We start from the raw sequence: 72089 nt of genomic DNA on the forward strand, positions 1-72089 counted from the left end.
CCGGAGGACAGCTGAGGTCACCAGCTAAACAACTCACCCCAAATCCGAAGAAAGGCAGGCACCTCTCAGGAGCCTGTGGACATCACCGGATGCCACCCTAGTGAGCACGAACAAGCCCTCCACTTTGTAATGATTTGCTGAAGACGGAGCCCCCGAGGGCCGGGACACGGGCACCTGGCGGCAGCGGCAGCCTCGCCCGAGCCGGGCCCCTTCTCCCCTGTGGGGCAGCCTGAGGCGGGTGCGCTCCCTCGAAGAAGAGGCACAAGTGCGTCCCGCACCCAGACCACGAAAGGCCTCCTACGGCTGGGCGAGGTCCAGCGTGCCGAGAAGGCCTCCCTCGTCACTTGGGCAGGGACAACCTGCCGGCCCAAGACGGCCTTTGAATCCGAACAAGGCCATGACCGGGTCAACAGGCGGCAGCGTCTATGGCCGGGAGGGGCGCAGCGCACGGAGAGACACCTCCGAGGGCCGCTGCCGGGGGCCCTGAAGCTGAGGGTGGAGCAGACACAGACAAACCCCTCTGGAAACAATTCAAACGTCCAAGTGGGGTCAGGATAAACGTACCGTAGTACGTTACACTGTAGGATGCTGAACGGCACGGCAGCGGCTGGCGGTCTGGATCACTGATGCCCTCCGAACCGCGGAGGGATCTCATAGGTGCTCTGCTCACTCCTCCATACCCACCTGGGAGGATTCCATTTATAGGAGGTTCCTGCAAAGGCAAACATCCAAGGACGGAAAACAGATGGGTGGCTCCCAGAAGCTGGTGGCAGGCTGCAGATTAAACAACAGGGAGGGGGTAAGCAACAGAGCTTACCCCCTCTGGGAAATGCTGGTGGAGGGGGTAAGCAACAGAGCTGGTCCTTATTTTGACCATGCTGTTGGTTCCATGACCCTACTCTTCTCAAGACTTGCAGGATTATGCACTAAAACGGGAGACTTTTACCCTGTGTAAAATATGCCTTAATAAAATCAATGGAAAAAAAAAATGAAGATCCCAAAATAATCAGATCAAGCATCTATTTCTTTTGGTCATCTTTTTTTTTTTTCATTTAAGTTTTTATTTAAATTCCAGTTAGTAGACATACAGGATAGCATGACTTTCAGGCGTATACTATAGTGATTCATCATTTCCATATATCACCCGGTGATTGTCACCATCACCCACCCACCACCCCTCTGGTGATCATCAGTTTGTTCTCTATAGTTAAGACTCTCTTTCTTGGGTTGCTTCTACTTTCTCCCCCCAACCCCCCATGCTCATTTGTTTTGTTTCTTAAATTCCACATATGAGTGAAATCATATGGTATTTATCTTTCTCTGATTTACTTTACTTAGTATTGTACTCTCTAGCACCATCTTTTACTTTAAGTTGGCCATGCTGTCCTAAGAAAAGTAAAACTGTAGCAAAGGATAAGCCAATAAGTTGGTCAGGCTGCTTTTCTACTCAATCTAGCTTAGATCTGAGAGGTAATTTGATTAGAAGACTACATCTCTCTTAGACTGGCAACCTGGATCCTGGGGGTGACAGGAACCAGGGGCTCACTTCTGTTCCTCATCTCCCTCTCTCCCTGAATACATTCTCTCTCACTGCACACTGACACCTGAGCATGGCTGTCAGTAGCTCCCAGTCTCACATTTCAGTTTTACCAACAGAGAAGCTACATCTCTTATTCTAATTCCAGTTCAAAAAATCCCAGGAAGCACTCTGATTGGCCCACCTGAGGACAGTCAACAGTGGCCAAGGGAAAGACATCCTGTGATTGTTACCTTCCATTCCACATGGTTGGAGAGGAGAACAGATGATCTCCCCAGAAGGTAGAATGCAAGCAGACAAAATATTGTCTTTTTGCAGCACCTCATCATCTTGCACATTACATTTTCTTTTTTGTTCTCCAAAAGAGGATGGAGTTCCCCGTCTGGCTTTAGTTCATTTCAGTTTTGTGAGCCTGATCTAGGCCAAGAGGTAGAGGAATAAAGATGAGTAAGGAAGGTCCTTCCCCTCAAAAACCGGCGCCCCACTCTAGTGGGGGAGACAGACACATAAACAGCTCATTACAAAATCCATCAAGCACAATGGGAAGGGGCCACCTAACCAAGCACAGGGGCTCAGACAGGCTTCCATAAGAAGTGATTCCAGGACAATTTGAAGGTCGTGTAAGAAGGGGAAGGGTATTTCAAACAGAAGTAGAAGACCCCAATGAGTTCAAAGGAATTACTCTTACAACTGATGAGTTGTGAATGCCTCAGTGGGGGATGTCGGGTCTTTTATGATAAAGATACAATTCTTAGGTTTTTTAAAAAAAGCACCTTATAGTTTTTAGAACACTTACAAATCTGTTTGTTGTTGCTTTGGCCTTTCAGTACCCTTATTTAACAGAAACAGAACCAAAAATAGGGAAATAAGAACAAAACAATTTTCTGAGAAAGGATAGGATAGGTTTGCTTCAACAGTGCTCAGCCCACACAGCCCTTCTCACCCCAGTCCCAGGTATGGGATTGGCCTGCAGATAGGTTGATTGCTCCAAGGTTGGGGTTTGCAAGATGGGTGTGGCAGAAACAGACAATGGCCAGGACCTTCCAAGTTGCTAAGTGATGCCTTGAGCTAGAAGGGTAGAGAGTGAAGTCTGCAATTAAAAGATTTCTGAGTTGTGTAATTCTAGGAGGGGGTGTGCTCCACAGTATGCCACCATGTAAGTGATTTGCCAAAGAGGGGAAGTAGGGAAATTGTCATTGGAGTTATTGGAATAGGTCAAGGATGAACAGGAAAGCAGAAGCTGTGGGGTATATGGAGCAGCTTGGAGTGGAGAAGAAAAACAAGCAAGGTTTGCCAAAGTTTTTAGGGATAGAGAGGGAGTGATCTGAAGGTCGGTGGAAGGTGGCTGCTGGGAGGGGAGAGGGAGATAGGGATCAAGGACAGAAACTTCAAGAAGGAGATGTCTGCATGGGAAGTGCAGTGTGCAACAGCAGCTGCAGAGTCAGTGGGAGACAGGCATTGCTCCACTGGCAGCAAAGCAAGACAGAAGAGTGGAGACAAAATGAGTAGCACGCACTCAGGGAGTACACTGCACTGCCTAGGCCAGGACTGAAGGAGCCAACACAGAGAACATTTACTGAAAGCCAGCTACTGCCTGAATATTCAGATTAGCTCAGTGTCCATCAAAGTGTCCCACTGGGTCACTTTCCCTAGGTGAGGTGGTGTCAAGCAGTCCATGATGATCATTTTCTCAATTTAAGATTAACAATTTGAAGCTAACATTCTCATTCTAATATGTGTTATAAATATGTACATAACCAGCATGTTATCCTGGAGAATCCACAGATATTCTTGCTTAGAGTAAGGCTAAAGTTTAAAATGGAGTCAACTTAAAGAAAGAGATCAACTAAATAATAAAACAGATGGTACACAAGTCAGGGGCAAAGTGTGACCGTAGTACAAATGCCCCAAACGTGGGAAAGCCTGGACTATCTCATGTACTCCACACACCTCCATGAGTTTGACATAGCAGTCATTGCCAGCTGTGTGTGATGACAGCCCAGGTGTCTCACCGCTGAGGCACACGGCAGCCCCAGCTCACACAGCCCCAAGCAGCCGCCAGGTCTGTGCTGCAGAGGGAACCACAGTTCTCAGCCACAGGTGTCTTTACAGCCTGGAATGGAGCACAGGGAACCCTGGGCCTGCTAAAGGGAAGCTTCTTTCCCAAGTTACCCATCCTGTACCTTTTATACTGAGACATTTGGGATGTCATTCCAGCCTGATTTCAGCCCAATTTCTTCTAGAAAATGTAAAGAAGAAAAATCACCCTTACCGTGTCAGACACCTCTGATGCCTTGTTCTCTTAAGTGGCTGGCACCCTGCCCGGCCTCTGCCGTGATGGCCTCCAGGAAGCAGCTACGTTCTGCCCCCCTGAGGCCCCTGTGTGAGTCTCTGGCTGCTCCCGTGACTTTAATACTCAGATGACCTGCCGTGCTGCTGGCTGTTCCCTGGGATCTAGCTTCCCCAGTGGCTCCTGAAGGACTCAAGCCATACAACCCAGAAGCACAGGGAACTTAATTCTCCATGGGGGGAACTGGACCGATGAGGGACAAGAGATGAGAGAGAGCCAGAAGACAAATCTCCTCTCCATTCCACCATAATGGACACTTTAAAAGCATGATGTTTCTGAAAAATCCACTCAGAGACATCCCACATGGCAAAATTATGTCTCTTCTTGAAGCTGCTTGGTGAAGCACCACGGTGTGTGTTCTTCTCATTTTTGCCTGTGGCACTTCCCCCCACCACCCTTGCCGCCCTGGCATGGCAACTTCTGATAAAGCACTAGCACGTATGCCTGCCTGGTGCCATCTGTTCAAGGGAGCCCAGGCTATCTGAAACCAAATAGGGATTATTTCTTCCCCCCAGTTCTCAGCCATAACAATTTAAAAAGTCAATTCCAGGGATCCCTGGGTGGCGCAGCAGTTTGGCGCCTGCCTTTGGCCCAGGGCGCGATCCTGGAGACTCGGGATCGAATCCCACGTCGGGCTCCCGGTGCATGGAGCCTGCTTCTCCCTCTGCCTGTGTCTCTGCCTCTCTCTCTCTCTCTCTGTGACTATCATAAATAAATAAAAATAAAAAAAATTAAAAAAAAAATAAAAAAAAATAAAAAGTCAATTCCAAAAGTATAGTGGGCTATGCTCCTCACCTCAAAAGACTGCCCAGAGGAACAGAGTGATTTGCTGGCAGAGGCTGGGAGGAAGACCGCCTGCTTGGGTCTAGGGAGTGGTAGCAGCAGCCGCCATGCTTCTGTACATGCTCAGCATTGGGTGGGAGGCGCCCACCCACTAGACAGCCCAGAGCCATCAAGTGCACAGACATGGCAGCTGAACGAGATGGACCTGAGGCGAGAACAGCAGTCATGAGTGCCAAGGCTGTGCCAAGGCTGTGCCACGGCTGGGTTCTGGCTTCTGGCTTGGCCTGTCCCTTGGACTGACTGAAAGTCCCTGAGACAGTCCCATCCGGTGGGGGAGGGGCAGCACCTTTTGGAATGAGAACTTTGAACTGGATTATGATTGAATTCTTGGATTAGACTAACATTTTTATTGGATTAGACTGGCCTTTACTGGAGTGGACTGAATTTAGTGTTCCTGCTGCCAAGTGGGAATGAGAGCTCATTAAAGAAAGTACATGCAATTATTATTATTTTTTAAGTGCATTTGTACTCTCCCAGACCCTACTTTAATTTGGCCAGGAGCCCTGTCCTTGAGTGTGAGCCCTGAGGAGAGCCAACCAGACTCCGGCACTTGGACAAACAGGGCTTATGTTTCTGAGGCTGGAATAACAAGGCCTGGGGTAAATTACCAAGATGGGGGTCAATGGTTGAGTGGCAGGGCCTGTCTACATGAGAGGCCAGCTGTATGCTCCTGGCCACAGAAGTCCTGGGAAGGAACAAAACATCAGCACTTCGACTGCGTTTTTAGTATGCTTTCCTGGGTATCATCAGTGTGAACACAGCCCCAATATCAGTTTGCTGGTTGTTGTAGAAGTGGGTGTGTGTGTGTGCTTGTGTACACGTGTGTACAAACGATGGCTCAGAGCTCAGGCTCTGACCTGACAGATGTGGATTAAGACTTGGTGTTATCCTCCACGGAGGTGAAGACCCACCCACCAGCAGTGTAAGGTAGGACTTCTTAATGTCTCCAAGGCATGGCTGTCTTGTCTGGAAAGTGGGGATGATCCCCCCCAACCTCACCGGACTGCCGTGAGAACCCAAACTACATCCATGACATGCGTGCCACCTTCACAATTCCCGCCCTCCGCAAGTCATTCTCGGCTCCAGCTCTGCCCCATCCTACACCTGGTCTCCACGCAGACCCACACCCCTGGGAGGCTGACCCACGGAAGGCCTTGGCAGGAGAAGATTGCTCCAGGGGGTAAAGGCCTGGCCACCGCTTCCCGTTCCTCCTCACTCCAGGGTCCTGACTCCATTCACAGCTGGGCCCCTCGGTGTCTCAGCTCTCAGTGGGGCCTGGTCTCCTTCTTCCCTTTGGGCCTCTGTGGTAACAGCTGGCCTTGGGGCTACTTTGGGGGACTTCAGCATTTATTCAGGCTCCATTTACCCCGTCCTGGGATCTGCGAGGGGTCCCCTCATCAAGTCTTGTCATGGGGACCATCAGGGAGGACTCTGGTTCCTTCCTAACCCTGGGAGACACACTCCCGGAGTATTGTTTAATCAGTGTATCCTTAAACACATCTTACAAATCTAAATGATTTGTTTTATGGGAATTTTATGTCTCCAAGTCATTGTGGACTTAATATGCTGGTGTCAACCTTCCTCATACACATTAAAAGAATTTACTTTTAAAATAAAAGTACTCACCACGTTCCACCCCAAATCACCTCCGGTACCTCTGTGGCCTGTGCAGCCTCCTGTAGGAAGCGCAGAGTCGCTCCGTGGTAAAGCTCTCAGCTCAGGACACACACTTTCTGTCTGAATGCCGTCCGTAAAATTAGGGCCCACGCTGTCACACGGCAGCCCCTCCAGACATGTGGCAACTGCACACCAGGCTGGAACATGTTCCTTCTTAAGCCATCTATACTTTTCTCATAAAATACAACATATCATCCTGTTGCTAATAGAGAATGAATGCCCCCCGTTGTGGCAGCTCTCTTCATGAGAAGCATCTTCTCTCCCCTGCAGAAAGGGCAAGGAGTTCATTTTGAAAAAGAAATTATCTGCAATCACCCCCACTGCAAACATAAAGTCTTTCTGAAGCCCATCTTCAAATTACAAGTATTTTAAAAATAAATTTGGTGGAATCTTGCTGGGATTTTCGTACAAGAGGCTGAATGGGTAAGACAGAATGTATCAGTCTTTGTTAAAAAAAAAAAAAAAAAAAAAAAAAAAAAGAACAGGCCTGGCAAGCTGGGCTCCACTCCTAAGCACCATCCCTGCTGTCCCATCTCTCCCCACCACACCTCCCGGCCACACGCTCACACACTTGTGCACACTGCACCCCCACCCCCAGCCCACCTGCCGCCCAGCCCCAGGCTGGATGGCGCCTGGCTCCCTGCCCTCAAGCATCGGGAGCTGGCTGCTTTCTGTACAAATTGCCTCCAGAACAAAGCAAGTTGGCCTGTGAGAGGACTTCCCCACATCTGCCGCAACAGTGCTGCTCAGGATTGAGCCAGACTGACGAGAAAACTTATTTTTAAAAATTCTTTTTGCTTTTTCAGTCACTGCCGACGAGAATCTGAACTGAGATGTGTAGAGGGGTGCCCTGCTGGGTGCCCTATAACTTCCACTTGTTTATGGGAATAAGAGGGAGAGAAAATGACTTCAAGAAGCATACTTTGGTCATTGAGAGGGGCTTTTTTGGAGGCAAGCCTGTCCTGTGTCCCAGTGCCAGTACCTCCTATTCTCTGCAGAGGTGAAAACAGCCCTCTGGCTTGCTAAAGAGACAGAGAGCCACGGGAAATCCCTATAAGCCCCATGTCAGTAGGGCTTCCCCTCCCTGCCAGATGGAAGTTTGAGGACCAGACCCACAAGGCCACTGTGAGGAGCCAGGTCCCACGTCCTCCACAGATCCCTGCAAATTCTCAGCACTTACTGCCAGACCCTCCCCATGGCTCCAGACCCTTCCCTGTCTGGAATCCAAGGTGGTGCTCCATTCACACCTAGGTGGCCCAGATGAAAAATACCAGCCCTCTCACTGATTTCCATAAAACAATCCACTCTTACAGGTACAACTCTCCACCACCTGACATCATCAATTTATAGCCCTCTCCCCTCCAACAGGCGGGCATAAGGTAGAAGTATTTTGCAAAAAAGCCCCAACTATTTATTTCAATGGAAGAACCTTTAATCCATCCACGCGGATACTCCAAAAGGTGTACCGATTTTTCACACACATAAAATTCTTCTATGAAAGAGGGATCCCTAGTTTATATAAGGTGAAAACTATAGGTTTCTTTTTTAAAACGCCAGTCATTTATTTCAATAACTAAGGCAGCACCGAAAACATTCTTGAAGTCTCCTAGGTGCTGTGAGTGTCTCTGGCTAAGCACAGTGCTAAAGGACCTTCTCTGTGAAGGCAAAAGGCAGCACAAGAACACAAAGAAACCAGCACAGCAATGATGTGAGGACTGAATGCTTATGTCCACCCAGATTCATATGGCGAAACCCAAATGTGAAGGTATCTGGAGGTCCTAGGAGGTGATGCGGTCGTAAGGGTGGGCCCCAGGATGGGGAGGAATTTTATGTCTTGCCCTTTCCCTCTCCATCCACCAACTGGGAAGTGGGCCCTCACCAAGAACCAGATCAGCCCACATCTGGACCCAGGGACTCAGTCTCCAGAACTGTGAGCAATAAATGTTTGTTTTCAACCCCTCTGTCTATGGGAATGTATTAGACATATTAACATACATGTGTTTAAAAAAGCCAAATAGGGGCAGCCCAGGTGGCTCAGAGGTTTAGTGCTGCCTTCAGCCCAGGGCCTGATCCTGGAGTCCCCGGATCGAGTCCTGCATCAGGCTCCCTGCATGGAGCCTGCTTCTCCCTCTGCCTGTCTCTGCCTCTCTCTCTGTCTCTGTGACTCTCATGAATAAATAAATATACTCTTTAGAAAATAAAATAAAAATAAAAAGCCAAATAGTACTAGAAGGGAAGTGAGAAAAAAAGTTTTTCCCTTCCCATGCTTCCTACCCCAAGATCCAACTCCTTGGCAAATAGATGTTTCATTTACCTCCATTTGTCTGAGCAAAAGGCTTATACTATTGTGTTGATTTTCCCATTTTATACATAATCTCCTGCCTTCCTGCTGTGGGTGAGGAAGGTTTTGCATATATACCTTTGCTTTATCTGCTTTCCCTCCTGCATCCTGCTCATGTATTCATATCACAGTTTTTGTTAAATAAATATTCCATGACTGTATTATTTTTACTAAGTAAACATTGGTCAAGCTGCTCCAGGAAAGTATTACATTTCCTTTCTTTTTTTTTTTTTTTTTTTAAAGATTTTATTTATTTATTCATGAGAGACACAGAGAGAGAGAGAGAGAGATAGAGACACAGGCAGAGGGAGAAGCAGGCTCCATGCAGGGAGCCTAATGTGGGGCTCAATCCCAGGACTCCAGGATTAGGCCCTGGGCTGAAGGCGGCGCTAAACTACTGAGCCACCCGGGCTGCCCTACATTTCCTTTCATATATGACTTTTGTTTTCTCTGGACTTAATAATTGGCTTTTTTCCCCCCAAGAGCATAATTACAGGTATCCATCACTTATTCTCCCCATAAACTCTCCAGAGGAGATGTAAAATTCTCCTCAATATATTCAAACACAGGGCAGCCCCGGTGGCGCAGCGGTTTAGCGCCGCCTGCAGCCCAGGGCGTGATCCTGGAGACCCTGGATCGAGTCCCACATGGGGCTCCCTGCATGGAGCCTGCTTCTCCCTCTGCCTGTGTCTCTGCTTCTCTCTCTCTCTGCGTCTCTATGAATAAATAAATAATAAAAGAAAAAAATATATATTCAAACACATTGGTTCCATCTGTATTTTGAAGCTGTCCTTCCTCCTGTTCCAGTCTGGGCTGAGGCTTCTTCCTATCCTTGCTTCCCAGTGGTTGTCCTAGGGCTTCACTCACCAAACCCTGGATTCCCTCTGCCTTCCTTCTGTGTTGAATTCATTTTCTGGGTCCTATGCATTCCTCTTTCTCTGTTAATTCCCTATTTTAGCAAATCTCTTCTGGGATCCAGAGGCGACCCATGGCTGCTTGACTGGGTACAGTAGTCCCCCTTTATCCATAGTTTTGCCTTTTGTGGTTACAGTTATCCATGGTCAACTGCAATCCAGAAGCAGATGATCCTCCTTCTGATGTACTGTCAGGTCAAGAGCAGCCTGATGCTATGTCACAGTGCCTACATCATTCACCTCCCCTCGTCTCACCAGGTAGGCATTTATTTTATCATCTCACATCATTACAATAAAATACAATAAGATATTTTGAGAGTGACCACATTCACATAACTTTTATTCCAATAGATTGTTATAATTGTTCTGTTTTATTATTGTTATTATTCTCTTACTGTGCCCACTTTACAATTTGTTTCATCACAGGGACGTATGTATAGGAAAGACATAGCACATACAGGGTTTGGCATTATCCACAATGTCAGGCAGCCCCTGGGGGTCTAGGGAATGTATCTCCTGCAGATGAGGGGGGACAACTATATAGAATTCTAGACCAGAAATAGATTTTCTTCAACATTTTGAAAGTCTCATTTCCTTTTTTTCTAGATTACAATGTTGCGGAGATGATTGATGTCACTCTGACCCCAACACTTTGCATGGGATCTGTTTTTCTCACCCTGACTGTGCCTGACTGTCCCAGAGGGGTTTTTAGGATCTGCTCTTAACCTCTGAAATATTTAAATTTCATGAAAATGTGCTTCAGCTGGACCCCTTTCCCCTTTTAAAAAAATTCAATGTGCTGGGCACTTTCAGTGTGAAAAAGCATATTCTTTAGTTCTGAGATATTTAAAAATATTGCTTCTGATAATCTTCTCTACTCCCTTTTTTTTGGTGTTTCTGTTGTTGTTGATCTCCATGGAATACATTTTATTTTCTATTGGACCTCTTATTTTACCAAGTATTCTTTATCACATTTTCTGTGAGATGACCTTGTCCTTAGCCTCATCCTCTTTATTTCATTTTATTTGTCGTGTGTTTTTTTCAATACCCTTATTGTCTTCTGAACACTCAGCTTATCGATGCCGATGCCGTGACTTCTCTGGCCTCCAGGGTGGGGCATTATCTCTGTTTATTCTGTTCCTTCTCTTGTTTATTTTGATACCCCTTCCCACGTTGTTGGTATTTCTTGTGGTCTTTGTCTCTTTATATTAGACCGGTGACATCCAAGGTTGGCTGGAAACTCTAAGTGGGAATGGGCTTGCCACCTAGGGCTTCACTCCCTTAGAGGGTTCTCCCAAATTCAGCATTTTTGTTTTTTCTCTGGTTTCTTACTGGCAATCAGTATTCTGGGAACACACTATGGATAGAGGACCAAAGCAGGAGTAAGACCTCAGCATTTTACTCCTTCTCATCTCTGGCTCGGCCTTACCTCCTTCCCAGCTGTGCCAGGCATCTCCAAACCAGAAGTTGCCCTGGGTGGGTTTCTCCAGGGGGAAAACTCTAGGCTCTTGCTGGGGCAGGGAAGGGCAGAGCTCAGGTTGTGTGGAGCAGGGACTTGACTGCCCTTCACACAGACTTATCGATGCTCTTCCTCAGCCTTACCACTTACCCTTACTTTCAGAGATACCTGGTCCTTCGATTCCTGACTTTTTCTGGGTGTCTGTGGCATGAATGGGCATGTTGCTTGTTGGCATCCCCCGTACATGCTTTTAACAGCAGAGAAAGCTGAGCGCTAATTGGATTTTCCTTCTCTTCGTCATGCTGGGTGTCTGCCCTATTTATTGCTTGAATGCAAGTCCTGGTTCTAGTTTCTGTGCGTTCTCTCTCAGACCCATCCTCACTACCCCACGAGGTAGGTACTATTATCAACACCACTCAGAGAGGGGAACACAGGCTACTAGTGAGTAGGTAATCTGCTAAGGCCCACGGCTATGGTGTGGACCTAGGCCATTTGACCACAGAGCCCTTGCCCTGAGCTACCACATCAGGCAGCCTTGGGGGTGGAAGGGCAAGAGCAGAAGATAAGGGACAAGATGTGGGAGAAGAGTGACCCTGTATAGGGGTCCCAGCTCCTTCCCCTCCCACTGGCTGCATGACAGGCCGTTAAGTCGAGAAGCAAGGTGCTGGGAGCAGGAAACGACTTTATTTGGAAAGCTAGCAATCCCAGTGGTCCATCTCCCCCAGCTTGAGATTTGAGCTTCTTTTATGTTAGCAAGAGGGGCAACAGGGCAGGGAAGGGGGTGAGGAGTCAGAAGGTGACCGACATCTACAGACATCCCAGGAAGGTGGTATAACCTCTGTGTCTTTGGTCAGTTGGTCTTTGTGTATAGGAATCTGGTCATGTTGTTCCTGCAAACCTTTAAGGTGGTATGGTCACGTCTGTGTGTACTTCCTTATCTCCTCAGGTGCGGTAGGTTTCAGGTAAAAAGCAGCTTCTGCAAACCTTAGCTGTAACACTCCTGCATGCAGGGCTAAGCGGGAGTTTCTAATCCACAGGTCACAGCAGCAAGAGAAATGGAAGCAATATGGGGTCAGATATGCTAAGTTTCTCCCTGATACGATCCTGGAAACTCCTCTGAATGTCTTCCATTGGCTTGTCTTCTGTTGAGTCTTGGGGCGAAAATCTATTACACAGAAGTTTTAGATGGTGGGAGCAGTACCTCTGGGGAAGAGCTGTGGTTGGTGGAAGCAGCAAACTTTGTGTCCAGCCCAGGTACTTCACAAGGTGTCTGGGTTTCAACACAATTTGAAAAAGGAAGTGTTCTGAGATAACTTCGTTCTGAGCAGTTTTCAAACACTATTGTAATCAAACACCATTACCATCCTCTGAGAGACTTTAAAAATCCAGAGTCTCGGGGTCCTCCCTCCCCAAAGCAATTAAACCAGAATCCCTGGGAGTGTGGCTCAGGACTAGAGTGTGGGACGCTTTCCAGGGATTCCAATGCGCAGTGAGTTCAGAACAAGTGCTGCAGACCAGTGCTTTGCAAACTGTAAGGTGCACCCGAATCACCTGGGGATCTTGTTAAAAAGCCGACTCTGATACACTACATCTACCAGGCTCCCATGTGATGTTGCTGGTCCTGGGACCAAAGTGCCTGCATTGATGATGCTGAGCAGGAAGTGCTAGCCTGGGAGGCGGAAGCTAAGGTTGGCATTAAGGTCTGACTTTCAACTTCATGATTGAATTCTTTTTCACAATTGCTATAAAGATTTATGGGAGCATCTGGGTGGCTCAGTTGGTTAAATGTCTGACTTGATTTTGATTTTGGCTCAGGTCATGATCTCAGGGTTTCAAGATCGAGCCCCACGCCGGGCTCTGCACTGGGTGTGGAGCCTGCTTAAGATTCTCTCTCTCTCCCTCTGCCTCTGCCTCTCTTCCCCACTAAAAAATTTTTTGCATTGCAGAAAGGGATATGAATTCTGTGACACAGTTCTAAACAATTTAAGAAGAATATTAATTAGCAAAAGTTTTTATGCTTTTAGAAAGTATAGATGTTACTGAAGATATCAAAGGGGGGGCAGTTTATATGTCACATTTGGTTTATAACCTAAATGACCAGGACCAGGTGAACACCCAGGTCTCCCCTATCTCAGAATTCCCAGGGGTGACCAACATCTCTCTGAAGCTTCATATCTACTCAACTCCTTCAGCAGTTTTCCTGCTGACTCTCCTTCAAGATCAACACAAAAATCCCTCCCCTTGAATAAAAAAAGAGTAATTTACTCTGTCCTGAAAGCACCTACCTGAATGATGCAAACACTGTTCCCAAAGACTCTACTGTTTCTTATAGGAATTTTGATATGTTAAATATTCTTAAAATATATATTAGACCTATAAGGAGAAATCTAGGTTTACAAAAATAATTATGTTTCTGTGCATTTCTGTATGATGGTTAAAGAATTCCAAATGTACCCCAAGGGGTCCAAGCATTCAGGGAATTTCTGAGATGCTAAAATGGCCTGTACTTACTCGTATCTTCTTCCTCCCATCCCTACCCGGCATCTCATATTCTCTCTGCTTTTCTCCACCTGCAGACATGTGTATCACATATCAAAGGGAAAGAATACTTCAAGAGGAAATCTGTACTGTCCTTATTTTATAAATTGGGTTTAATAATTCATCTAAAAGAGAATTTTTAGCAACAAGGTTTGCATATAAAAAGGGAACATGCCTTCCCTAAACAGGCATCTGTTACTCTTGCTGCAATGCTGAGTGGGGGGGAAAAAGACCAGTCGGGTCCAAGTGCCTTTCTCAAATTTGCTAAGGATACACACGGTCTCCAGCCCATTAGGCAAAGTGATTTGAGAGCAAGCCTTGCAAGGAATTTAAACCACACCCTAAAAGCCTCTTCTTTGTCACTGCAGAAATCCACCTAGAGGTCATTGCAACAAACACATATATTCCAAAAATGTCTGCAACTGTAGGTCTGTTCATTTCCTGGTCATGAAACACCACCTGCCTAGACTCCCATGGTTGCCTCAGATACCAAAACCACAGCGTCTTATAAGTCAGATGGCATTGGGTTTGAGGGTCTGCAGGTCTCCACAGGCACACACAAAGCTGTTCAGAATGTCAAGAAAATCAGTCATTCACACAGCTGTGCTGCTCATGCGTGACAAGCTGACTTTAAATATTTGTCACTCCAACTTGCTGATATGGGGGGAGGGGGAGCTGGTAAAATGAAAGGCTGGGGGGTGGGGGAGGAGATGAACAGAAACCTCTAATTGCCCAGGTTTGCTGCCTTGAATATATTTCTGCAGTAGCTCTGCGGCACGCAGCACCTTCAATGTTTTTAGACCTGACAATGGGTAAGTTGCCAGGGAGCAAAGGCCCAGCAAAAGAAGCAATTAATAGTTCCTTTTTCAGTTTATAGACAGCATCTGTCTCCCTGCCTGATGATATGAGAATTAACTTTGCGAGTTTCTTTCTCTAAAATGTCCCTATTTTACCATATCCTTTGCAGAGTCCCATTCAGTCAGGGGAGCATCTGAATAAATGAAATTTCCCAAATGTTTTTAAAATCTGCAATAATATAAAGTCTTTCTCTTGAAATCCAGCATATTCCAACAACATTACCTAGGTATTTTTTTTCTTTAAGGGTGTCACTTGTTTGTTAATACAGATTCTCTTGAGCAATGACACCCAAAATGGGGAGAAATATGGACATGTACACTCTTCCTAGAGGTGTGTGGACTGAGACCTCCTTTCTGGAAAGTATGTGAACCCTTTTTTTAAAAAAAAAAGATTTTATTTATTTATTCATGAGACACACTGAGAGAGGCAGAGACACAGGCAGAGGGAGAAGCAGGCTCCCTGTGGGGAGCCTGAGCCTGACCGGACTGGATCCCAGGATCCCGGGATCACGCCCTGAGACAAAGGCAGATGTTCAACCAGTGAGCCACCCAGGTGTCCCTGTATGTTACCCCTTTAAAAGCATGATGTTCTTTGAGGGGCAGCTCCACTGCTAGCCATTTGTCCTAAGGGAGTGGTCATGGTGTATTAAAGACTATTGCTTCTAATGTTCACCATTTATAATAACAAAACTAACAAAAATATAAAGCTAGTGATTAAAGTATGGCAAAATCATGCAATGAAATACTGTGCAGTCATTAAAAAAGAGTTGTAGGAGAATATTTGATCAGGAAATGTTCATGATGAAGTGTTAAATATTAAAAAGTATAAAACAGAATGTACATTGATACTGTTTTAAAATTTTTAATAAGTCAGTTTTAATTTATCACAACATATCTGCATAGAAAAATGACTGGAAGGATTTTCAACTACATATGGTATGGGGGCGCTGAGATTACAGGGGACTTTCCGTTTCTCTTTTGGGTTTTCCTATATTTTCCCAATACTGTGCATCACTAAGAGGAAAATAATAAATGGGGAACCGAGAACCAAATTCGTTAAACTACGAATATTATCACAATTAGAATAAAAGACGCTACCAGTCAGTTTAAAATGACCGGTGGCCTTTATTGATCAAGCGTCAAGAGATTCCACGTGGCCCAGCCAAAGTCCATTACTTCGAGGCCTTCTGGGCCTGAGGGAGCAGCCCCAGGGTTCAGATGAACTAAATGGTGTTTTAGGCGCAGGCAAGAGACAAGGGTCCCTTCACCCACGACGTTCAAACAGGAGTCTGAGGGCTCCCGCGTTCAACAAGTAGGGAGCGTGGATCCCTGGGTGGCGCAGCGGTTTGGCGCCTGCCTTTGGCCCAGGGCGTGATCCTGGAGACCCGGGATCAAATCCCACGTCAGGCTCCCGGTGCATGGAGCCTGCTTCTCCCTCTGCCTGTGTCTCTGCCTCTCTCTCTCTCTCTCTCTCTCTCTCTCTGTGACTCTCATAAATAAATAAAAATTAAAAAAAAAACAAAAACAAGTAGGGAGCGGGTAAGATGCAGGTTCCAGAAGCCACGCTGGTGCGAGGCCCGCCCGCCGGTAGGCTTAACCTCCCTGCCTCACTCACTCACTCCCTCCTCCGGACCCAGCGCGGCGACAGCACCTGCTCCCCCGGGCCGAGGCCGAGCAGCGCCCCTCCGGCGGGGGCTGGGAGCGCGCCCGCCCCGGACGCACGCCGGGACCCGAGGGACGCGGAAACAATGCGCGCGCCCCCGCCCCGCGCCCCCCGCGCCCCCGCCCCGCGCCCCCCCCGCCCCGCTACCCCGCGCCCCCGCGGCCCCCGCGCCCCCGCGCCCCCCGCGCCCCCCGCGCCCCCGCCCCCGCTTGTGTGCGCGGCTGTGGCCGGTCGAGGCCCGACCACCTGCTCCGAGGACTGTGTTTCTTGCTGACACCAAACGCCCGGCAGGGGGTGGAATGAAAAGGACAAATAAATTAACTGTAAAGAAAAAACAACCCTTCCCGCATTCTGCCACCTACAACGGCCTCTCCATTCCCAAGCGTTCTCTCAGGGCCACCACCAGGCCCAGAAACCGCCGGAAGGGGGAAGGGACGTGGATAAGAGCTAGGTGAGGAGCCAGATGCGTCAAGGAAGGGGGACGTCCTCCTGGGCCCCCCGCCCCGCCCCGCCATCCGACCTGCGCGCCCAGGTTCAGGGCCCCTGCGGGTGCTCGCAGCTGGGGCCGACGCACCTGCTCCAGGGGCCGAGGCTCTGGTCCCGGCAGGGGCACCCCGGAGCTCCAGCTCCGTCTCCTGCCTGGGGGCGACAGGGCCCGCAGAGTCAGCGCAGGGGCCAGATCCCAGGTCCCTGTCTCTCCCACGCGATTGAAGAGAACATTTTTGAAAGGAAACTGAATTCATCTTCGAGAACACTATGGCAAACTGATAATCATTTTGTTTTTATGATTAGAATGTCAGGCACAGAAGTCACAAAGATTTTATATGGGCTCAAGATTGCTTTCTCTCAGCAACCAGAGCTCTTCAAAATGAAAAGAAAACTAATCTCTAAAGTTTTCTCTTATATAGCCTATGGAATGTATATTAAAATCCTAAAATTCCAAGGGAATTTTAGCTGTCATTGTCAGGTGAGCTTGACCCACTGGACAAACATTGAACAACTTGAAGACAGAAGTAAAATGATGAAATAAGAATGTTAAAAGCCCACTAAATATTTTGTAGCGATTGGTCCTGTGTTTGAAATCAACTTTTTACCCTTTTCCCCCCCTTGTTTTCGTTGTTGTTGTTGTTGTCGTTTGTTATCTGTACATTATTGTCTTACAGAGAGTGTTGGTCTCCCTTTGGAGCTGATTTGACCTCACTCCCCTTCTGGCAAAGCTTTTATTTGCATTTCCCTTGTGCACCCAACAGGTATGTATATTAACAACATACTTCATTTTTGGCACAACAGCCTCATTAATTATGTCAGCAGAGAACTGGCATCAGGACTCCTGATAATTCTTGTTTCCCCTCTGCTGGCATTGCTGCTTCTGAACTACCAACCTACCATCAGCAGGCTTCATTTTCTCTCTGCCTTCACCCTACTCGCTCCTGTGCTCTAGTCTGCCAACCTCCCAGTTCTGCAAAGAACAGAACATGAGGTCCTAGAAGAATGAACTCTACTAGTTTTATTATTATTTGGCTTGAAAGAGACTTTCTGAGCCTACATCCTGGGTCCTTCTGGCCTCTTTGATAAACTTTTGATGAGGAGGAGGAGGAGGAAGAGAAGGGGTGATAACAGTGGTTACCACTTAATGAATACTTACTATGTGTCCTAGGTATACCATTATTTCTAAAAAGACAGATTATGCCATTTAGTTCCTAAAACAACCCTAGAGGAAGCTATCATTATTAAATATTTTCATTTATTTATTCAGAGAGAGAGAGAGAGGCAGAGACACAGGCAGAGGGAGAAGCAGGTTCCATGCAGGGAGCCCAACGTGGGACTCGATCCTGGGTCTCCAGGATCATACCCCAGGCTGCAGGCAGCACTAAACCACTGCGCCACCGGGGCTGCCCAGGAAGCTATCATTATTAATACCCATTTACCAGATAAGAATGCTGAGGCTCAGTGAGTTAGAGTCACAGAGCCAGGACTCGCAGGACCAAGGTGGGACTTCGATATGTCTACTGGTGCCATGCCGTGAGGCAGTCCCGTCTCTCACAACACACAGCAATGTCGGCAAAAAGTAACTGGGGGCTCAGAGGTGTGAAAATCACTTCAAGAGTTAAATACCAGATAATATGAACTAATAAAAGATCAGGAAAGCCATTTCTGAGCGTCCATTTGGCTGACACAGCCCAGCAAATACTATTGTCAAAAACACAAACACAAAACTCGGCTGTGTTTTGTTTTTAGTTTCTGAAGTTTCTATTCCGAAGTCTGAGATTCTGGTCAGTAATTTCTCCTCGAAGCCTAACATGCCTTGCCCAGTGACCAGGGAAGTAGGGCACAAGTGGTTGTTTTCACAGATATTCTTCTGATTTTAGTCTATACCATCATTCAGGCCATCACGTTCCCTTTCCATCCACATCTGGCATCTTGGTTGACATCCCAGGTGAAGCCTGTAGAGGAATTGATGGCTTGTCCCCACCCACACCCCCATCCCTGCCCCCCAGTGGCTGCCTTATTAAGACAACTCAGTGGTTATGAGGAGTTCCTGAATATGAAGGTTCAGCCATCACTCAAGAACATTGGGGGTTTGGGATCAACTACATCAGGCACTAAGCTGAGGCACTGCAGATAAATAAATGTGGTCTCCATTCCCATTTTACTTAAAATTAGGGCTTTGAATAAATCAGAACAGCTGACTTATGGGGCAGTTAGAAACTAAGGATGACAGACAGTGCGTATCATGTTAGAGAAAGCAGAGAGCAGGAAGGATCCAAATGCATCCCCGAGAGAGAAGGAGGCCCTCGGGATGGGATCAGTTACCGAAGATGGAGAGACACTCCCAAGAAGAGATAGGACAGATACTTGGTCCATACCACAGGGTAAGGCAAATGGCTCATCATAAACCACATTATTTTTTAAAGTTACCAAAATTTGATATGTTTGATATGAAAACTTCAAACTCTATAGAAATAGAATACCTTGGTTGGCATTACCCTTTCACTGTCCCCTGGTCTATAAGCTCACTCCCTAGGGACAGGTACTGTCAACAGTTCAGTGTGGAATAAAGGAACGTAGTTGCTTCTTTCCTGAACATGACCAAGAAAAGGATTCCAAAGAACATGGTCTGAAGGAAAACAGACCACAGAGCTTACAAGGATCTCTGCTTGCTGAGTTGTAAGATTCGTCTGTGGAGCAACTCACTGATGCCTGACTTCTGCTATCTGTTTTGGAAGAAAAGCCTAAGGTAGGTAATATGTGATTGTCACGTGGAATCTAAGATTCGGTGGCAGTCACCAGGCAAATGACCATTCCATCCTCTGGATAAGGTGTGAACAGGTTCTGGTTAGATGTCAGTGTGTCCACCTGGTTGCTGCCACGGTTAAACCTTAACCAACATGAACGTCTTTATGTTAAACTAACCTGTCACATTGTTAGTGTGCAGAGCCTTGGGGAATGGGACAGGTGTGTTTTAAGGCGAGGAAGAGGAACTTGGGTTGGTGAGTCAATGCCTGGGGCGAGGGGGGTGGGCATCATAATCATAATAGTTCCAGCTCTGGGCAGCTGGAACTCTGGAGGGAATTTGGAAGGGAAAGAAGGGGCCATGGTTCCAGGGGTGGGCTATGTCCAGGGGATGAGTTTTACACACTTTACTTTGCCTGGGGGCAGACAGTAATAATTATGATATAAAGTTAAATTTGGGTCGATTTTGATTAATTTATATCGGCACAGACTTGTCAAAGGACTCTATCTCTCTACGTCCTGCTCCAGAACCTTGACCTTGCAGGGATTTGAACAGATCTTGAAAGGCTGAGTAAGGAGGAGTAGCCACACTGTCAGCAGGGCCCCCTTGCATGGCCCATCACAGATCACTGTGTGGCCCTGTGACCAGATTCAGCCCCAGGAGGGATGAGTGCAAGTGGTGTGTGCAGTTTTTCTGTCCTGCCCTCTGTGTTCCCCTTGAAGCCTTACATGCCTTGCCCAGTGACCAGGGAAGTAGGGCACAAGTGGTTGTTTTCACAGATATTCTTCTGATTTTAGTCTATACCATCATTCAGGCCATCACGTTCCCTTTCCATCCACATCTGGCATCTTGGTTGACATCCCAGGTGAAGCCTAGAAATAAACGCTGACAGCAAGATTCCAGTGCAGGTCGTTTCTTTGAGAAGGTGATTCTAGGAAACATAAATAGGGAAGAGGGGAAAGTGTGTTAGTCTGGATTTTCTGAGGAGAAGGTGCCAAGGTGGGATGAAACATGCAGGATTTTATTAGGGGAAACATGTATGTGAGGCACAATGGGGACGGAGCCAGATGAGGCCAGGAGAATTGGCACACCGCCAGACAAAGGTGAATCTGAGAGGGAAAGCCTTTGACTGCCTGCCAGGCTAGGAAGGGTAGCAAAGCCAGCATCAGGGGAGTCCCAGTTCTCCTGGGAATGACCTGCTTTGGAGTCCTCATGATGGTCATTGACTGGAGCAGCCCATGCAAAGCAGGGCTTGCACGAACACAGCCAGGGCTTCACAGCACAGCAGCCGGCCTTAGAAACTGTACGCTCTGATTGGAGGCAAGTCTGCTAGTGCATTCTCTGGCCACCCCAGAAAAAAGGCAGGGAAGGAAGCGGCGTGAAGAGTGCACTGGTGAGCAGCTGGGGGCAACCAAGGCACAATCTGCTGGGGCTCTCTGGGGGACTAGGTAATCCCCCACAGGAGGAGCATGGGCAGGGATGCACCCCCACCATCTTGCAGCTGATTGGCTGGCCCTCACCACCAGAGCTAAACTAGCCTAGCAACCAGTACAGGTTCAACACCCAGCATGTGCTGGAGACACTTGTTAACTTCATTTTGAGAAAGCACTTCTGTTTGCTCCTGCATGGAATCTTTCCACCAGAGCTGCTAACAAACTGAACATATAACTGATTGGGGTTATGCTTCCTCTTTCTTCACACTCCTCACCTCCCACCCCACTCATTTCTGCTGGAGAATTAGAAAAGTGTGAAATACCCCCAGAGTGAGGAACATAGGGGATTCTGGGAAAAACCAGATGGAACAATCCATCGTTCCCCACTGTAAGGACACACCACCAAACTCTGATTATAACCATTTCTCTTCTTTACAGTTCTGTGTGGAAACTTATGGTCAAGAAAAAAAAAAAAAGATTAGAAAGAATATACTGTACTAAGGGTGGTATTATTATGGTTATTTCCCTTTTATTCCTTAATGAAGTGTGATTTTACCTCTTTAAATGTTTAAAAATGGCTATTTTTTTCAACTTTTCTGTATGCTTACATGCTTCCATTATAAGAATTATTCTTTAAATTTCAAAACATTTATTCCTCTTACCTTCCCATTTTTGTTACCTTAATATCCTCTGCTTCCTGTTCTTCCCTTCACTGCACCATTCTCCCTGCCATCAAAAAACAAAAGATTCCATTAATTCCAAATCTTTGGTGGTTCATAAGGGCACATGTGATCTTGGGTGGATGGCAGACTTTCGTTATTCCTGGCTGAGAAGTTCGCTGAATCTGAGGAGTGATGACGATGGTGGGGTCTTACCTGAGAGGAAGATGGCAGATAATATTTGGTCTGAGTTTATATTCAGTCTTCTAAAGAAATGTCGTTTCCTGCAGCAAAACCAAGTAGTTAGTCATCAAATCTCTCGTCCTCTTCTCCTTGCAAACGATAGTGGGACCGTATTTCCCAGATTCCCTTGCAGTTCATAAATATCCCTGAGAATGCTGCAGCCCATGAACAGCAGTAGAAGTGATAGCATTGTTTCCAGAGCTCCAGATGTTATGAGCGTGGGTCCCTCCCTGATCATCACCTGGAGGGGAGATTCCCACCCAGCAGGAACACCCATTCTGGACTTGACTTAGCAAAGAAATAACCTTCAATTGTATTAAGCCATGGAAATGTTTGTTTCAGCAGTGAGCCTACCACAACTAATACACTGTTAATCTTTCATGTCTGCCAAGTTCGCTCTAAATCTACAGAGTCCAAGGTGAATTTGACTGCAGGGACTAGTGGAGCTCCACATTTTAAAAGACCTACAACCTGGACTCTTTTGCAATCACAATACCATGAGGAAGTAGTAGCCTTGTTGTTTCCCGATCTCTTGCTGTCCTCTAGATTACCGTAACTTCCACAGTGGAAGCAGCAGCTTTAGACAGGGAGCCCAGATTATCTGTCCCTACTCAAGAACAAGATGATGCATGAATCTACTCAAACCCTGAGAGCCTCGGAAAATACCAGTTCATTTTAGAAACAACCAACCACCGCAATACTAACAGCTAACTGTGGCCGAGTGAGAGGCTGAGGACTTTGAATAGATGAACTCATTTAATCTATATAGGTACTAGTGATGTGGGTGATAGTCTCACCATTTGGGGAACAGAAGGCACTGAGGCACAGAGAGATAAGAACATCACCCAATGCCACAGCTAGTGAGTATCAGATTCAAGCACAGGCAATCTAACAAAAACAAAATTCTTGGAATTCCAAAATCTTGAGATTCACACTAGAATGAGATGTTCTGTGACTGCAATGCTCTTGGTGCTGGCTGTGTGATGGCCTGTGCATGGTCATTCCCTCCTCCCCTCATTGTGCTCTCATCCTGCTCTTAACATCCAAACTCCTCCTGTTGATGGCCTCAGCTCTGGAAATGTACAGCCTTGCAAAGGATGACACGATCTCCCTCTTTCTTGATCTACTTAATCTCATTAGGCACAAATTGTAATATGCCTTGATTCAGGGAACTTCTCTGCCAAATTAAGTCCCCTGAGATCTCTCACACACAGACCTTGATTTATGAACACCAGACTCTTTCAGTCCTCTGTGATTTTCTTTACTGAAACCATGCAATGCCAGTAAAAGAGAGTTGATGATAAAATCTTGGTTTCCTATGAATTCAGAGAATTCAGGGAACATCAGAGGTCATGTGTTTCAAATACATAGTAAATCTCTATGACTCTACTTACTGGGATGACAATTAGAATAACAACCAGACAAACCCTGGGCTTTGATAGGACACTTGGTTTAATACTGAAATACTAATAAAATGATCTGTTACGACTATTTTCAGTAATTCAACATTTCTTTTACAAATGCCGCATCTACTCGGAATTTCTCCAACTGCAGGACATGGTGCGCTGGACCATAATGAGGATAAAAACAGTTACCATTTATTAAGCACCCACTATGTTCCCAGCACTGTGCCAAGCAAACACTATTGACTTACCATTGCATTCCTATTTTAGAGATAAGGAAACTGACACTCAAGGAGGTTACGTTACCTAAGATATGACAGGCAGTATACTGGGCCCCCCAAAGATCTTCCTGTCCTAATCCCCAGAACCTGTGAATGGATACCCTGAAAGGTAAAAGGGACATGGCAGGTATGATTAAGTTGAGGACCTAGAAAGGGGAGATTATCCTGGATTATCCTGATAGTTCTTATAAGGAAAAGAGGCAGGAGAGTGAGAAAAGGAGATGTGACAAGTGAAGCAGAGGCCAGAATAATGTAAGGCCATGAGTCAAGGAGTATACAGGTGGCCTTTAGAAGCTAGAAAGGCAAGAAAATGGATTCTTCCCTAGAGCCGCCAGGGAGAATACCATCCTGTCAACCGATTTTAGACATATGACCTCCAGCACTGTAACATAATGAATTTGTGTTGCTTTAAGCTACTAAGCTTGTGGTAATTTGTTATGGCAGCAATAGGAAATTGCTAAAACAATGTCACATGGAGGTTGAGTCGTAGAGGCAGGATTGGAACTGTGTTCTGTATGACCGCAGAGACCATGCTCTTTATGTATAAGTTAAATTGCCTTGGAACTTAAATATATGGCTTTTAAAATATGATTTTTATGTTACACAAAATATTATATTAAGAAACAGAATATGCAACCCCAAAGATTTTTTAAAGATGAAATACGAGAGGTCAAAAACATACAATAGACCAAAAGAACAAGTAGAAGGCATAGAACTAGAGTCATCCTTTTTTTTTTTTTTGAGATTTTATTTATTTATTTGAGAGAGAGAGAGAGAGAGCATGAACAGGAGGGAGGGGCAGAGAAAGAAGGAGAAGCAGACACCCCACTGACCAAGAAGCCCAATGTTGGGCTCCATCCCAGGACTCTGAGATCATGACCTGAGCTGAAGGCAGATTCTTAACCAGCTGAGCTACCCAGGCTCCCCTAGGGATTTCTTTATATGGTAAATTGGTACAATGATGAAGGTGGTATCACAAAACCATAGTGTAAGGATGGATCATTTAGTTCATTGTGATAAGAAACTGGAGTTTAAAATCCAGTAATAAAGTATGTGCAAGAACGCCTCAGTCCCAGGATTTTTTTTTTTTTAAAGATTTTATTTATTTATTCATGATAGTCACAGAGAGAGAGAGAGAGAGAGAGGCAGAGCGAGAAGCAGGCTCCATGCACCGGGAGCCCGACGTGGGATTCGATCCCGGGTCTCCAGGATCACGCCCTGGGCCAAAGGCAGGCGCCAAACCGCTGCGCCACCCAGGGATCCCAGTCCCAGGATTGAGTCCCACATCGGGGTCCCTGCATGAAGCCTGCTTCTTCCTCAGCCTATGTCTCTGCCTCTCTCTCTCTCTGTGTCTCTCATGAATAAATAAATTAAGTCTTTAAGAATAAATAAATAAAGTATATGCAAGGCAGTCAGACTACAGCCTTTCCTCATACCCTGAAATGGAAGACTCCAGATTGACTAAAGTTTTAAATGTGAAAGGAAGGATGATAAAACTAATAAGGGAAAATGTATGAGAAGATCTTCATAACCAAGAGATGGACAACTGTAAGGCAAACAAAGAACAATAGATCTAATTGTATTAAGTGAAAATATTTCTGTTTGGTAAACCAATATAAACAGGTATTAATTTGGAAAAATATAGTCACAATGATTTAAAAAGAGAAAGAATTATTTATTCAAGAACAGGCAAAAGATATGTATAGTCCATTCACAGGTGAGTTTCTCAAACTCATATTAATGCAATCAGATAAATGCAATTAAAACAGTGGACACAACATATTACACCCAAAAGAATAGAGGAAAAATAGAAAAGTAATTAACAATGAGGGTTGATGATATTGTGAGAAAACAGAAAATTTTGTGTGCTGCTAGTGGAAGGGGAGACTGAGATGGTCATGCAGGTAACCTATCTGGCATATGCCCTAGGACCCATGGCTTCTCTCCTAAATAATATCCTAAAGACCTGATCATATGTGGATTGTAAGTGGACGTTTATAAGGATATTCACATCTGTGTTATAGAGCTGGAAGCAATGCAGGGACCTGTCCTTGAACACAACGGATAACAATGTATTATGGACACACCAGAGGATATGCTCTACAGCAGTTACCAACACACTAGCTGTACAGCCGTGTGGACATACCTTAAGACACAGAGTTGAGTGAAAAAAGAAAGAAACAGAGCAAGTTCCAATGCCATATACGCAAATTAAAACACAAAATAACACTATGTTCTACAAAGAAACAACTTATCCAGGGGCTTTTATCAAACACATTGAAGTGGATGTCTAGGGAAAGAAGGGAATAGAAGAGGTGATAAGGGATAAAAAGGAAAATAAATCAATATAACAGGAGTGGTGGTTCCTACAGAGCAATGATGCTGATATGCTGTAACTTCAGATCTTTCTACACCTAAAATAATAGAAATAATAGTTTAAGGCAGGGGAGGGGCTCTTTTCTCTAAGCCACACCATACTACAGAACCAAGTCCCCAGGGGAAGCCACTTTTCCGTGTCATGTCAGTTAGAAAACATGAAGTGTTAACAGGTACCTAATGTCATCTGATTCTGTAAAACACTCAGAGTTATAAAGAACAGAAGCAGGGTAACCTGCATCTCAAAAAGCCCTCTTTAAGCCCTTTTTAAGGGCTTTTTAAGTAAGCTTACTTAAAGTAGGAACTAAAATGTCATTTCGAGTAGTGAAAAAAATTAGAACAGCATCTTTTTAAACTTCAAAAGTGAAACACAACGTTTCAAGAATATGCTTTACCTCATACTTTATAAAATTGTATTTTTAATGCAACACTGGTCTGCTGTATTGCCCAGAGCTGGAAACCATGCAATAAATATTTGTTGGATGAACAAATGAACAAATGATGACCAGTTCTTAGGAAGAACTAAGGATGTGGAATGAGCACTTGGGTGTTATGCTATATGGTGGCAACTTGAACTTCAATAAAAATGAAAATAAAAAAAAAGACAGAACAAAGGATGAATCGAGTGCTAGGTTTTTCTTCAGAGCTTGTCATCATTCATTTCTTTTTTTTTTTTTATTTAAATTCAATTTGCCAACACCCAGTGTCATCATTCTTTCTCTCGTTTTTTAACTGGTTTAACTCTGCAAGATGTTTTGGTTTTGCTGAGCTTGCATGTGACTCTAGTGATTCTCCAACTTCACATTTATCAGCTTTGTGAAAACCTACATATTCACAGGTGTCAGGATTTCTCTTTGCAATTGCCCTGCATTGTATTTACATTGCAAGTGTGGACATGAACATTTTGACAGGAACCGCTTTCATAGCTGATCACTGAGAAGTGGCTTTTTGATCCGTATGTTCACTTCTGCTTACCATGAAACCCTATTTCTCTGAGGGCTCAATGAATGCTCAGGTTACAGAAATACTCTCTACTAGCTCCACTTTGCAGGTAAGAAAACTGAGGTTCACAGAGGTGAAAGGCTTGCCCAGAATCTCATGGCTTGAAAGTGGCAAACCATAGGAAGCACAGTGGGAGGTAGACTATTCACTCACATGACCCTCAAGCAACACTATCAGGGGGTCTCTGTCATTGCTCCCACTTTACAGATGTGGTGCCTTTGAGGCTCACAGAGATTAGCTGCCCATGAGGAATCCTAATAAGTAGGATGCAATTTGAACCTGAGCCAATTTTGGATTTTCACTTCCTCTGCCTCCTCTGGTTTCTCAACTCTTAATTTTTTTCCCAATTCTTTTGTTGTGGTGAAATACACATAACATAAACTTTACCATCTTAATATTTGACTACGTCCAAGTTCAGTAGTATTAGATATTGTTGTGTAACCACCACCACCATCCATCTCCGTAACTTTTTTCATTTTATGAAACCAAGACTCTGTACCCATTAAACAGTAACACTCCATTCCCCTCCTCTCCCAGCCCCTTGCAACCACCATTCTACTTTCTGTCACTATGATTTTGACTACTCTAAGCACTTTATAAAGTGGAACCAAATAATATTTGTCTTCTTATGACTAGCTTATTTCACTTATTATGATGTCCATAAGATTCATCCATACTGTGGCATATTCCAGAATGTCCTTTCTTTTTAAGGCTGAATAATATTCCATTGTGTGTATATACCATGTTTTGTTTATTTGTTCTTCCATCAATGGACATTTGGGCTGTTTCTACCTTTTGGCTATTGTGAATAACGCTGCTACAAACATGAATATGCAAATATCTTTTTGACATTTATACACTAGGCTTTCAATTTTTTTGGATACATGCTCAGAAGTGGGATTGCTGGGTCATAGGGTAGTTCTATTTTTAATTTTTTGAGGAACCTCTACACTGTTTTCCACAGCAGCTATGCCATTACCTTCCCACCAGCAGTGTACAAGGATCCCCTTTCCTCCACATCCTGGCCAACAGTTGTTGTTTTCTAACGTCTTGATGGTAGCCATCCTGATGGTGTTAGGGGGTTATTTTATTATAGTTTTGATTTGCATTTCCCTAATTATCAGTGATGTTGAGCATCTTTTCATGTGGTTGATGTTTATTCATACATCTTCTTTGGTAAAATGTCTGAATAAGTCTCTTGCCCACCTTTAATTAAGTTCTTTGGTTTTCTTGTTGTTAAGTTTTAGGAATTCTATATATTCTGGATATTACTCCCTTATCAGAGGTATGATTGACAAGTATCTCTGCCTATTCTGTGCATTGCCCTTTTGCTCTGTTGATTATGTCTTTCATTGTACACAATTTCAAAATATTCATGAAGTTCAATTTGTCTTTAACTTGTAATTTTTTGAAAAAATATTTTATTTATTTATTTAAGAGAGAGTGCTCAAGAGAGCATGAGCAGTGGGGAGGGGCAGAGGGAGAAGAAGAAGAAGCAGACTCTCCGCTGAGCAGAGAGCCTGATGCAGGATTGGATCCAGGATCCTGGGATCATGACCTGAGCCAAAGGCAGATACTTAACCGATTGAGCCACCCAGGTGCCCCTCAACTTTTAATTCTTGTTCACAATGTCATTCCTGGCCTCTTCTCATCACCATTTCCTTTTTAGCTTTTTGGAAAGTTTGGAGAAACAGAATGGTTGATAATCATTGCTCTGATGACAGATCCCAGCTTGGCATTTTCACAAAGTCATACACTATAAGCACCATTATTACTAAGTCTTTATTGACATCATCCTGAACCTGTGTTATAGCCTGGGTCCTCCCCACTCCAAAAGTAGACTCTGAAATAAGGACTTGGGTGCAGCTGATTTCTCTGGGAGGTGATTCCAAAAATTAGGAGTGAAGGAGAGTGGGACAGTGTGAAAGGAAAAACCACTAGAAAATTGTCGTATTGAGGTCATCATTATGAGCGACTGGAGTTAAAGACCCCAGGAGATACTCTTGGGGGCTTAGAGGATGCTTCTCAGAACTGTCCTCTGTGGGTCTCCATTTATGCATTAGCTTCTAGCCTCCATGGATTGATTCTCCTGCGTGTTTGGGCTGTGCATGGTGGGTGCTGAGATGCCCCCAGATTCCCCAGCAGAGAGGAAGGCTTATTCCCCCAGTGCTGGTGTGCTGCCTAAAGATGGCCATCAGCTATCAGAATTCCTGGGGATAACTCCAGAGAGGAAAACTTCCTCATCCAAGGACATTCTTCCTTCTGGGGGAGCCCACAGTCTGTCAATGCTGGGACACAGAAGCCTGTCCCAGCCCCCTATATTGGGCAACCTTGTAGGGCTATCACAGCTTCAGAGCACGCTGAAGGTTCAGCTCAGGGTCTCTTGGAGACCACATCATGGCTGATTTCTTCCTCTGCCCTACCTGCCTCCATAACCTCAGAGGTTGATGCCGAGATCACTCCTCAGCAAGCCAGACCTGGTACAACTTGTTTACATACCACGCATGGGTCCTTATCTTAGGGAAGGGAAGCCCCAGAGAAGGAAGTGGAGAGCACACAGCTTGTGGAGGGATGCTGTAGGCCAAAGGAGCAAGGGGACTCACAACTCACCAGGGCTGTAACTGCACGTGAGGTTTGGGGGGGCCAGATGCAAGGCCCAAGGACACACCTGCTACCACGAGTCAGAGCTGATTCCCAAACCATCAAACAAATCTGAGTCTTGCTCTGCTGAAGTTTAAAGTTATAATTCATTGCCATTATTTTTGAGCACCTCAATATGCCCAGGTAAAATGATGTTAATCAGAAGAAGAAGTGGAAAGTTATGACATCAAGAATAGTCATGATGAGGACAGACAAAGGCTAAGAACACATCGGCCACTGAAATAAAAGCAAAAGGCCTGTTCCTTTCATAAGCCCAGCCACTGACTTCCAGTCTAGTGCTTTTAGTCTGGCAGGCCAGCCTCCTGCAGTGATGCTGGTAGGAACTGGAATCATCAATATTCCACTGCTACCTTCCAAGTACTGCATGGAGTGCCTCATCACCAAGGAGGGCCTGCATCTGGCTCTTTTCCACCCAAGTCACTGAGAGGAATGGAGACCCATAATCGAGGAAGCAAAAATGCATCTGTCCACACTGCTGAGGGAATCCTAGAGAATGCATACTGGTGCCAGGAAAGGTTTTGGGGAGCTGAGACATGAGCATGGAAGAAGGGCTGAGAATGGCATTACTGATCTCAATTTTGTGCTCACCGGGGCCTTTGCCTATGCATGATACTCTGTGTTTTGTTTTGTTTTAATCCCTGTTTCAGATTAGTCCACAGTCCATCTAAAGGAACTCTCCAGAAGGGAAAAAGACACCAGGATTGAAACTCTAATAGGGGATATAAGGATTTTCTTTTATTTACCAAAGAACAAAATACAAGGAAAGATCAGAATAGTGAAGAAAATCATTGCAGCAGAGATGATGGAAACATTGGCTGGATTGAAAAGATGCTAAAGGAATTTCAGAATAACCAAATTGCGCTCAAGGTACTTAATCCCTTGACTGGGGCCAGTGGCTTCTTTCTAAAGAATATTTATGAAGTCTGGGGGTCTGAGATGCTTCAAATTATATCCGGCAAAAGAGAGAGTCACTTAATAAGACAATAAGGTGAATAATTGTGGAAGTGCAAGCAAATTATGTAGTGGCACCTTTAATTCTATTTTTTGGAGCCAAACAGAGTGGCATGTTCAACGTTTTCTCCCCTTCTGAATGGAAATTAAGATAACAGTATTCAGGAGAAGGAATTTGTGCAGATCCCTGAGTACCTCACTTGGCAAAAGTGAGACTCAGGATTTCCAACAGCAAAGTGAGCGGTGGTGGAAGCTCTGGCAGTGTAGGTATTGGGTCTGACAAAGTCAGATACCCACCACCAAAAGAAAACATCATTGAAAATTATCTAGATCTTCTTTTATTTTATTTTTTATTTTTTATTTTAATTTTTTTAATTTTTTTAAATCTAGATCTTCTAAGAAAAAGGCAAAATTATGTGGTGGTTGTGTCACTGCTGATCACCTTTAACCTATTCTCCAGTTCACCCAACTAGGGGAGGCTTCGATTGGCTTAGTCAGGCAATATATCATCACTACTAGATCCTTCTTCATTGAAGGCAATCAACCTGCCATGAATTCCTGTGAGACTGAGTTTCAGGAGGGTGAGGACTGTGTCCCCTTCTCTTGTGGCTGTGCTGTGCTCAATGTGTAACATGCTCAGAGTCTGTTGGCTGAATGGGTAAAGGGAGCTAGAGTTTGCTGATGTGAATACCCAGCCTTTATAATTCTCCCTCTTGCTCATCTGTCCTTCCTACTCCCTACCCTACCCTCAAATGACTCAGGGGCTTTTTTCTTAAGACCATATTAGCTACCACTAGGATTTGCTTTTGGCCTGGATTTTCCAGACAATCATATCCAAGAGATCTCCAAAACACGAGGTTAGTGGGAAATAAAGATCAGAAATGAATGGCACTGATATTCCAACAGAAGAATCCTAAGCAATTAGAATAAAAATGCAGGAGGCAAAGCAGGGGGAGCGGAGCGTGGACCAGAGGGGGATCCAGTAACACTGGTTTTGTAAAATTTAATAAAACGTATAATTGACCCTCATTAGATTTATTCACATTACAAAGAGAAAGCTGTTTGCTAATGAGAAAAGCTTTATTCCCCAAATTTCAGATCACGAATTCATTTCCCTCTTCCTTGCTGGTTTGGCACATTTTTAAATGGCTTGGTTAAAACAATTATTAATCCTAAATTAAATATCCATGACAATTAATCCCCCAAGAGCCAAGGAAAGTTGCTATTGCTTCCTACCTCATTTTCTCCGTGACCAAGTTGTTACTTGCTCTCTCTAATGCTACTTGTGAGCTTTATTAAAGCAGAAGAAATACACTCTAGGTTAAAGGGGAGAAAATAAATAAAAATAAAATAGACAGTGAAAATGTTTGTTAATTAGGCCATAGGCGGGCATTTTTAGCTTTGTTTTACTGTGTACTTATTAAGGATTACATTTAAAATCGAAAGGCCAAAATGTTTATTATTAGCTGTATACTTCATCTGTAAAATATGAATTATAATTGTACCTCATAAACTGTTGCAAGGCTTAAATGAGTTAACCCATGTAAATTGCTTAGAACAGTGCAGAGTGCCCCACAAGCCCTGGTCCATGCCAGCTGTTATCATTGTGCCCCTGTGTGTTCTTTCCACACATTTCAGCTATTATTTTGGCATTATGTCAAATAATATTTTTAAAAATATCTGATCAACGTTTAATTTGGACTCTGAGAAACTAATTTTCTTTCTCTCTTTTTAAGATTTCTTTATTTATTAGAGAGAGAGAGATTGAGGGCAGAGGGAAAGGAGGGAGACAATCCTCCAACAGACTCCTCACTGAACATGGAGCCCAATGCAGGTCTCCATCTCAGTATGCTAGATTATGACCTGAGCCGAAATCAAGAGTCAGCTGTTCAACCGACTGAGCCATCCACATGCCCAAAACTAAATTTCTCTTTAAAAACTTTTATATTCTTCTGTTTGAAATAAAAGTAATTGCAGACCTTCCTCTACTTGCAATGGGGTTACATCCCAATAAACCAGTCATAAGTTGAAAATATCAGGTCAAAAATGCATTTAATACCCCAAACCTACCAAACATCATAGCTTAGCCTAGCTCACCTTAAATATGCTCAGAATACTTACAATAGCTACGGGTGCAGAAAATCCTCTAACATAGAGCCTATTTTATAATAAAGTGTTGACTATTTCATAGAATACTGTACTGAAAGTGACAAACAGAATGGCTGTAAGCATATGGGTTGTTGACCTTCCTGATGGCATGAATGACCTCAGTGCTGCGCTTGCTGCTGCTGTTCAGCATTATGAGAGGATGGTGCATATTGCTAGCCTGTGGAAAGATCCAAATTCAAAATTCAAAGGATCGTTTCTTCGGAATGCATATCACTTTCACACCATCGTAAAGTTGAAAAATTCTAAGTTGAACCATCATAAATCAAAGACTGTGTGTACACGTATTTGTTATATGCAGTTTTCTGGATCAGAAAAACTGGGCAGTGTTTTAAATGTTTTAACTATTTAGATCATAAACCATTCCTTCTGTTATACACTTTTCTGTTTCAAAATTTCAGCAACATTAGCTGCTAAATTCAGCGATGGCCAGCTGATGAGGCTTCCCCTACTGTGTCCACCTCTCACAAGTCAATGAGAGAGACTCATGGACAGGGCACAGCTGGTCTTCGTCACATATTTTCATCCAGGTCCAGTCCTCCTTGGTAGGAATGAAGCCAATTTCTCTTTGTCAATTGTAATAAGCCTCGACAGAGATAGATTGGAGTTAGGGTATCTTATTTCCATGCGAAGACATTTATCTTTTTTCCCTCCAAAAAGATGCCTAATTTGCATTTTCCAGTGGCACACAGGATGCCCTGTCTAGAAGCCTGAGTCAATGGACAGCATACTCTCTAGGGTGCATTTAAGTACTCCTTACAGTCTGTACCTCTGAACAGGTGCCCTCATGGGACACAGCTTCAGATGACTCCCAAACCAACTCCTACCTCATTCACACTCTATTCAAGTTCTCCTCCTAATTGTCTTATTTTTTTTTCCAGAATCATACATTTATTTCAATGTAGGGCCAGTGCAGCATGTGGGGAAGCAAGGAGAGGAAGTTAGAGGCTCAGAGGACCAGCAAGTAGGAGATCAGAGTTTTCCAATGAAGATTTTACTCTGAGCTGGAAATGAGTTGCCCTTTGGGTTCCAGTACAATCTGTGCCATTTATCTGCCAGTCTCTCAAAGGTAAACTAGAACATCTCCCTGCAGGTAGTCACCCTGACAGTGAAATGGGCAATTTCTATCCTTGTCTCATTTCGTCTTCACAGCCAAGTTGTGAGGTAGGCATCTGTATAGCTCAGGGACACCTAAGTAAAGTGGTTTGGCCAAAGTAAGAGTTTTATTTCCCTCATGTGACACAAAGTCCAGACAAGGCTGGTACAGCTGCTTGAGGAGTTAATTATCAGGAACTCAAGAACCTGCTCCACTACCATTCCTGAGCATGTGCCTTCCAACTTCATTGTCACAAGATGGCTGCCCCTCCTTCAAGAATAGCATTTATGTCCCAGGCAAGAAGAAAGGGAAGGGCAGAGAGTAAAAGGCATGTGCCAGCTGAGTCTGGCCCTATTTATAAGGAAAGCAATAGCTCTTCTTGAAGCCACCCCAGCAGGCTTCTGGCCACCTCTCATTAGTAGGAACTAGCAATATGGTCACCCCTGGGTGAAGGGAGCCTGGGCAGGGGAGCACTTAATTTGGGACATTGTCTTTCCAAATAAGACTAGGCTTCCATTGGTAAGAATGGAGAGGTTGTGGAAGTAGACGAGGAGCAGTGTCTGCCTCACTACTATTATTCCTGTTTTACTGATGAGGAAACAGCTTTGGAGAAGCTACAAGATCTACTCAAGGCCATGCACCCGGGCAGTGAAAGAGCCAGACCTTGCCTCCAGGTCCTCCATCTGTGCAGATGCCTGTGTGAGGTGGTACAATGAGCAGGAGCACAGAAGAACCAGGTCAGTGATCCTCCTGCACAATATAGCACAGTTGGAATTCAAATATAAGGAATGGTTAATTTTTTGTGTTCCTGGGTAATATCTTTCATTTATTTGCCAGTGATGTGGATATAATTTGAGCTGCACCTGTTTTACTGACAGAAAAAGTTCAAGCCACTTAATCCAACTATTTACTTAATCAGTGGAGGAACTGGGAACAGTGCCAGATTCATGATGAGTTGAAGGCAAATGAGCATTCCACTGTGTTGGATATGCTACCCTGCTCTATGAAAGAAATCCTAGAAAAATCAAAGACATAGAATACCTTTGGGATTGATAAATAACATCTCCATCATGCTTCTTTAATGAGGTTTACTCAAGAATTTAAAATTTCTCCCAGGGCTGCTGGTCTGTGACCATTCAGAAAACTGAGAGGTATCCCAGCAGATAGAGAGGAGTGGTACTTGGTTTTCTCTTTAGGGGTTGTATACAACATACTGGCTTGAAGGAGATTGCTGCCAGCCTTGTGAGCCATCTATACTTACCAGTTCATTGCAGTGTCTCCTTCACTGTGTACTATGTATGTGAATAATCTTGATCCTAGTTAGGTCAGAAGAGTCATAAAATCCAAATTCAAATCTATGTAGATTATTGGTGCATAAAGGTGGACCCGTGGCCAAAAATACTGTCCTACTCTAACGCAGTCACTTCAACTGCATGCCTCAGTACCTGGGTATCTCAGCCACCTCTAGGCCTTTGCCTGGGTAGATCCTCTGCTGGACCTGACCTTTCTCCTTACCTTGAACTCCCCCAGAGTAGCCCCTTCACATCCTTCTAGCCCCAGGTTAGCCATCCCTTGTCCTGTAGGTCAGGATTAGGATTCCTTCCAAATGGCTTCCATAGTCCAAACTCAGAACTGGCCACTCTGTAAGGTTAGCAGATAACTAAGGTGATCATATTATTTACCACCTGAACTAGAACCCTTAAGAAGGAATGGCAACACTATTAGTAATTACACAAGAATAACCACTATAGACAAGCACATGTATGCTCAACTCCACTGATTTCAGAGGTATTAAAATATGAACATAAAAAAGATACATCTTTAAATCAGTGAAATATAGCATTTAACTTTTCCAATTGTTTGGACAAATGAAAACTGTGTTTTCCATGGCCTTTGTGTGTATTCTATTGTTATTGAATGTTTGTTTTTTTGCTTAAGTGATAGAACCTCACAAGGTTCCAGAAGATTCTTGACACTGTGTGTCAAATGTCTTAAAATCATTCATACCCTTTGACTCAGCATTTCTATCTCTGGGAATCTATCCTATAAAAATATTCGAAGTTTTGTAAAAAAAAAAATTGTCTGTACTTATCATAGCATTAATAAAAAACAGGAAATAATTTAAATATTTGGCCTATAAAGTAGATTAAATAAACTATGGTACAAATTGACAGAATTTGTATATAGACTACAAAAAGCCATTGAAAACTTATGTTGTATGGGGCACCTGGGTGGTTCAGTCAGTTAAGCGTCTGTCTTTGGCTCAGGTCATGATCCCACCAATTGGGATCGAGCCCCACATCAGGCTCCCTGCTCAGTGGGAAGTCTGCTTTTCCCTCTCCCTCTGCCCCTATCCCCCACCCTGGTTGTGCTTTCTCTGTATCTCGAATAAATAAATAAAATATTTTCTTTTTAAAGAAAAATTACATTGTAGAGATTGATTTAATGACATTTTGTTAAGCAGAAAAAGATTTATAAAATAATTGAAACAATTCATTTTTATTTGTAAAATATTTTTGAAAAAGAAATCTATAGATGTTTTCTCTATATGTCAGAAAAAGATGGAAGGATATACACACCAAAAATCATTTATGATAATTTGTTTTTCCCTGTGCTTTTTAATAGTTTCCAAGTGTAAGTATAAATAAAATTACAAAAAAGGACTTAATGTGTACTTCTATATAAAAAACATTTTAGGTAGTGTTTCTGTTTTTCTGTACTTCATCTGGTTCTAAGAAGAGAGACATACTTTTGAAACACATTCTCCTCAAGACTGGAAGCTGGTTTGGGGTAACAAAGCCAAGCATCTTGTCTGGCTAAACATATTTTCTTTTTGGCATACAAAGAGCCAATTTTGTACATAGGATCATACTTTTATACTGTTCTTCTAAAGAATGTTTTTAAAGAGAAAGAATAGGTGTTCCTATTCTTTTTCATGCAGCTATACTGAACTGGCCTCAGAGCCATCTAGAAAACTGTGTTCACCTTTCAGCAGAAAAGCTGACTCCCTCCAGGCCTTGGGTCCAAGATCCCAGTCACTCTGAAGAATGATGATGTCACGCCATGGTCAATAACAGCAAGGGAAGCAGCTTTTTCAGTGCTGGTCCCAATGCCTTAGCCTCAAGCCTCTTGAGCATCAGAGAATCTGTAATGAACAGCACAGAACAAAATACAGGATAGGTGTCTCTATGTTCAAGTAATTTCCTGATTCCAGAATCTGCACTGGAGCCCCAGTAGCTCTTTTCTGCAGTTCCAGACCTGGTCTACGATGCTCAGCATCTTCCTAGCATAGCAGCAATTCATGGGTTCCAGCCCAAAGGCACAAGTAGTTTCTGATCTCAGGGTATCACTTTCTTTCCTTATTGTTTTTCCAGTCCTTCCAATGCCCTGTAACCAATTTTCTTTAAATAAAAAAAAGACTACTTAACATTAGTCTCCATACTTAGTTACAAAGAAAAGCTCTACTCTCTTAGCAACTTTCAAATGTATAACACAGTATTATTAACTATAATCACCATGCTGTATATTACACTCCCATGGCTTATTTAATTTACAGCTGAAATTTTGTACTTTTTGACTGTCTTAACCCATTTTGCCTACCCTCCCCACTACCTCCCCACCTCTGGCAACCACCAATATGTTCTCTATATCTATGTTTTGATTTTTGTTGTTGTTTTATATTCCACATATAAATAAGATCATATGGTATTTGTCTTTCTCTGTCTGACTTATGTCACTTAGCATATTCCCCATGTATGTGGTCTTCAACAGCAAGATTTTATTCTTTTAAAAAAAAGATTTATTTTTCCATGAGAGACACACACACACACGCACACACACACAGAGAGAGAGAGAGGCAGAGACATAGGAGAAGGAGAAGCAGGCTCCTGCAGTTCCAATGCAGAACTTGATCTCAGAACTCTGGGATCATGCCCTGAGCCAAAGGCAGATGCTTAACCACTGAGCCACCCAGGTGTCCCGATTTCATTCTTTTTTAATGGCTAAATAGTATCCCATTTCTATCTTCTTTATCCATTCATCCATTGATATACACTTAGGATGTTTCCATATCTTGGCTATTATAAATAATGCTATCATGAATACATGGATACAGATAGCTTGTCAAATTACAGTTTTCATTTTCTTTGGATAAATATCTACAAAATGGAATTGCTGGATTATATGATATTTCTATTTTTAATTTTTTGAGGAACCTCCATACTGTTTTCCATCATAGCTGCACCAATTTACAGTCATATTAATAGTGTACAAGGGTTCCTTTTCTCCACATCCGCATAATACTTATTTCTTGTCTTTTTTATAATAGCCATTCTAACAGGTATGAAATGATATTTCATATTGTGGTTTTGCTTTGCATTTCCTTGATAGTTAGTGATGCTGAGCACCTTTTCATGTACCTGTTGGCCATCTATGTCTTCCTTAGAAAATGAGTCTATTCAGATTCTCTGCCCATTTTTTTTAATTGGATTTTTTTTTGCTATTGTATGAGTTCTTTATAAATTTTGGTGATAAACTCATTATCAAATATATGATTTGTAAATATTCTCTCCAATCAGTAGGTTGCCTTTTCATTTTGTTGATGATTTCCTTTGGTGTGTCAATTTTCTGTACTAAGTTCTCTCTTTTTTAAATACCTAGATAGTTTTTACATTCTTGATGGGACCATGAGTGATATACCATAATAGCTCAGGTTACCAGACTCAGGGTGTTTGTATTTTAACATTCTAGAAACTGATACTTCATTCTAGATACTGATACTTTCTCGGAAGGTGAAAGTCTACTTGGGGAATTTCCCATCTCTCCTATGTTTTAAATGCCCTTTGCCTTTGAGATAGGAACAAAACCTTACTGTGGCAAATGTTGGATGCATAAGGGTCCACAGGCCATAAAGGGTCTGAATAGCTATGACCAGGTTGCAACCATAGTTACCCACTCCTTCCTCCCTAAGACCCAGAAAAAGCCTGGACAGAAAAAAAAATCCATCATTGATATCCAAATGAAGTATGTTCAAGGATAGCGGGAAGCCACCACTGGAATTTTTTTATTGATTGGGGAGGGATGGCATGTCCTCAGAGAAAGGGAGAGGAAGCCCTTACAGAGGAAAATGTGGACGTTGAGGAGGCTTGAGCAGTGAGAATGGGAAAGGGGAGCACCCCTTTGGAACACTCAGGAGGCCTGGTCTCCCAAACAAGGTAAGTTAGCTAATAAATCCCCTCAGTTTATATGATTTGGGAGACTTAGACTGGAATTCCTTCTAAAGGCATTGTTAAAACACCACCAGAAGTCACTTTACATTTAGGATACAGAAAACTAACAAAGCCTATTTTCGAAAGGGTAACCTCCCTTGCCCCCAACACATAAACACTGTATCGACTTCTGGTGACCCTTATCCCATTTCCCTCAGACTGGCAGAAGAGACCCCAAGTTAGAGTCCCTTCCTTTTTCCCTCTGCCCAAAGGGCAGCGTGGGACGCCCCCCAGTCCTGTGGGATGGAAAGGAGGGGCCTGGAACAAGAGTTATGTTCCAATATTGGGGTAACTGAGGGCCAGTTCCTCGGCTTAGTCATATCTACATCCAAACAGAATGGCATATAGTCGGCACTCAATAAATATTTATTGATTCAAATTCGGTCTGCACTTCTATGCATGCCACCCCCTTTGCATCTTCTCTGCAAGTCTACCAACTGGAAAACACTTTGCAATGCTGTTTCTGAGCCAATACACACCATCATTTCTTTTACAAACCTTCTGGGACTTGGATTAGTTTTGAGAAATCCACTAGCATTAGGGAGTCCTATGAAAGGGTGTGAGGATAAAGAAAGACAGTCACTGTTCAATATATTTTTGCTGACTGGTGTGCAGCTTGGATGTTAACTAGTACCAAGTGAGCAGGTCTCATCAGATGTGTAATGGCAATGAAGTGGCTCACTTCTTGGGTGAGACTAACTTGAAATCTCTTTAGAAGAAAGAGGGTATGAGATAAGCTTTCCCTTCTGAGAAGTAAATTGGCAGGGTTTACTAATTAAAGTTAAAAGCAAATGTCTGAGTCACACTTCCTTTCTGGCTTTCTGGCTCCTTCCTTTTGGTCTCCCACTTATTTCTAAAACATGTGCTGCTCCACTGGAAAACACTGTGGATAACACATTTGACACTAATGCAGACACTAATGATTTTAAGTTTTCCAACCAAATCTGAGAGTTTGTGATACAAATAAATATGTGCTTTGGGCTATGATTCTTCCAGTTAAGTTCTTTGGAATTCTGTACACTTGTTTTCCCTTTTTTTCTCTAAAGCATAAAGGTTTTCATAAATGCAGGAAGTGTGCATTGGGGGAGAGGGTGATGTGAGAACTTACTGAACTCCAGGTTGATAAAATCCTATGGGACTTTGAGAATGACTACTGCCTCTTTTCTGGAAGGTATGTGGAGTAGAAACTTCTGCTTCTTGGTTTGACAGCACACACTTTAAAAGGAGCCTCCTTACGGTTTTGTAATTGATTTTCAATTTTTTAAAGTGAAATAATACTGCAAGCATGGCAATAAAAAGCACTGGTTTCTTCCCTCCTCATTACCAATCCACAGGTCCACTCTCCAGAGGCAACCACTTAGTTCAGTTGTTTGTCCCAGTACTAACCCCCCTGTTTTAAAATAACATGCTATGCTGCAGTTTCTTGATTTACCAGTGTTGGGAATGATTTATTGATTCCTATTAGTTTAGATAATGACTTAGCACTCTTACAGATCCTCACATTCCCTTCCCATTTCACCCATTCTCCTAATATGCTATTTTGGGAATTAAAATAGTTGCCAATGTTTATGTTATTACAAGTATGTAAATATTGGTCACTGCTAAAGCAGGATAGCTCTTTCATCTTTCCATCTCTAGTAAAATGTTTTGTTTTTCCTGCAGTTAACCACTGCCTCAACCTTTTCCATTTACTACTTTTCCCCATATCTTCCAATGGATCTGTCAAGTATGTACAAATAATATTTTCTAATGACCAAGTATATCAGGCGCTTTATTAGTTCTCTTGATTTCCTAAAGACCTCTCTTCCACAGCTCTCTACCCTTCTTTTTTATTCTTAACTGGGTGTAGACTACATTCTGGGTTTCCTGTCATGATCCTTCTGTGTTGTTTCCCTGGTTCAATGAATCTAAAGTTTTCCTCTTTCCTTTCCTTTCTGCTTCCTCCCTTCTTTGCTTAAGCACACCCTCCAGCAGCTTCCTGATACTGGTTGCTTGAGAAACAAATTTCTTAGGGCTGTACTCATCTAAAAATTTTTGCTTTCAAATTTGACTGATAGCTTGGAAATACAGATTCTTTGACTCAAAATTATTCCTTCTCATTCTTTTAAATTCATTGCTTCCATTATGCTATTGGGACGATCAGTGTCATTATGCAGCCCAGTCTTTTGTGTAGGATCTATTTTTCTTATTCTTGGAAGCTTTCAGAATTTTTCTTTATTCCTGGGGTTCCTTGATGTGGATCTTTTTCCCATTTCCTGAACTGGATAACTAATGTGCCCTTCCAGGTTCTGGAAATTTTTTCTTGGAATGTTTCTTTAACATTCCGTTCTTTCATTTCTCTTTCTAGAATTCTGGACCATTTATGTAATTTTTAAAATTTTCTCTGCCCTATCATTCATATTTTTAACTTTTTATTCTATTCTTTGGAAGAATTCCTATACTTTATCTTCCAGTTTTTAATTTTTTATAATTTTAATTACATTTTAAAGTTTCTAGGTTGTTTTCATATTCTCTCCATTGCTTCTTTTCCATGGTATTGTCTTTTTTTTTTTTTTTTTTTTTTTGGCTGAACTATGCTTTCTTTTCTTTTTAAGAGGATTAATTTAGTGAATAGGTACATTCATGTGGTGGGAGACAGGATCCAGGGTGCCTTTCTCTACTTTGAGCGTAGGCAGGGCTTGTAGATTGGTCAGTGTGCAAGGGCTATTGCGTTGCATTCAGGCCTGGTCTTGCCCCCAATGACAAGATCTTCAGGCTTTCCTTCAAAGTCTACAGATTCTTTAGAGAAGAATCTTTCAATCTTCTGCCTGTAGTAGGGGTACCTACATGCCCACATTTGGGGACAAGATAAGACAACAACAAAGGGACATGTTCAGAATGCAGACTTGCATTTTGCCTGCCATTGTAAGCCCCATATCTCTCTGTCACCTCCCCTGTGCTCATGCCACTGAATCTGAAGTATCTGAAAAGATACAAATTTCTCATCTCCTGTGGGTGATAGTGGGTGAGACCGAGGGTCTATCCACTTCATATATAGACAAAGCTAGTGTTTTACCCCTATTTGCCCTCCAACTTCTGTAGTTTGGTGTCTTAGGACCCTGAGCTTTTTCTGAATTCTGCAAAGTGAACTCATTTCTTCTCAGTACTTGGACTATGCCTGCCTCGATGTGCAAAGTCAGAGACGATGCTTCCAAATGCTGTTTGCTCCCAAAGATTTTTAGAAATCCCTTGTCTACAGCTTTTTACTTCTTGTTTTCTCTGTCTAAAATGAATCTAATTTTATTTCTTTGCTGTCATTTTAGGGGAGTTTCAGCAGAGAACAAAGATAAAGGTTTCTGTAAAATATTTGCAAATCATGTATCTGATAAGGGCTCAGATTGCTACAATTCAACAATAAAATGATAACCCAATTTAAAAACAAGCAAAGGATTTGAATGGACATTCCTTCAAAGAAGGTATACAAACGGCCAATAAACACATAAGAAGATGCTTATCATTAGTCATCAGAGAAATGCAAATGAAAGTCATAGTAAAATGCCACTTCATATCCATTAGGATGGAGATAAAGTAGCAAGTATTGGCAGGATGTAGAGAAATTGGAAACTTCATACATTATAGGTGTTGGTGGGAATGTAAAATGGGATTGCGTTTTCCTTCAACAGAAAAAAAGAGAAGGTTTTGATTATTGATCATTATTAGTCCATCCATCTAGTCATCTCTTCAGTTTTCAAATTGTGTTTATTAAGCACCTACTCTATGCCACACAGTGTTTTAGATACTACTAGGATTCAATTGGGAGCCAAAAAAGACCAAGTCCCTGTGCTCATGAGGTTTTCAGTGAAGATGGACATCAACTAAAAGTGTACCAATACTCAATTATAACTGAGATAAGTGCTGCAAAGGAAAAGCAGTGTTCTTCCATGGGAGAATATAAGCAGTGTTCTTCACCCGAGCTGTGTAAGGACAGGGAAAGCGACCCTAAGAAGGTAACTTTGAACTGAAATGTGAAGTTCAAGTAGGAACTCATAAGGATGAAGGAGAGTGCTCTAGACAGAAATGAAGACCCTGAGGAAAGATTACACAGGGAGTGTTTGAGGAACTTCATGCGAACACAGTGTCTGTTTCTTGAAAAGCACAGCTCAGAAAGGAATGAGTTGAGGCTGAAGCAGTGACCCAGCGCCAAAAAGATCCTTAAGGCCATAGCCACAGTTTTTTTATTTGGAAGGTAATAACAGGTCATGGGAGGATTTTAAGCAAAGGAGAGATATGTTTCAATTTTTATTTCTTTGTTTAGAAAATCACCTTGGGCTTCCAAATACAGAAAAAATGGTGGGGAGTAAGCATCAATGAGAAGTAAGTATTAGAGTGGTCTGGTTGGGAAAGTCAGTAGGTGAGCAAAAGTTTGGAATAGAGATGGAGGGAAGTGATATTTAGGTTGTGTTAATGGGCTTTGGCAATAGGATGGGATGTAAGGGCAAGAGTCGTGTCCAGAGGAAGTGTTGGTGCCATTTGGGGGGGTGGAAGAAGGTTTGTGGGGAGGATAGGGAGACCACAAGCTTGGCCCTTGATTTGTCGTATGTGAGGTATTTGAGCCATAAAACTAGAGGTGCTGGGGACAGAGGGACAACTGGATATGTGGGCAGATATGGGGTAAAGTGGGCTTGAGGTGTATATTTGGATGTCATGTATATTTGGATGTCATGGGTATGCCAACTATTGACATTTACTTCTTGTGCAGCTGTCAACTTAACAAGCAGCAGTCAGAAACTTCAACCAAAATCTACTTTCCTCGAATGAAATCAGTAAACATGATGACAGCTCATGGTATACAAGGTTCCATCCTGGAGGCTGAGGGGGAGTTAAGGAGTGTAGGTTTGACACTGTAGCTCGAAACAAGTAAGAGCCAACTCAAATAAGAATACAGAAGCCAAAGAGCAGACCACCACAAGATGCCCTAAACAGCATGCAGTGACTGCTGAGCAAGGAGTAGAAACATGAACCTCCTGATTTTTCTGACCAGGAAATGATAATACCTCAGTTTTCCTCCCCCTGCCTCATCAGGAGTTCTGCTCCCACATTTCCATTATGTTTCTTCTTGCTGTACAAAACAGAAAATGCCATACTCTTTCTTCCATTCCTGTACCCCTTCCTTCCTGCATGTCTCCTTTCATTCCTCCTTCCCTTTCTCATGCTCTGTTCTTCCTCATCAACAGGCATCTAGAAGCACAGATCTCCACTTTCTGTGTCCAGGGGAACATGAACTCATAGAATGTAAAAATCAAACTGCCTGAAGAGCATCAAATCCAGCTTTTGTTAAAGTGAGGAAGGGAAGGGCCCCAGAATGGGGAATCAAAGTCCTCACTCAGCACATACACCCAATTCTGGGCATCTGGACACTCCTGTGGCCCTCTGCAACTTCTCTCTGAGATCACCAATGTCCTCATGGCCACCTTATGGTTCCCTTAGAGGCTCCAGGACAATGGGTTTTCCTGCTTATCCTCCTACTTCTCTGACTTCTCTGTTACGTTCAAGACAAGATATTTGGCTTGATACCTTGTCTTGAACATAACCAGCCTTGGCCCCTTCTCTGTTCCCATGTGAGCCTTTCCTGGCAATAAATGTACTAGAGTAAGTATGGTGTCCTAGTTCAATAACCTTCTCTTCAGGCAAGGTCTCCATTTCCTTTCTGAACTCCCAGTTGGACTGAGGATTAAATGAGATAGAATGTGTTGGCAAGTACTGACAAAAGTGACAACAAATTTAAAAATCTCTTAAATGAAACTAGATATCTTTTCTTTACCTCCAGATATAAATGGAACTAACACACTTTAGTAGTAACAGACTTCATCTCCTGTGGAACTATCTCTCAGAGTTATGCTCCTATCAATTAGGAGTGTTTTCAGAATACAGAATAGAAACCTCAGTTTACAGGGGACTTATTAGATACGATTGATTTTTTTGGTATGACAAGAAGATCAGAGGTAGGCTCTTATAATAATCAGTTCAACTCAACCAATTGTGGACCTCGTTTCCATCTTTCTGTGTGATGGCCTTTTCCCCTTAGGTTGCAAAGGGTTCCCCTCATGGACGCAAGATGTTTGCCACAGCCCCAGGCATCCCCTTTGCACCTAAAACAAGGTAGAAGAAGGAAGGGGCAGTGCAAATAGTATCTATTCTTTCAGTTAAAATCACAGTCCTTCCCAATAGCCTTCAAGAGGCTCTTGCTTACATCCTTTTGGCCAGAACTATGTCATGTGGCCCTCTACAGTTAAAAAATATTCAGATCATGACATTCCGTATGTCTCTAGCTTTAACAAAACAGAGTGTTTATTGGAACAGAAGCTTAAATTTTGTAGATATGGTATCTGTTCATACTTTAACATAAAGTGTTCATAACACACACACACACACACACACACAAATATTCAGATTATACCACCTCTGTACTGGAGACTGGTATTGGAAGAGAGGATTGGGATTGGTGTTGAGTTATCCAACCGCCAGTCTGCTGTTGACTCTTCTTTGACTCTGTAACATAAAGAATCAGGAGGTCATAACTATAAGTAGATGATAGAGATCCAATCAATCATAATTGTGTGTGTGTGTATGTGTGTGTGTATAATATATATTATATATATAATGTTTATCTCTACATATATACATATAAATATATATATAAATATATATAGAGACACATCCCTAAATATATACATATATAATAAGGTCAGGTGAGTTGAGGTTTCTACTTTATATTTATTAATTAATAAAAAGGTAAATTTCATCTTAAGAAGAAAACAAAAATATTTTTGTTTTTATTTTTATTTTTTTTAAATTTTATTTATTTATTCATGAGAGACAGAGAAAGAGCAAGAGAGAGGCAGAGATACAGGCAGAGGGAGAAGCAGGCTCCATGCAGGGAGCCCGATATGGGACTCGATCCCGGGTCTCCAGGATCACGCCCTGGGCTGAAGGCGGCGCTAAACCGCTAAGCCACCTGGGCTGCCCCTGTTTTTATTTTTAAGTAAAAATTTCTTTTTCTTTTTTTTACTGAGAGCCTGCGTGTTCTGGGATTTTGTGGATAAACTTAAATCCTTAAGACTAGCAATGTAGACATTATTATCCCAATTTCATAGCTGGGGACTAATGATATTCTATTTCTTAGTTGGGTAGAGCTGGGTTTGGCCTTATGCCTTTCTAATTTTAAAGCCAGAGCAACACAGAATCCAGGACAAGGAATCCCCAGGGGAAAATGTACAACCCTGGGAAGAACATCTGAAACTATTGAGAACTGCTCCCTGCCAAGTGGAGGGAGATGCTGTGAAGTCAAGTTGTACATTGGTGAATTGCAAACACCACTGAGTGGGGACCCAGAGCAAGGAGTTTCCTTCCTAGTGTTTCTGATCTGGCCTCTCTCTGGAGAATCATCTAAAGCCCTTAAATTTCTGAGTCCTGGAGTAGAGGGCATTTCTCATCTCAGGCACATCGAAAACTTTTTCTCTGGTGGGAAATAACTGCTCTCCTGCCAAACAGGACCAATGAGCAGAGGCCTGAATCCACACTAAATCCCACATAACTCAAGTGCCAACCAAAAGCCTCCAAACTTGCCAACTAAGTGCCAGGTGTGATGCTAGATTGGATCCTACATTGTAGGGGTATAAATGTTGCTATAAAAAATGGGGCCATTAGCAGTATAGCAATGTTAATTCCTCAAATTCTATTTTTGAACTGTGATTATGTAAGAGAATGTCCTTTTTCTAAGGAGATATATGTTAAGTATTTAGGGGCCTAGAGTCTTAGTCTCTGCAATTTACTCTCAAATGTTTTTCAAAAATAAGGAAGGAATGAATAATGTATATATTTCATATGGTTCAACCTTATAAATGGAAAGAGAGAAAAAAGTGGTAAATGAAAGTGGAAAAATGTGAACAATAGGTGAACAAAATATAAACTCTATGCCAAAGATATGTTGGAGTCCACTGAAATATTTGAAACTTTTCAGTAAGTCTGAGAATTTTTTCCTAAACAAAGGGTTAGTTTTTAAAGACTCAAAGATGGAGTAACATGCTGTTATGTAGTGGGCATACTAGAACACTTTGTAGTAGGAGGGTGAAGTGATAGCAGTAATTTGCAAGTTCTGCATAGGTGTTGCCTCCCTTTCTCCACAAAGCATTCTCCAAGCAGGCACTTGAATCCTACCCAAGTCATTTCAAAATCTCCCACAAGATTCTCAAAACTGCATGTCTCAGAAGTATGGCTAATGGGCTCATCTGCAAGAAGTTACCTTGACATTTGACTTATGACTTCCCCTCTTTCTCAGTTTGAGGTGAAAGACTAAGTGGTTTTCCAAACTTGGCAGAGTCCAATGGGCCTTTCAAGGCAGTCTTTAACTAGAGTTCCATGGCCATGCACTTTGCACCTGAAAGTTCCATTATGTTTTCCCAAGCTTCCTTCCCAGGAGTTGCTCCATCTACTACTACTATTAATAATACATGTCTTGGCAAAGAACCTCGGAGTAAGTGCTTCTAGAAATTGGCCCATCAGGTGGATCTTCCCTGAAGCTTTCCTCGCAATGCATTTTCCTGAGCCTGCTGAATTGGTGACACTGAGAAGGGGTTCACTCAGCTGAAGTGTTAAGACCCATCATCCCACCTGGGAGAAAGCTATAATTCCCAGAAGTTCTCATTAATTCTATTGCATGGAGGGGCTTATGTGTGAGGGGGTGAGGTCTCCAGAACCTAGAAGGAGGAAGACATAGAGAGCTATACCTAAAGCTACTTTGAGAGGAGCTGTGACTTTGGGAAGGCTCTAGGTCAGCCAGAAGCACCCTCACTGAGGGGGAGCCCTGACCTCATGCACCCTACCCTCTCACCTCCTGTAGGGACTCCCCTACCCAACCCAATCAAAAGCCAGAGGGCAAAGGCAAGTCCCCTGAGCACAGAGTGTGAGTCTGGAGGTAAAATAGAAATAATAAAAATAAAAATAAATGAGAGATGATGGGTTTAAAAGAGACAATGTAAGTGAACATCCAACTTGGTGCATGTTGTTTTCATTATATTCCGGGAAGGAAGTCTTTATGGGAGGGATCTTCCAGGAGAGAGCTCTGTGCTTTTTGCTATGCTTTTCTGGGAGAAAGAGAAGTCAAGAAAGCCCCATTTAGTGTTGCTAATGTTGCTAGTTGAAATAATTTCTAATTTCAAAATTTACTGTAAAACCACAGTAATCAAGACAATGTGATATTGGCAGAAGGACAAACATAGTTCAATGGGGATCTATGAGTCCAGAAATAAACCCTTACATTTTTCAGTCATGGATTTTTGACAAAGGTGCCAAGACCATTCAACTAGGGAAAGAAATCTTTTCAACAACTTGATATACACATGCAAAAGAATGATTTGGGAATCTTATCTCATACCAGATACAGAAATTAACCCAAAATGAATCTAAGAACTAAAACTATAAACTCTGAGAAGAAAACATGGCTGTAAATTTTCATCACCTTGGATTAGGTAATGATTTCTTAGATAGAACACTTAAGACACAAGCTATCAAACAAAAATAGGTTAATTTGACTATATCAAAATTTAAAACTTTTGTCCTTCAAAGAATACCATCAAGAAATTGAAGACAACCCTCAAATGGTAGAGTATATATTGCAAATCATATATCAAAGAAGGGATTTACATCCAGAATATATAAAGAATTCTTACAACCCAATAGTCAAAAGACAAATAAGCCACTTTAAAAGTGAACAAAGGCTTTGAGTAGACATTTCTACAAAGAAGATATGCAAATAGTCAATAAAAAACACATAAAATGTTCAACATCATTAGTTACTAGGGAAATGCAAATCAAAACCACAGCGACATACCACTCCTCACCTGCTAGGATAGCTATAATAAAAAAGACATACAATATCAAGTGTTGGCAATGATGTGGAGAAACTGGAAGCCTTATAAATTGTTGGTAACCTAAAATGGTGCAGCCTCTGTGGAAAGCCATTCAGTAGTTTCTCACCAAGTTTAATATAGAGTTACCATATGACCCAGTGATTTCACTCCTGGGTATACACCCAAGAGAATGGAAACATGTTCACACAAAAACTTGTACACAAATGGTCATAGCATCATTATTAATAACAGCCAAAATGTGGAAACAACCCAAATGTCCGTTGGCTGATAAACTGATACACTAAATGTGGTTTTTCCGTACAATGGATTATCATTCTGCACCCCCGCCCCCACAGAAATGAAGTGTTAACACATACTTCAACATAGATGAATGTTATGCCAAGTGAAAGGAGCCAGGCACAGGGAGCCATATGTTATATGATACCATGAATATAAAATTCCAAAAAATAGGCAAATTTATAGAGGCATAAGGCAAATTAGTGGTTTCCAGAGGATAGAAGGAGGAGTAAATGGGGAGCAATGAAAATGTCTGGAATTAGATCATGATGGTAGGTGTACAAACTTGTAAATAGCTAACATCACCAATTGTACACTTTAAAATGGTAGATTTTATGGTATGTGAATTACATCTCAATAAAGCCATTTTTTAAAGATATCAATGGATAAGTTGGTATAGGGGAAAAGAGAATTAATGGACAAAAAGATAGAATTGAGATAACCACTCAAAAATTACACAGAGAGAAAAAGTGATGGAAAATATGAAAGAAAAATGTAGAGATATGAACAAAAGCATGAGCAGGACAAACAGAGCTTCAAAGAGAATATAGAGAGAATAGAGAAGAATCAGGTTCAAAGACATAAAGAATTAAAGTTCTTAGATTGAACTTTGTATCTCAGATTAAATAAAAATAAAGTCTCATCTTGTTACAATGTAATGAAATTGCAGTGCATCAAATACAAATAGATTGTCCTAAAAGCTGCTAGAGGTAAAAAAAAGATTGCTGTTAATGTGTTGGCTGTTGTTTTGGAAGTAGGTAGGCTTCTTAGGAGAATTATGGTTGCCCAAAGACAAAGGGATACCTTTTAAAATGATAAAGGAAAAGATTTCTCCCACCAGACTCCTATGCTACTAAACTTTGACTCAAGAAGGCCAACAAACCCATAGATGATTGCTGAAATAGAAACTAGACCCTGCACTTTGGCAGGAAAAGAAAAGTGAACGTGGACTGGTGGAATGGAAGACCCATTGAGGAGCAAAGAATTGCTAAAGTATTGGCAAATCTAGACAAATGTTTCTGAACATGAGCTGTGTGTGATTCTTTTGGGGTGATAGGCCACTCTATCCACCATACTGGCAGTAAGCATTTGAGTATGGTTTTCATTGGTTTTATTTGTAGCCCATAAATGATATGGTTCCCTCTATCCATGCAGTCCCTCTGGAATTGCCCCTGCAATTGTCTTCTGAAATTCTAGTCATTCTTTAACACAGAGGGGCCTCCTCTGATCTCTCTCTCTCTCTCTCTCTCTCTCTCTCTTTTTCTCTCTCTCTCTCATGCACACACATACCTGTACATATATGCACATGCACACAAACAGAACTGTCTACTAGATCACTTGAGTTCCTATAGCACTGTGCACAGCTCCTGTCATGACACTTAAGAAGAAATTATATGATGGCTGACTGTTTACAATCAGCAAGCCCCATTAGATTGGGAGTTCTTTAAAGTTGGAAGTCCTCCTTTGCTAGCACTTCGCACAGGCTGGCATGTAGTGGATCTCCAATGAACTGTCCAGTTGCTTTGGCACATACAGGCCATCTTAGTGTTGGATAGCTGGTTGAGTTTTGGGTCATTCTTAGGTAATAGCAAGGTTTTTTTTCAATTTATTTAAACTCTTCTGGACAGCTTACAGATAGCAACCATTTTATTCTAGACTTGGATAAGTTCTATAGGACAGTAGGGGGCTGATTCCACCCAATCTTACAGCAACTACTAACAACTACCAGAAATTCATCCCCAGCATTCTCATAAGACTCTGACATTCAGCAGCAAATTAATTGCTATGGCTTATCAGTAAAAAATCTATGCATTTTCAGCCTCTCCTAGATTTTTTTTTTTTGCCTCTCCTAGATTATAAATAAATTAACATAACAATATTTTCAATTCAGAAAACAATGCCAAAATATAAAGAATTGCATAAAGGAACTCAAGTGCAATTAGAAAGGAAGAATCCAATACACCCTACAGGAATCCCTCTAACCCTGAATTCCTGCAGAGGGAAAATATCCAAGTGTTCAACACTGGAGATAATTTAAACATCTATCCTGTAATTTTAAATTCAGAAACTCAAGTTGCCCTGGTATTCTTTGCTTAGCAGACTCAGAGAACTTGTCATCTTCCATCACTTGTGTTTAGTTTCACAGTTAAATATACATACCAGAAGCAACCTTCCACCCTCTTTTATTTCCTTCTTTACTCTTCTCTCTCCCTTCTCAGACATCACTGGTTTGGGTGGGTCTGGTTCTGTTCCAAGTTTAACTGAACATCTGGAACAATTTTTCTATTGTTCTTCATCTGAGTTTGAAACACCACAGATAATTTTGCTAAGCACCATTTTCCCTTAATTTTTAAACCTACCCAGATTTCAGATGTATTTATTTCTTGCGCTTCTGATTCATATATACCTTACTCTTCAAAGTGCATTTTGTTTTTTCATTGTTGTTGTTTTTTTTTTTAACCATTTGCAACCCAAGACAACAGTTGGGCAATCTTTGCAGTCTTTGTCAGCATCTTATAACCATTTTTTTCTTCCAGGAAAGCAGATTATTGACAGAATAAAGGAATAGACATCAGGAACCCACAGTACTCATACCCCCTCCCTGTAACACCACCCAAGAAAAGCTGATGGTCAGTCCAAATCCTGAAACCATGTGGTAAATGAATGTGTCTGGTAGGCAAAGAGGCCCTCCTGAACACAAAACAGAGGATTATTAGTTCTTGGTGATAATGTATGTATAGAAACTAGAAGGACTAAATGAAAGGATTTTTGTATACCTAAAGAAAGCATACATCACAAACACTTTTTTTTTTTTTAAGAAAAACTTTTCTGTTGCGGTAAAACACGTGTAACACAGAATTTACCATTTTAACCATTTTCAAGTATATAAGTCCACAGAATTAAGTAACCATCACCACTATCCATCTTCAGAAATTTTCATCATTCCCAACTGAAACTCTGTACTCATCAAATACTAACTCCTCAGTCCTCCCACCCCCTAGCCTCTGGGAATCACCATTCTATTTTCCGTCTCTATGAATTTGACTATTCTAGGTACTTCATATGACTAGAATCATATAATATTTGTTCTTTTGTGTCAAGCTTATTTTATTTAGCTTGATACATTCAGGCTTCAACCACGTTTTAGAATTTCATTCCTTTTTATGGCTGAATAATATTCCACTGTATGTTTTTATAGCAATTCATTCATCAATGGTTATTTGGTTTATTTCTACCTTTTAACTACTGTGAATAATGATGCAATGCTGCAAATCATCCAGCTGCAATGAACTTTGGTGCACAAATGTCTTTTCAAGTCTCTGCTCTCAATTCTTTGGGGTATATACCTGGAGTAGAATTGCTGGATCATATGGTAATTCCATTTTTAATGTTTTGAGGAACCACTATACTGTTTTCCATAGCAGCTGCTCCATTTTACATTCTTACTAACAATGCTGAATGATGTTTTTTAACTGCCTACATTACTGATGCCAATGTAACCCAACCAACAAGAATATGAGGGACAATCTGTTTCATCAGGAGAAGAGACAGGGGCCAAGGTGGTTATTGTATCACCCTTGTATTCAGGATGTCTATCATTAACAAAATAGCCCCATAAGTGAGAATAAAACTTGAGGTTTCAGGAAGCTTTAGAGAAACTAAGGAATCCATTAAATTTTCAGCAAGTATGAATTTATAGGCACCCAGGACCCTCTTCTAATATACTGCTGTCAATATTCACAGCCAAGCACAGAGGTGTTCTGGCTAGATTGCATTGCATTTTTATTGTATTTCTATATCTAGTAATCATAGCCCAGCTAAAGTTCTCTGCTTATGCACACTGCTCCCTGCCAGCTAAGCCACCTGGTAAACTTTTGTATCCAGTTAGAAAGCATCTCATTCTTGAAATAGCAAGTAGTACATGGCCTCACACTCAGGCTCTCCTCCATATTTTTCCTTGCTTCTCACCTATGGAAAGGGCAGTGCTAATGTCCTGTCCCCCTGGAGCCCCCAGGCTGGCCCACATAGTCACTGCCTCTGACAGGGACCCTCCTCAGTGGGACCAGTTGAGAAATGGGAGGAACAAAGTGAAGTTCCCAGCCAAGCTTTGAATGGGTTCGCAGAGCAAGCTCATCACTGCATCTGGCTTTTTAGTTCTTCCTATCATCACCACTGATAACTTATCATACCTTACCCCCTAGCCAGATCCTCTGGACTAGGAACAGACTTCTGTATGACTAGGGGCAGAGAGGGTATGAGAAGTGTCATATGGCAGAGAGAGCACATGGGAGGGATTTCACCCAACCAAACAGTGTGAGAATCGGAGGCAAGCCCAAGTACCCACATATGACATCTAAGTGCCCCAATCCATACACTGTTGGCTGTCCTGGTGACCTTCACAGGGCCTGCTGAAACTATGATCAACTCCCGTCCTCAGGAATGTGGAGTTCTAGTTTTGATTAGTTTTTCTTGTGAGGGGCTGGTAAGGGGATCACATAACCACAGACAGATGAGCCTCAGAGACTGTAAACTAGGCCAGGGTGGCCCATTTCAAAGGCATTGAGGAGGGATCCAAGAAAACAGAGGCAATTTCCTCTGGCCACATCACAGAAATGCTGGGCAGGTTGCATCTAAACAATTGCAAAGAGCTTGGAAAACTCCAGGCCACAGGCAAATCATAGCCACGAATAATTACACCCCCACAGTATTATGGTGAGGAGGATTTCCCACAGTCTCAGGGTGAGACTCCCAGCTCAGCATGTGGTTCCCAAGCAAGGCCAGAAAGTCAGGGTAGGAGTGACTGGAAACTAGATAAGACCCTGAGATAAAGGGTACAGTCAGTTAGGAAATGAATAGCATCACTAGTATCAGGAGATGCTGGGAACAGGCAATAGGCAGAAATGCTGAGTAGACCCAGTGAGGGCTACATGTGGAATGTAGGAAAGAACTTCACTTTGAGTCAGCCAGATTTGTTTATATTCCAGCTCTGGTACTGCCTTCTTTTTCTTTTTTTCCCCTCCTACTGTCCTCTTTGGAGACCCCTCCTCACCATCGACACACAGACTCTGAAATGAAGAGCTAGATGCAGATAGTTGATTTGGGAGATAAGCCCAAGAAACATCAGTTGGAGTGGGGAAGTGAGGAAAAGTAAAAGATATGGAGGGGGTTATCCAGCTGTTAGCACTGGGGGAAAGGAGGTGCAGAGCTGTTCCCAGTGAGAGGTGAGAGAGCCGGAGTATATGTCCACCAACACCCTTCTGTCAACAGTTGAACCCGCTAACTTCTCTGGCACTTCAACTTGTCCCTTGTGCTTTGAGAAATGGGGCACCTAGGTAGGAAGTTCAGGGTTCTCAGTATGGAAAGGTGTTGAGGGAATACAGGGGGGATTCCATGACCACACTGGTGTGAGGATAACAAAAGACAACAAGTCTGAATGGGTGAGCCAGGAACAGAAGCCTGAGAGCTCCTAGGGCCTGGTCATGGTTCTAGGGAAGGCTCTGGATCTCTCTAGACTGTGGAGTTGGTGGTGTCCATGTCCCCCCAAAGTAGCCTCTTAAATAAGGACTGAGGTACATGTAGTTTGCTCGGGGAGGTGACCCAGAGGTGGGAGTGTGTTAATGAATGGGTCTCCACTGTGGTCAAGTTGGGATCCACCCTGCCAGGAACTCTCTGAGGAACTATGAGGAACTAACAACTTCAGGATTGTTTCAGGAAGGATAGAAAGCTAGCTTTATTTACAGACCCCCCCCCCCCCCGCCCAGTTCAGGTGAGAGATGTCATTGGGTCTGAAATATCCACATATGCCAGCTGCCATGCCCAGGCTAAGCAAGTTCCTATGCTGCTAGGGATGGCCTCAGTTAGGGAGCAGGGGATGTAGACACTGGGAGTGGCAGGTGTCGTATGTGGGGACTCTTCTCAGCAGCATGTTTGAACCCTGAGGTGGGTGGTGGGAACATGCAGCTTCTGTTCCATCTACCTAGACTCTGAGGGAAGGTGGTCTCAACAGTAAGTGGGGCACAAAGATAATGATCTTCTGATCAGCAAAGGTGTCTGGAGGCCTGTGGCTATCAATGACAGGTAAAGCCAGAACCACAAAATGTTCAGGTATTCCAGCATGCAGGCAGCCAGGGGCTGCATGAAAATCTGACTGTACCTGGGAAGAGGACTGCAACCCCCAAACAGGGCAGGGGAGACCAACAAGTATTCCTGACCCCTTTCCCTAGTTATTTTTTTTCTTTAATCTATTTAGAGTTTATTTTTGTGAGTGGTGATAAGTTTTGTTTTCTTGTATGTGGACATCCAATTTTCCTAAGACCATTTACTAAAGAGAATTTTCAGAGGGGCAGGGCAATATGCCGGAGGAGTAGGGTCCCGAAGTCACCTGTCCCCACCAACCTACCTAGATAACTTTCAAATCATCATGAAAACTTACGAATTCGACTTGAGATTTAAAGAGAGAACAGCTGGAATGCTACAGAGAAAAGAGTTTGCACTTCTAACAAGTACAACTCCTTTTTGGCCACTCTGCACTGAGCAAAATGACTAGAAAGAAGAACTCACCGCAAAAGAAAGAATCAGAAACAGTCCTCTCGCCACAGAGGTACAGAATTTGGATTACAATTCAATGTCAGAAAGCCAATTCAGAAGCACAATTATAAAGCTACTAGTGGCTCTGGAAAAACGCATAAAGGATTCAAGACACTTCATGACTGCAGAATTTAGATCTAATCAGGCCGACAAAAGATCTAATCAGGCCGAAATTAAAAATAAATTAAATGAGATTCAATCCAACCTGGAGGTCCTAATGATGAGGGTTAATGAGATAGAAGAAAGACTGGGTGACATAGAAGACAAGTTAATGGCAAGGAAGGAAGCTGAGGAAAAAAGAGAAAAACAATTAAAAGACCATGAGGAAAGGTTAAGGGAAATAAATGACAGACTCAGAAGGAAAAATCTACATTTAATTGGGGTTCCAGAGGGCGCCGAAAGGGACACAAGACCAGAAAGCATATTTGAACAAATCATAGCTCCCTAACTTGGGGAGTGAAACAGTCGTTCAGATCCAGGAGATAGAGAGATTCCCCGCTAAAATCAATAAAAACCGTTCAACACCTCAACATTTAATAGTGAAACTTGCAGATTCTAAAGATAAAGAGAAAATCCTTAAAGCAGCAAGAGACAAGAGATCCCTAACTTACATGGGGAAAAATATTAGATTAACAGCAGACCTCTCCACAGAGACCTGGCAGGCCAGAAAGGGCTGACAGGATATATTCAGGGTCCTACATGAGAAGAACATGCAGCCAAGAATACTTTATCCAGCAAGGCTCTCATTCAGAATAGAAGAAGAGATAAAGAGCTTCCAAGATAGGCAGAAACTGAAAGAATATGTGACCACCAAACCAGCTCTGCAGGAAATATTAAGGGGGACTCTGTAAAAGAAAGCGGATGACCAAAAAATAATCCACAAAAACAGGAACTGAATAGGTATTATGACACTAAATTCATATCTTTCAATAGTAACTCTGAACGTCAATGGGCTTAATGATCCCATCAAAAGATGCAGGGTTTCAGACTGGATAAAAAAAGCAAGACCCCTCTGTTTGCTGTCTACAAGAGACTCATTTTAGACCTAAGGACACTTACAGCTTGAAACTGAAAGGTTGGAGAGCCATTTACCATTCAAATGGTCCTCTAAAGAAAGCAGGGGTAGCCATCCTCATATCAGATAAATTAAAGTTTATCCCAAAGACTGTAGTAAGAGATGAAGACGGATACTATATCATACTTAAAGGATCTATCCAACAAGAGGACCTAACAATCATGAATATTTATGCCCCTAATATGGGAGCTGCCAAGTATATGAATCAATTAATAACCAAAGTAAAGACGTACTTAGATAATAATACACTAATATTGGGAGACTTTAACACGGCACTTTCTGCAAATGACATATATAGTAAGCACAACAACTCCAAAGAAACAAGAGCTTTATTTTTTTTTAAGATTTTTTTTTATTATTATTCATGAGAGATACACAGAGAGAGAGAGAGAGGCAGAGACACAGGCAGAGGGAGAAGCAGGCTCCATGCTGGGAGCCTGACGTGGGACTCCATCCCAGGTCTCCAGGATCACACCCTGGGCTGCAGGTGGCACTAAACCGCTGCGCCATCAGGGCTGCCTGAAACAAGAGCTTTAAATGATACACTGGACCAGATGGATTTCACAGATATTTATAGAACTTTACATCCAAACGCAGCTGAATACACACTCTTCTCAAGTGCACATGGACTTTCTGCAGAATTGACCACATACTGGGTCACAAATCAGGTCTCAACCAATACCAAAAGATTGGGATAATACCCTGCATATTTTCAGACCATAATGCTTTGACACTTGAACTCAATCACAAGAAGAGATTTGGAAGAAATTCGAAGACATGGAGGTTAAAGAGCATCCTGCTAAAAGATGAAATGGTCAACTGGGAAATTAGAGAAGAATTAAAAAGATTCATGGAGACTAATGAAAATGAAGATACAACCGTTCAAAATCTTTGGGATACAGCAAAAGCAGTCCTGAGAGGGAAATTCATTGCAATACAAGCATCCCTCAAAAAATTGGAAAAAAAAAAATCAAATACACAAGCTAATCTTGCACCTAAAGGAACTGGAGAAAGAATAGCAAATAAAACCTACACCAAGCAGAAGAGAGTTAATAAAGATTCGAGCAGAACTCAATGAAATAGAGACCAGAAGAACTGTGGAACAGATCAACAAACCCAGGAGTTGGTTTTTGAAAGAATTAATAAGATAGATAAACCATTAGCCAGCCTTATTAAAAACAAAAGAGAAAAGACTCTAATTAATAAAATCACGAATGAAAAAGGAGAGATCACAACCAATACCAAGGAAATACAAACGACTTTAAAAACATATTATGAAAAAAATAAAAAATAAAAAAAAAACATATTATGAGCACCTACACGCCAATAAATTAGGCAATCTAGAAGAAATGGATGCATTTCTGGAAAACCACAAACTACCAAAACTGGAACAGAAAGAAATAGAAAACCTGAACAGGCCAATAACCAGGGAGGAAATTGAAGCAGTCATCAAAAACCTCCCAAGACACAAAAATCCAGGGCCAGATGGCTTCCCAGGGGAATTCTATCAAACGTTTAAAGAAGAAACAATACCTATTCTGCTAAAGCTGTTCCAAAAGATAGAAAGGGATGGAATACTTCCAAACTCCTTTATGAGGCCAGCATCACCTTAATTCCAAAACCAGACAAAGACCCCACCAAAAAGGAGAATTACAGACCAATATCCCTGATGAACATGGATGCAAAAATTCCCAACAAGATACTAGCCAATAGGATCCAACAGTATGTTAAGAAGATTATTCACCAGGACCAAGTGGGATTTATCCCCAGGATGCAAGGCTGGTTCAACACTTGTAAAGCAATCAACGTGATAGATCACATTCACAAGAGAAAAAACAAGAACCATAGATCCACTCAATAGATGCAGAGAAAGCATGTGACAAAATACAGCATCCATTCCTGATCCCAACTCTTCAGAGTGTAGGGATAGAGGGAACATTCCTCAGCATCTTAAAAGCCATCTATGAAAAGCCCCAGCAAATATCCTTCTCAATGAGGAAACACTGGGAGCCTTTCACCTAAGATCAGGAACACGACAAGGATGTCCACTCTCACCACTGCTATTCAACATAGTACTGGAAGTCCTAGCCTCAGCAATCAGACAACAAAAAGACATTAAAGGCATTCAAATTGGCAAAGAAGAAGTCAAACTCTCCCTCTTCGCCAATGACATGATACTCTGCATAGAAAACCCAAAAGCCTCCACCCCAAGATTGCTAGAACTCATACAGCAATTTGGTAGCGTGGCAGGATACAAAATCAATGCCCAGAAGTCAGTGGCATTTCTATACACTAACAATGAGACTGAAGAAAGAGAAATTAAGGAGTCAATCCCATTTACAATTGCACCCATAAGCAAGAGATACCTAGGAATAAACCTAACCAAAGAGGTAAAGGATCTATATCCTAAAAACTACAGAACACTTCTGAAAGAAATTGAGGAAGTCTCAAAGAGATGGAAAAATATTCCATGGTCATGGATTGGAAGAATTCATATTGTGAAAATGTCAGTGCTACCCAGGGCAATTTACACATTTAATGCAATCCCTATCAAAATACCATGGACTTTCTTCAGAGAGTTGGAACAAATAATCTTCAGATTTGTGTGAAATCAGAAAAGATTCCAAATAGCCAGGGGAATATTGAAAAAGAAAACCAGAGCCAGGGGCATCACAATGTCGGATTTCAGGTTGTACTACACAGCTGTGGTCATCAAGACAGTGTGGTCCTGGCACAAAAACAGACACATACATCAATGAAGCAGAATAGAGAACATAGAAATGGGCCCTCAAGTCTATGGTCAACTAATATTCGATAAAGCAGGAAAGACTCTCCACTGGAAAAAAGTCTCTTCAATAAATGGTGCTGGGAAATTTGGACAGCCACGTGCAGAAGAATGAAACTGGACCATTCTTTTACACCATACACAAAGATAAACTCAAGATGGTTGAAAGATCTAAATGTGAGACAAGAATCCATCAAAATCCTAGAGGACAACACAGGCAACACCTTTTTTGAACTTGGCCACAGCAACTTCTTGCAAGATACATCTATGCAGGCAAGGGAAACAAAAGCAAAAATGAACTTTTGGGACCTAGTCGAGATAAAAAGCTTCTGCACAGCAAAAGAAACAGTCAACAAAACTAAAAGACAACCTACAGAATCGGAGAAGATATTTGTAAATGACCTATCAGATAAAGGGCTAGTATCCAAGATCTATAAAAAACTTATTAAGCTCAACACCCAAGAAACAAACAATCCAATCATGAAATTGGCAAAAGACATGAACAGAAATTTTACCAAAGAAGACCACACATGGCCAACAAGCTCATGAGAAAATGTTCCGCTTCACTTGCCATCGGGGAAATATAAATCAAAACCACAATGAGATACCACCTCACGCCAGTGAGAATGGGGAAAATGAACAAGACAGGAAACAACCAATGTTGGAGAGGATGTGGAGAAAGGGGAACACTCTTGCACTGTTGGGGGGAATGTGACCTGGTGCAGCCACTCTGGAAAACTGTGTGGAGGTTCCTCAAAGAGTTAAAAATAGACCTGCCCTATGACCCAGCAATTGCACTGCTGGGGATTTACCCCAAAGATACGGATATAGTGGAACACTGGGACACCTGCACCCCACTGTTCACAGCAGCAATGTCCACAATAGCCAAACTGTGGAAGGAGCCTCGGTGTCCATAGACAGATGAATGGATAAAGATGTGGTCGATGTATACAGTGGAATATTCCTCAGCCATTAGAAACGATGAATACCCACCATTTGCTTCGATGTGGATGGAACTGGAGGGTGAGTGAAGAATGTCAGTCGGAGAAGGACAAACATTATATGGTCTCATTCATTTGGGGAATATAAAAATAGTTAAAGGGAATAAAGGGGAAAGGAGAGAAAATGAGTGGGAAATATCAGTGAGGGTTATAGAACATGAGAGACTCCTAACTGGGAAATGAACAAGGGGAGGTGGGGGGCGGTGGGGTGACTGGGTGACGGGCACTGAAGGGGGCACTTGACGGGATGAGCACTGGGTGTTTTGCTATATGTTGGCAAATCAAATTCCAATTAAAAATATATACAAATAAATAAATATTTTTTTGTTTATTGTATATTCTTGGCACCCTTGTTGAAGATAAATTGATTATATATGAGTAGGTTTATTTCTGGTCTTTCTATTCCTAAGTATCTTGTTCCATGTGTCTGTTTCTATGCCAGTACCACATGGTTTTGATCATTATAGCTTTCTAATGTTGTCAGAAAATATGATGCCTCCAGCTTTGTTCTTCTTGATCAAGATTACCTTAGCTGATCAGAGCTTTCGTGGTTCCATAAGAATTTTAGGATTAAAAAATTCTATGAAAAATGGCATTGTAATTTCAATAGAAATTACAGAATCTACAGATCACTTTGGATAGTATGGGCATTTCAACAAGATTAATTCTTCCAATCCCAAAACATGAAATATCTGTATCTTTTAAATTATTTCTGGCTTCTACACTTGGTTTCATCAATGTCTTATCAATGTACAGCTCTTTCACTTCCTTGGTTAAATCTATTCCTAAGTATTTTATTGTTTATGATACTATTATAAATAGGATTGCTTTCTTAATTTTTCTTTCAGATATTTGTTAGTATATAGAAATGGAGCTGATTTTTGAACATTAATTTTTTTATCCTGCAAGTTCACTGAATTCATTTATTAGTTCTAGCAGCTCTTTAGTGGAGTCTTTGGGGTCTTTATATACAAGATAAAGTCATCTGCAGATAAAGATAATTTTATGTCTTTCTTTCCAATTTGGATGCTTTTTTTCCCCTTTTTCTTGCCTAATTACTGTGGTAGTACTTCCAGACTATGTTGAATAAAAGTGGCAAGAATGAGCATTGATGTTCCTTGTTCCTCTTTTCACCGTTGAAAATGATGATAGTTATGGACTTGTCTTACATGGCCATTATGTTGAAGTTTATTCTTTTTACACACAATTTTTTGAGTGTTTTTATCATGAAAAGCTGTTACATTTTGTCAAATAGTTTTTCTGCATATATTGAGATGATGAAATGATTTTTATCCTTCATTCTGTTAAGGTATCCTTCATTCTATTGATTGAGTGTTGAACTATTCTTACATCCCAGGAATAAATCCCACTGAATCATAGCGTATGATCCTTTTAATGTGCTTTTAAATTTGGTTTGCTATTATTTTGTTGAAGATTCTTTTGTCTGTTTATCAAGTATATTGGCCTAGAATTTTCTTTTCTTGTAGTGTCCTTATCTGGCTTTGGTATCAGGGTAATACTGGCCTCATAAAATGATTTTGGAAATGTTCCTTCCTTTTTTATTTTTATTTTTTTAGAAAAGTTTGATAAGGATTGGTATTACCATAGGACCAGTGAAACCATCTAGTTCTATGCTTTTATTTCTCAGGAGATTTTTTTATTATTCATTCAATCTTCTTCTTTGCTATTGGTCTGTCCAAACTTAGTTATTTTAAAAGAAAATAAACATTGAATCCAGGGGGAAAATTAGAACTGTGAGCAACTATATCCATCAGGAATGAGTTAGTCTGTAACAAGAGACTCAAAGCAGCATGGCTTAGACAAGATAAAAGGTTATTTCTCTCTCTGGTGAAAGGCTGGAGCTTTTTATTTGGGAGCTTATGTGGTGAGCTCTCCTACAAAGTCTCCAGGTTCCTCCCAGTTCCTTGCAGTGCCACTCCAGTGTGGTCCAAGCAGGTGACCCTCACATCCCATTCCAGGCACAAGAGGAAGAAGCGACCAAGAAGAGAAAAGGGAGAAGGACAAAGGTGATGCACAAGCTGTTTTGAAGGAAGGCTCCAAGTAATTGTCATGTCACTAATTTAGTTACATCCCGTTAGTCCAGTCTGAATCCCATGACATGCCATATTCAGGAAAGGCTAGAAACATAGTCTGCTTTCTGTGTGACCATATGCCCAGCTAGAAATCCTCTCACTGAAGAAGAAGGAGAATATGGATACAGCCCCCCAGGCTACAGCAAACTTTGCTGGTCACCTTTTAATTGTGGATTCTTAGCCAAAGGTGGTTGAGTGCATGTGGAGAACATAAACTATATCTCATATATGTTCTGAGCATTAAATTACCACCCACTCCTGTGTCCTCCCATCTCACATGACAGCAGGGCATCTCATCCTTGCAGCAGTGCGAATGGTGTCCCATCCCCTCCTTTCGACCCTCCTGAGTTCACTTACAGCTGTGGGGGACAGTTCCTGCATGACAACTGCCACCTCTGGTGGACATGTGTCTCCTTCTCTCTACCTAAGACTTCCTTTCTCTAGCACATGAGAACTTGTTCCACCACAAGCAGGTACAAGTGATGTTTGGAGGCATTAATATGCCTGGAGCAACCCTCAAAGAAGGGACCTAAGAGTCAGTGGGTTCATGCCCGCCCCAGGGTCCCCAGCCTACAGCAGGAGAATTCTAAGGGTGTTCATCACAGTTTCTCAGACATGACCCAGCAGGACTGATGCCAGGTGACCAATAGTTTTCACACCCATTACTGTTATTTTCTCCCCCATGCTTCATTTCTCCCCCACTATGTTACCCAAATAAACTCCCTGCACCCGGGTCCTTATCTGAGGGTCAGCTTTTGGAGGAACCCAAATGAAGACACCTTCACATGCCTTCCCTGTGGCCACCTAATTGGTGGCTAAATCAGAATTCAAACTCAGATCTCTAGATTTTTAGACCAAGTGTTTTTGTTTTTTTTTTCCCCACAGTTCTAGAACAAGAACATGGGAACATTTTAAAAACCACTACCCTGTCAGCAAATTGCATTCTGAAACTGTTGACCTGATTTCTGAATCAAATCCTAGGCCCACAAAGAGTGAATGGAGTAGATGAACATGCACTGAAGACTCAGTCTACTTATTAAAGATAATAGGCAGGATTGGTCTTGCTAATAAATGAGGCCTGTGCCTCCTCCTGCCGGTCATTCTGGGGACAGCTGTTAGATTTGATTTATTGTGTTTTTCTTTATTAGGATGCTGTGCACAGTGGCAGGAGCTACTGTGCTGAGAGGGAGGAACTCTGCCCTGGTAAACCCCAGAGACTGTGCATCCTAAGGCTAGGACAGAAAGAGACACTTTGGGGAACTGCCAAGGTCATCCATGACCTCAGCTGACCCTGTGCCACGGGAGGTAGGCATACAGCCTCCCACAGCCAATGCTTCCATCCATTCCCTGTCAAACACATATACAAGATAAACTGAGGCAAATGACTGAGAACTCATCAGGATACTGGGATTGGAGTCTTGAATAGCGAAGGAGCAGATGAAGGGGGTGACAGTCAGATGGGGCCAGATAGAGAGCCTGGTAAACGTGGCCCTGAGATCCTGCCCCCCGTCCTGTCCCAAGCTGGCATCTCCTCAGCTCCTACCTCCCTGGCTCTGGATTATTGTTTATGAGCTGCAGCTTATACATTTGTCTCAATAGATTTGGTACTTCCAGCATTAATAATAATTATTATTATTATTTTACTATAAGTATAATAATGTTGATAGCATCAACTACTGCTTTCTTTGGCTGAGTGTTTATATGGCAATGGCTTTACTTTTAATACTCCCTTTGAGCCTGACAACAATCCCATTTTACAGATGAGTAAACTGAGCCTGAACAGGGCTAAGTAACCTGTCCAAGGCCACATAGCCTAGTTCCAGTCTGTCTGCACCCAAGGCCATGGCCTTCTGGTGGGTTTTACTGGGACATCAGGTGTTACAGTGCTAAGACCCCAATAGAAATGTTGGTTTTGACTCTCACCTAGGAAGACCAGATAACCTGATTCCCTGCCTGCCCTGCCAAGTTAGGAGGCTGAGGACATGGGTTGAGGTGGGTGAAGGGGAACCAGGCTCTGCTTACTCTTCAGCCTGCCAGTGAAGCCTGTTCCCCCTTCCCGAGGTACCTTGAGTTAAACCTCGGGAAGCCCTGCCTGGGACCACGGAAGGCCTTGGAAGGGACTGAGACCTTCCAACAGGCAAGGTGGGCTTCATCCCTGGGCAGCTGTAACTGTCCTGGCCCTGGAGTGGGCCCAGCAATCCCTACACCTGCCTCAGGCTTTCTTCAAAACATGTTCCAAAACTGCACTTTCTTGGAGAAATGAGGGTTATGAGAGGGGAGAAAGAAAGAACAAAAGTGAGGGCAGAAGTATTAACAAATGATCTGGGATTCATTTCTTTGAGACAGCAGACTCCTTAAATTTTTATATGTGGCAACTTGGTGATTAAGTGTTGCTGGTGCCAGAGGCTTCTGAGAATGAGCAGGGTGCTGGGGACAGAAGGGAGGGCCATCCTGCCCAGCCTGCAAGCCTACTTCCACAGGGTCTGAACATCAAGGACATGCCCATGCTCCTTTGGGCTCTCCTCTGCATTCCAAATCATTAGCTGTACCTCTTCAGGCCCTGGTTCCTTCTACTGAACGTGTGTGTGGTGGGGGCAAGGTGGCTAGTGCACTGTGTTTTGGCTGTTTCTTGATAAAATGGAGAGGTTGGTGTGCGTTCTTGAATACCAAGGAGCAGAGTAGCGACTGGAGCCAGGGTTTTCCTGATACTATTAAAGGGCTAGTGAGCAGAGGGCTGTCTGCTCTTAACCTCTAGAAAATGAACACAGCAGCTCAGCAGCCTGTGATGGATGGGGGCTGGTGCACTAACGACTCTGCAGAAGACGGGAATCTGGGACAGGTCTGCGCTTCCTGGTCCACAACCTGAAACGTGCAAAAGGAGGTTTTCTTTGTTCCTTATGCACCAATTACAAGAGGCCAAACCCCAAAGCCTGGTGCACATTTGCCAACATCCTATTGGTCAAAATGCTGTGTTAGTCCTATCAATACAATGGCTGGGTTGAGACATTTCCCACTGCTTTATTTTTCTCTTGCGTTTTAGGATACAACAGAGGAGGGTTGGAAGTGTTACTCAAAAAAGGATTTCATTTTAACTCCAAGAGAAATCCAGTGTCGTTCTGACTCTGTATTGTTCTTATTAGTAACTAGAAATATCTACTCATCTGGAGGCTCTAGGGCAGGGATATTTGGATATCTGATAGGAGGTCAACAGAGCACTCTGGACTGGAGAGAATTTCTTCAGGAGACACTAGGTGATCTGAACTAGAGAGTCCTTGGGAGAAAGTAGAACCTGCCACAATGGTTATTTGGGAGTGCTCTCAGGGGAGCAGAGGAGAGTAAGGGGAGGAACTGAGCAGAGATGTGGTGAGCTCAGCCTGTCTGCATGGCATCTCCAGAGCATGAATTACACTGGAGTTGTCCCACCTTGAGGGAAAAGGACTTACCTTACTGACCTTAGCAATCTCATGTCACGCAGTCACTGGCCAGATTGGTGGGGGTCAAGGTGACCCTTAATCTTGTTGGATGTTGGGGTGGGAGAGGGCTCCTATTCCTCTGGGAGGGGCCGGCTATGTGCCATCAACGGCCAACACTCAGAGCTGCTGAGGACAGGTGCACTTGCCCTGCAAAGGGATCTGAGTGGGCCACCAATATTACCCACTGCCAAAGGAAACCCCACATTTCATCCACATGAGTAGCTAGCACCAATAAACACACCCAAATCACTGACAAGTAAGATTTATTGTGTGATCTTGGCACTAACAAACACTACTGGTTCCCAGCTTATCATAAAAGATGGGTTCCTTAACTGCTTTATCTCAGTTTCCTGTGGGTAAAGTAAGATCCTCTACGTACTTCCCATCCATTAGATCCTGATATTTTAAATATTCTAATCAATAGCCAGACTATTTGGCTCTGTTGAGCTTTCCATTTTGAAATGTGTGTTTCTGAGCTACTGCTTAGATGAGCCTGGGTCTTAAACAACCCAACTGCGAACCAAAACCAAGAGGAAAGAAAAAGGTAGTTTTCTAAATCCAAATGGAACCAAATCCAAAGTCTTTTAACTGGAGCATGAATCAGAAACGTAAATGACAAACAGATTCATATACTTTCCGAAACTACTGAAGCAAAGAAAAGCCTGCATGTTGAAATAATCTCAAATTTTTGGTGCAATTTCATTTGGTGTGAGTCACTTGTGGACATTTGTCTCTAATCATCAGCTGCTTCAGTTTTGTCATGATGTTCTTATCTCAGTCCTATTTCATCACTATTCACTCAAAAGCTCCCCGTTTACCTTTTCAGTTTGCCTCTTGAAGGTGGAGGAGGAAAGGACGGGAGGAGGCTAGTTTTAGAATCTGCTGAGTATGTTGACAGGAAGAAAGAACTCTTGTTTAGCTGCAAACTTCTCTGGTTGTTTTACTGGCATATTAACAAAATTGACTCCTTCCTGCCTCTCTTGTCCTCATCCTTTGCTCCTAGAAGTAAACCACACTGGAATCATTTTGGCATTGCCATACACACACTACCTTCTAGGCCTCGCCCTGGAAGACTGCAACCAAATAGAGCACAGTCATCTCTGCAGCTCAGGTCGTGTGCAGCTTCAGGACCCATTCGTTTCCAGGCAAGTGCCAAGGGAACTAAGACCACTTCATTTTCCTGAGGACTTCCAGGCGGCGCTGAGACTGGGACTGGCTATCACTTGTGTTTCCCTGGACTACAAAGGGACACGGGCCTGCTGTTCATTCTGGCAGGATCTCGTCAATTAGTTTATAATGCTGTCTCAAGATGACTTCCCCTCTTTTCTTTGAAATATTTGCTTACATACATTTTCTCACTTTTCTTTCTGCCTTCCCATCCTTCCCACATACACACTCAGAAATAGCTCACTGCTCCAGAGCGGCAAGCTGGGGCCCCAGGCTCTCCGGGTAGGGCTGTGGAAACCTATGGTCGCTCCTTGGAGCTGGCTAGCAGCCAGGGAGGGAGATGGGGCTCTGGCCTCGAACCAAGGACGTAATTACTGACATGCTTAGCATCCATTGACTCCTCTCCTGTGAGGGCGTCGCTAATGAGATAATCCACCACACAGGACTTTTGCTGGCTTCATGTTGCAAAGAGAAAGAGAGCAAGAGAGAGAATTGGGACCCAAAGATTCAAAGCCCAGGAATGAGCTCACACAGCCATTTGGAAGCTTCATGAAAAATGTAAGCAAAGCCTAAGCCCCTTAAACAAGCGAAGTCCAGACTTAAGTACCTATACTCGTAACATGCACTTACATCACAAAAATCCCTCCTACAAAAAAAAAGATTAAATATTCGACTCTAAAATTAAGTGAACTCATGCTCAGAGATGAGGGATATGCTGAATGACATCTGAAATCCAAAAATTCCGTGGGAGATGTTTGAGACACCAGATATATTCATGGCACATCACTAGTGCAAGTGCAAATGACCATGATTAAGTGATTGATGTTGGCTGGGTAGGGACCATGGTGAATGAAGAACATGTGTCAGGTAAATGAGGCACCTGTTACATTGCTCCAGGTAAATTTAGCCGCATGTAAGAAAACAGCCAGAGGTGTGAAAAGCTGGCGCTTTTTTTTTTTTTAAGATTTTATTTATTTATGAGAGACACAGGGAGAGAGAGAGAGGCAGAGACACAGCAGAGGGAGAAGCAGGCTCCATGCAGGAGCTGGATGTGGGACTCGATCCCGGGTCTCCAGGATTGTGCCCTGGGCCGAAGGCAGGCGCTAAACCCCTGAGCCACCCAGGGATCCCAAGCTGGCGCTTTTTAAAAGAGAAGCTAGAAATTCAATATTTTATATGAAATCTCTGATTTTTAAATGCTGTGTCTAAATATTTTTAGACACTGTACAGACCAAATAATGTCTGTATGTGTTAGATCTGGCCTGAAGCCTTTGAGTGAATAAAAGCTTCAAAGAGAAAGTCCTAATGTCCATGAACTTTGCAGACCTTCACAGAGATTGTCCACACCACTCCAGGGAGATGCTAGAGACCTTATTTACATTACCTGCTATTAGGGTTCTGCAATGATATCTGGACACTAAAGGAAGCCAGACCTGCAACGTGAGGCTGTGTTTCTCCATCAGGCCAGGATGACTCAGGGAGCCTGGCTTGGCTGAGCCAAAATCACTGCAGACTCGCTCACTCAGGCAACCGTTCGATGCCTGTGGAAGGAGAGCAGAGGACAGTGCTCCACCCACAGCCACCCACTGCTCAGAGGTCTCTCTGAGCATGGTGTGACCCTCTAGTCTACAGATTCCATATGGAACCCTAATATCAAACTGATACATGACAGGCCTGAGGAGCAGAGGTTCCCCCAGTGAGCCCCTCCTGCTGTCTCATAGACACAGTCCGCAGCCCCAGAACCTCACCTGACATGCAGCCAGCAAACTTGCCTCAGTGCCCCTGGTCTCTTTGGAAGCCTACACCCCTCCCCTGTGATGTCTACTGCATTCCTGAGCCCTGTGTTCCAGCTTCCCTTGGGCGGCTTCTGTTCTATTCCACCTCTACAGTTGCCAAATATTTTAATAGATTCTTCTAAAGACACAAAAGAACATGATCAACATCTTTTACCTCCCAGGCATCTTCCTCCTTCCCCTACTATCAGGAGGGATGCAAATCCCTCCCCACATGGCACATATAGCAGCATGGCAAGTGTGGTGTTTTCGAGCTCTTACATCTACCCTTGAGGACTCACCTGCTTCCCCCTAGCTACCTATTTAAGGACTACCTCTTGGGGTTGCTTCGTGGGCCTGTGACCCATACAGTTGCTCAGGACCCCACATCTAAATGGTCCTACACTTGATTTAAGTCTCTGCTGTCACCATCTAAAAATTCTTAATAATTTTTGAATAAAGGGCTCCACATTTTCTTTGCATCAGGCCTGGCCAATCTTGGGCAGTCAGTCTTGGCTGTACTCCTTTAACCCACACAGTGCCCTAGGAGGATGGTAGAATATGAGGATACAGCTCACCAGGCCTCAGTCTCTTCACCTACAAAAGGTATCAGGGAGCAAAAATCCCTGTCCCGTTCAAGGTCCTTCTAGCCAGACGAAGAAGCAAGTTGACATAAAACAGATTAACAGGAGAAAATCAAATTTAACAGCATACACAGGGAATCCACACAGATAGGGAAATTCCAAAGACAGTCAGGCACAATGAGGTCTCTATGCCATCCTGAACTAAGGAGAAGGGGTAGGGGTCTGGGTCTTCAAAAGGAAGGAATACAATTCATAGGAAGATTTTAAAAAGTATATGTTGATAAACAACTGTTTATTGGGCCACTCAGAAACAATGGGACACAGAGGACTGATCAAACAGTCCTTAAAAAACAAAAAACAGGCCTGGCCGGGTTCTTCCCTGTCCACCATCCTTAGTTGACATCATGATGTAGTTGTCTGTGACAGCACACTTCCCTGACAGCACACTTCCCAGAGCAGGTCCTCTGTCTAAATTCTTTTAGGCAGTTGTGAGGGAGGTAAAGAGTTTTTCCAGAATCTACTGGGTTTTGATTGCTTTTTAACTCAAAATAATCTTGCCAAAGTGGCCCATCCTGGGCCACCTGCCTTTGATTTCCAACATGACATTATCAATCTTAAAGGACACTTACAAGGATTAGATGTGACCATGGTAGGAGGGTTGGCAAAGGGCCAGCACAGAGCAGGAGCTGGTCATTACCCTGCAGGCAAAGCAGAACAGAGTCACGATGGGGAAGCTGTGGGGCACAGGCCATATGCAAGTGGCCTACTCCACAGAGGGAGGGGCTCTGAACTACAGACTCCATGAGGAGGTTCCCTGCTAATAATAAAAATAACATTTACTGGAAACATATTGTGTGTCAGGCACTTTTCATCCTTACAGCTTTCTGAAAAATATGCAGTATGTGATGTTCCCATTTTATAGATGGGAAACTGAGTCACAGAGGGCAATTTACTCAGGTCCAGAATGCTGAGTGGCCGAACCAGAATCCAGACCTCATTCTGTCTGTCTGCAAACCCCCTGCTCTTTCTGCTTTGCCATGCATGGGGAATGAAAATACAGTATCATCACCCCTTCTCTGAGCCTGAGAAAACTTGCTGCCAATCCTGGCACGAACAAGCTCAGAGCGTTGGCTCAGCAGGTCTACAGCAAATGTCTGACCTATGAATGACAAGAAACATCAGAAGAAAGAGAAGTGGAGTGACCACATCACTGAGCATCCAAACCAGGACACTTCTGAGATTGGTTACAAGGACCAACAAAGACTGTACCAAGTCCACCGGGGCATCTGGTTACCCTGGAGAGAACTGAGCTCACTGGCATTGTCATTATTCATAGAGATTTATTTTTTCACTGTTTAAATATTCTAAGAAGATATCCAACTCACTTTTTTTGTTTGTTTGGTTTGTTTTTTTGTTTTGTTTTGTTTTGTTTTGTTTTTTGTTCTCCTCTGGGCTGGCCTCTCCTCCAGTTGGTTCCTGCATTCTGCACAAGCCATTCACTGGAGAGGGTTTTTTTTTCCTGTGTCTAGTTGGCCCTCACCCAGCCCACACACACAGCATCTCCATTGCAAACAGGAGGGACCATGCTGGACACTGTGGCCTGCCATTGGAATGTTTCAGGGTTGGATGATGCCCTGGTGTGCCCACTAGACTAACTTCGAGGCTATACAAACTGATCCGTTGCTCCAAGGTAGAGCACTCAGGCAGTCTTCCACAGTAGACAAGTATTACTTGTCTTGTATTCGCTGCTGCCCAGGAGATGATGGCAGCCTGTTTCTAGGCCCATTTATGGATGCCAGAGACAGTGATTCTCGAAGAAGTTTCCAGTTTCTTGATCATTTTTCTTCCCATAAATGTAAATTTTAGAATCTTAAACATAGAGAAAAGTTGCAAGTCTAGGACAAGGAATACCCATACACTCTTTATTTAGATTCACTGAGTTTTAATTTTAACTTTGTTCCTCCAACACTTCCATTTATGCATGTGCACGCAGGGCTTATCTAGACATATGCCTGTGAACAATAAAAAAGAAGAAGCAGGATTGAGCAGCAAGCCCATCCACTTGCTGTGCAACTGGGCCAAAGTTTTGGGCAACCCAAAACAGAGTTTCAGAGCAGAGAGTGGCTGTTACAAAAGTCCTGTGCTGGGACAGATAGTCGGCCCATGCTCACTCATCAGCTGGGCTGGCGTGTGTGTCAACTTAAGGCTGGGGGTGCTCACTGCATCCTCCTAGCTTGGGGCAAGACCTTTCTTGAGGGAAGATCCAGGTGCAGCCCTGCGACTTCCAGAGAGCCTCACCACTGCACATAACTGTACCAGAGTCTTAGCAACACCTGCAACATTTCCTATTTGCACATAAACCCCACATGTCCTTGACCCAGGGAGCAGATGTGATGGATACCAGCCCATAGGGCA

At 42.9% G+C, this 72089-nt stretch overlaps 2 long non-coding RNA genes across 5 annotated transcripts; one reads left to right on the plus strand and one right to left on the minus strand.

The window, feature by feature from the left end:
- The first annotated feature begins 16383 nt into the window (after positions 1-16383).
- LOC140614331 (uncharacterized) lies at positions 16384-45508 on the plus strand. 4 transcript variants are annotated; one of them, XR_012015227.1, is made up of 8 exons: positions 16384-16630; positions 17343-17429; positions 19193-19417; positions 30120-30339; positions 33471-33658; positions 34190-34422; positions 43247-43305; positions 43691-45508. It is a non-coding gene; the product is annotated as an uncharacterized lncRNA (long non-coding RNA). The 4 variants fall into 4 exon arrangements; XR_012015230.1 differs by having other exon boundaries at positions 34282-34422; XR_012015228.1 differs by having other exon boundaries at positions 34289-34422.
- On the minus strand, positions 18679-36826 carry LOC140614333 (uncharacterized). The gene is made up of 3 exons (XR_012015235.1): positions 36671-36826; positions 21527-21573; positions 18679-20345 (listed from the first exon to the last, which is right to left on the minus strand). It is a non-coding gene; the product is annotated as an uncharacterized lncRNA (long non-coding RNA).
- Positions 45509-72089: the final 26581 nt, after the last annotated feature.

This window comes from Canis lupus, chromosome 22 (assembly GCF_048164855.1).
Source record: "Canis lupus baileyi chromosome 22, mCanLup2.hap1, whole genome shotgun sequence".
NCBI classification, from domain to species: domain Eukaryota; kingdom Metazoa; phylum Chordata; class Mammalia; order Carnivora; family Canidae; genus Canis; species Canis lupus.